Source organism: Somniosus microcephalus, chromosome 15 (assembly GCF_052327205.1).
Source record: "Somniosus microcephalus isolate GS21.2 chromosome 15, FLI_Smic_1.0, whole genome shotgun sequence".
Lineage (NCBI taxonomy): Eukaryota > Metazoa > Chordata > Chondrichthyes > Squaliformes > Somniosidae > Somniosus > Somniosus microcephalus.
Genome location: NC_141001.1, coordinates 47801903 through 47873839, shown reverse-complemented (window position 1 = coordinate 47873839; position 71937 = coordinate 47801903). Strand labels below are relative to the sequence as shown.

General features: G+C 44.8%; 2 protein-coding genes across 2 annotated transcripts; one reads left to right on the top strand and one right to left on the bottom strand.

Moving 5' to 3' along the window:
* The first annotated feature begins 16742 nt into the window (after window positions 1-16742).
* spty2d1 (SPT2 chromatin protein domain containing 1) lies at window positions 16743-60447 on the top strand. Its single transcript, XM_086007768.1, has 6 exons — window positions 16743-16973; window positions 35457-35571; window positions 40691-42631; window positions 43840-44002; window positions 57031-57108; window positions 59080-60447. The coding sequence occupies exons 1-6, from the start codon at window positions 16914-16916 to the stop codon at window positions 59171-59173; spliced, it is 2451 nt and encodes an 816-aa protein (XP_085863894.1). The 5' UTR covers window positions 16743-16913; the 3' UTR covers window positions 59174-60447.
* On the bottom strand, window positions 48696-53305 carry LOC147106712 (uncharacterized). The gene is made up of 2 exons (XM_086007769.1): window positions 51647-53305; window positions 48696-49371 (listed from the first exon to the last, which is right to left on the bottom strand). Exons 1-2 carry the CDS (start codon window positions 52604-52606, stop codon window positions 48931-48933), a joined length of 1401 nt encoding a protein of 466 aa, XP_085863895.1. The 5' UTR covers window positions 52607-53305; the 3' UTR covers window positions 48696-48930.
* Window positions 60448-71937: the final 11490 nt, after the last annotated feature.

The window sequence follows — 71937 nt, the reverse complement described above, 5'->3', positions numbered from 1 at the left end:
AACAGAGACGATGGAAGGGTCTGGTACATTCCTCATCACGGTGTGTATCACCCAAAGAAGAAAAAGATCCGTGTAGTGTTTGACTGCGCCGCCTCATTCAGAGGAACTTCACTGAATGACCAGCTGCTTCAAGGTCCTGATCTTACTAATACCCTCATTGGCGTCTTGACTAGGTTTAGACAAGAGCTCGTTGCCATGATGGCAGACATAGAATCAATGTTCTACCAAGTCAGAATCCCTGATGAAGATGCTGATCTTCTGCGTTTCCTTTGGTGGCCAGATGGCGACGTTAGTCAAGCGATGGTGGAATGTAGAATGGCCGTACACTTGTTCGGAGCCACATCATCTCCCAGCTGTGCAAGCTACGCTCTCAGAAAAACTGCAGAAGATGGCAAAGGCAAAGCACCATCAGAGGCTGTGGAGACAATCTTCAGAAACTTTTATGTCGATGACCGTCTGAAGTCCGTGTCAACAGAAGACGATGCCATCGCACTGTCAAGAGACCTTAGAACTCTGTGTTCGAATGGAGGATTCCATCTGACTAAGTGGATAAGCAACAGCAGAGCAGTTCTAGCTTCTATCCCAGAAAAGGAAAGAGCCACTGAAGTCAAAGATCTGGACCTGAGCCACGATGTCCTTCCTATCGAGAGAGCTCTTGGTGTACAATGGTGCATTGAGTCAGACACGTTCAACTTCAGGATAATGGTGAACGAAAGACCATCCACAAGACAAGGGATTCTCTCCGTGGTCAGTTCCATCTACGACCCTCTTGGATTCCTGGCACCACTCATTCTGCCGGTGAAGCTGATGCTACGAGAGCTGTGTAGAGACAAGAGAGGATGGGATGAAGATATCCCAGAAGGTCAAGCTCAGAGATGGCACAGATGGTTGACAGATTTGCAACAACTTTCTAGCTTCAACGTCAGTAGATGCATCAAGCCCGTGAGTTTTGGAGTTACAAAGACGGCTCAACTCCATCATTTCTCGGACGCCAGTGAGGACGGCTATGGCACGGCTACTTACCTCTTGCTGACAAATCAACAGGGCCAGAAACATTGTGCCTTCCTCATGGGGAAATCCAGGGTGGCTCCGCTGAAACAGGTCACCATCCCGAGACTGGAGTTGACGGCAGCGGTTGTTGCAGTTAAAGTTGACCAGGCGATGCGGAAAGAGTTACAGCTCCCACTAGAAGAATCTGTCTTCTGGACGGATAGCACGATGGTGCTGAAGTATATAGAGAATGAGAAGATACGCTTCAAGACCTTCGTAGCAAACAGAATCTTATCCATTAGAGAAGCTACACAACCATCTCAATGGAGGTATGTAAACACCTAATTAAACCCAGCAGATCAAGCCTCACGGGGATTGAAGGCTGAAAACTTCATGAGGAGTGAAACTTGGATACAAGGCCCAAGTTATCTGCTGGAAACAGAGAGATCATGGCCAGAAAGACCAGATATGCCAAGTCAGATTGCTGAAGACGACGTCGCAGTCAAGAGATCAGTCACAGTAAATCTCATAACTACGAAAGAGAACTTTGACACAGTGAACAAGCTTGTTAACCATTTCTCAGGATGGCACCAGTTGAGGAAAGCAGTTGCATGGTTTCTAAGGTTGAAAGAGTTGCTGCTACACCTGAGCGGTAAGAGAAAAGAGTACCGAGCCACTATCAGTCAGTCTGAAAGTAACCCCGATAAGCAGAGAATGCTTCTACAGCAGTATATGCATCAGCACAAGACCACATTGGGTAAGAATTCATTGACCGTGGAGGATTTGGCCAAGGCTGAGATGGAGATAGTTTGCTTCAGTCAAAGACAAAGATACCCAGAAGAAATCGAAGCTTTACAGCGAAATACTCCAATCAAGAAAGGTAGTCATATCTACAAGCTGGATCCTACACTGCAAGATGGAGTACTGAGGGTGGGAGGGAGACTAAACAAATCTGCTATGCCAGAGGAGGCCAAGCATCCTGCTATCCTTTCTAAGGACCTCCGGGTTGCTACTCTCATTCTTCAGCATATACACCAGAGTATTGGACACAGTGGGAGGAATCACATGCTTGCGAAGCTAAGACAAAGATACTGGATTCCAGGAGCTAATTCTGTAATAAGAAAAATACTCTCTGAATGCATTGTTTGCAGACGGTTACATGCTAGAGCTGGGGAGCAGAAAATGGCAGACCTGCCTGAAGACCGTTTGTTACCAGACAAGCCCCCATTTACAAACGTAGGGGTGGACTATTTCGGGCCTTTCGAGGTAAAGTGAGGACGGAGCCTTGTCAAGAGATATGGTGTGCTTTTCACTTGTTTGACCATCAGAGCAGTTCATATTGAGGTGGCACACACGCTTGACACTGATTCCTGTATTAACGTCTTGCGGCGCTTTGTCTGTAGAAGAGGTCAGGTGTCCATTATGCGTTCTGATAATGGCACTAATTTCGTCGGAGCGGAGAGAGAACTACGGGAAGCTATTGAAGGTTGGAATCGGCTTAAAATACAGGAAGCCATGATGCAAACAGGAATTAAGTGGATCTTCAATCCTCCAGCTGCATCCCACCATGGAGGTGTCTGGGAAAGACAGATACGCACCGTAAGAAAACTACTCAGTTCTGTACTGAAGCAGCAAGCGCTCGACGACGAGGGACTCCAAACCATTCTGTGCGAGGTCGAAGCCATCATTAATGACCGACCGATAACTAAGACATCAGATGATCCCAATGACCTCGAAGCCCTGACTCCGAACCACCTGTTGTTGCTGAAAACACAGCCAGCCATGCCCCCGGGAGTCTTCAAAAAGGAAGATCTGTATGCCCGTCGGAAGTGGAGGCAAGTTCAGTATATGTCAGACCTTTTCTGGACCAGATGGACAAGAGAATACTTACCTCTGCTACAGGAGCGTCAAAAATGGTCCAAAATAAAGAGGAACTTCATTGTCGGAGACATTGTCTTAATCGTGGATGATTCAGCCCCTAGAAATTCTTGGTTGATGGGAAAAATAATTAAGACCATGCCAGACTCCAGAGGCGTCGTTCGTCACGTTTGTTTGCAAACCAAGACCAGTACCCTGGAAAGACCGATCACAAAGCTCTGCCTGCTACAAGAAGCAGCGTGAAAAGTTCCTGAACGAAAAAAGTGGACACTTATATTGTAAATATGTTGAACTCATTAATTTATGACTCTTAATGTTTGAGTAATTGATACGCTTCATGTGCCTAGTCAATTAGGGGCCGGAATGTAAGAGCCATAAAAGCTTAAGAAAATACTTTAAAATATTGGTTAAATAGCATAATACAGTTAATTTACCTGATTGACTTATTGTATTAAGAAACCCCCTATTTTCTTGCTCCAGTAGTATAGTCCGAGACACCCCCTTCATTCTAGCCACACATGGTATGCAGCCATTTTACAGTTTAAACTCCACGTGGCTGAAGGAGGCAGAAGTTGTGAGGTTTGGAGCAATACAGTTTTTGACCATGTTCGTTTATACGTGTTTGCTTTGTAATTCCGTTTGTGAAGTGTTATAGTAAACAGTTTAAAAGACAAAGCTACGTTTGGGAATGTTTTATTTCGACACGCGTCTACTCGTTGTTAACAGCCCCACAGCTCAGTGGCTGCCTGTTTGGAAACTAAGAAGCGCCACTACACATTCTCTTCTATTTTTATCAAGGCGGTTACGCCTTTAAGAGTTTCCAGTTCTTGATGAAATACCTCTTTAGCGTTAGCTATGATTTTTGACAATCGACCAGGTGTGACGTCGTCATCCTTTTTACCAGCCACAGTCAGCGCCTGAATGGAGTGCCAGTCTAAACTTATCTTTCTGATCCATTCACATCCCAATAACGGTGGTCCACCATCTTGCAGTATGTACAGATACAATTTCTGTATTTCTTTGCCGTTGTATTTGACAGGCACCCTTATTTTCCCTCTGGGGTATACGTTCTGCCCCGTATACGTCTTCAAGACAATGGATGTCTCTTTCAAGGGTATGTGTGAGAATAGCCGCTCGTAGCCTCGTCGATTCATGACGGTCAGGGCTGATCCTGTATCCAATTCCATTTTGACTTGGGACCCTGCTATCGTGAGGGTGACCCAAATGGTTCGGTGATCCTCTTTCGCGATTACGTTGTGAAGTTTGAGACAGCTTAGTCTCTTGTTCTCGGATTCACTATCGCTCTTCTGGTCTTTGGAACTACTGTCCGTCATCTTTTGTACTTTCCTGTACTGTTCCTTAGTAGCCTTTTTGTTGTCGTTAGTCTTCTTTCCAGACCTGCAAACTCGTGCAATGTGTCCCATCTTTCCACATTGCCTGCATATTTTGTCCTTGGACCAGCAGTCCTTCTGGTCATGGGTTGTTCTGCCGCAGCGATAACATTTTTCAAATCCCCGTGTCATTTCATGGGTGCCGTATTCCTGTGGCTTTTGCTGTATTTCCGCAGCTCCCCTTGCTGCTGCTTCGTACGATACTGCCAAGCTGAAAGCCTTATCTAGCGTCAGCTCTTTCTCTGAGAGTAACCTCTTCTGGGTTCCTTCACTCAGGAGTCCACAGACAAATTTGTCCCGTAGAGTGTCTGTCAGTCCTGCTCCGAACTGGCAGTGCTTTGCTAGCTTGCGTAGTTCCGTAAGGTAATCAGCATTGCTCTCTTTATGCTGATTTCTCCTGTGGAATTTAAATCTTTCTGCTATCAGCAGCGGTGTAGGATTTAGGTGTTCCTGTAAGATATCAACAATTTTGTTAAAACTCTTCGCCATCGGTTTGGCTGGAGTGATCAGGTTCCGCAATAGGCCATACGTTCTTGTGCCCATTAAGTTTAGTAGTACCGATGCCTTTTTCTCTTCGGCTACTTCATTTGCCTTGCAATATACTTCGACTCTTTCCACATACGTCGTCCAGTCTTCTATTGCATTATCGAAGGCAGTGATATTGCCAGTCTTCGGCATCTTGGAAATCTGAGATGGCGCCTCCCGCGCTTTGCTTTCTTCCCCGATTTAACAAAATGGCGCCTCCCGCGCTTTGCCTTCTTCCCCGCTGGATTAAGATGGCGCCTCCCGCGCTTTCTGTCTTCTCCATTACTGCTAGCGCTGTTGCTGGCGTTTTTATGCCTTGATGGCGACGCCCTATGGTCTTCGCGCACTTCCCCCCCGCGCTGCTGCTAACGCTGCTCTCCGCGGTCCCCGTGGCAAACTGCAGCTCCTCGCGGCTTTCTGCGCTTCTAATTTCTTTTATTTTCCCGTCGTCAGAGCAAACCCCACGGGACACTTTCCTCCCTCTTCTCGGGCCTGTACGCTGCCCGGCTTCATAGCACCGGCCGCGCCCTGTGTGCTCCACCCTCTCTCTCTCTCTCCTCTTCCCGACAACGCTGCTCGGCCTCGTTGAAAAGCCACCCGATCGAGCTCTAGCCCGCCGCAGCCCAGGAAGGATCAGTGTACTATCTGCCACCAGCCCGATTAGCTGGACCACCATAGACAGAATAACCAAGCCCCGCTCTCAACAGCCTCTCCTGCAATCTTCAAATCTGATGAATCAGAGGCGGTTGCCCATGGTCGACGCTCGTTTCTTCTGTTTTTTTTTTCTTTCGTTCCTTCTTCCTTCTGGCCTCGACCTCTGACAACTTCGCTTCAGGGATGGATCCCCATGAGGTGGTGCAGACTGTAGGTAAGTTTGGATCTGCTCGTCGCCAGTATTATGTCCGTGTGTAATTGAGACACGGACTGCAGGAGCTGGTTACAACAGGTGTTTACTGAGTGGAGACAAAACTGGAACTACTATGCAAAGTTACTACACAGGCTTATATACAGGGGTGGTCACTACTGGTACTGCAGTATACAGGGGCTGCAGAATATAGTTCCTTCTGCAAAGTACATACACTACAAGTCAGGGACCCCCCTGTAATGTGTGTCCATTGTTTGTTTATTCACGGACACCCCTGTAATGAGTATCCATTGTTTGTTTAGTCAGGGATATCCCTGTAATGTGAATCCATTGTTTGTTTAGTCAGGGATATTCCTGTCATAAGAACATAAGAAGTAGGAGCAGGAGTAGGCTTTACGGCCCCTCGGGCCTGCTCCGCTATTCAATAGGATCATGGCTGATCCGAACCTAGACCCACATCCACTTCCCTGCCCGCTCCCCATAACCCCTAATTCCCTTATCAGCTAGGAAACTGTCTATCTCCGTTTTAAATTTATTTAATGTCGCTGCTGCCACAGCTCTCTGAGGTAGCAAATTCCATAGATTTACTACCCTCTGAGTGAAGAAGTTTCTCCTCATCTCAGTTTTGAAAGGGCAGCCCCTTATTCTAAGATTATGCCCCCTAGTTCTAGTCTCACCCATCAGTGGAAACATCCTCACAGCATCCACCCGATCAAGCCCCCTCACAATCTTGTATGTTTCGATAAGATCGCCTCTCATTCTTCTGAATTCCAATGAGTAGAGGCCCAACCTACTCAACCTTTCCTCATAAGTCAACCCCCTCATATCTGGAATCAACCGAGTGAACCTTCTCTGAACTGCCTCGAGAGCAAGTATATCTTTTCTTAAATATGGAAACCAAAACTGTACGCAGTATTCCAGGTGTGGCCTCACCAGTACCCTGTATAACTGAAGCAAGGCTTCCCTGCTTTTATACTCCATCCCCCTTGCAATAAAAGCCAAGATTCCATTGGCCTTCCTGATCACCTGCTGTACCTGCATACTAACCTTCTGTGTTTCATGCACCAGGACCCCCAGATCCCTTTGTACTGTAGCACTTTGCAGTTTCTCTCCATTTAGATAATAACTTGCTCTTTGATTTTTTCTGCCAAAGTGCATAACCTCACATTTTCCAACATTATATTCCATCTGCCAAATTTCTTCCCACTCACTTAGCCTGTCTATGTCCTTTTGCAGGTTTTTTATGTCCTCCTCACTCACTGCTTTCCCTCCCATCTTTGTATCGTCGGCAAACTTGGATACGTTGCACTCGGTCCCTTCCTCCAAATCGTTAATATAGATTGTAAAGAGTTGGGGTCCCAGCACTGACCCCTGAGGAACACCACTAGTCACTGATTGACAACCCGAGAATGAACCATTTATCCCAACTCTCTGTTTTCTGTTAGATAGCCAATCTTCCACCCATGCCAGTATATTACCCCCAATCCTGTGATTTTTTTATCTTGTGCAGTAATCTTTTGTGTGGCACCTTGTCAAATGCCTTTTGGAAGTCCAAATACACCACATCCACTGGTTCCCCTTTATCCACCCTGTTTGTTACGTCCTCAAAGAATTCAAGCAAATTTGTCAAACATAACTTCCCCTTCATAAAACCATGTTGACTCTGACCGATTAAATTATGCTTATCCAAATGTCCTGTTGCTGCTTCCTTAATAATGGACTCCAACATTTTACCAACCACAGATGTTAGGCTAACTTGTCTATAGTTTCCAGCCTTTTGTCTACTTCCCTTTTTAAATAACGGCGTTACATTAGCAGTTTTCCAATCTGCTGGGACCTTTCCTGAATCCAGGGAGTTTTGGAAAATTACCACTAATGCATCCACAATCCCTACCGCTACTTCTCTCAAGACCCTAGGATGTAAGACTGTTGGACGGAGTATTAATCAGGAAATAGTTGAGGCTTGTAATAAGGGAACAGCTATAATTATGGGGGATTTTAACTATCATATTAACTGGACAAATCAAATTGGGCAGGGCTGCCTTGAGGATGAGTTCATTGAGTGTATTAGGGATGGGTTTCTTGAGCAGTGTGTAACTAAACCGACCAGGGGGCAAGCAACCTTAGATTTGGTCCTGTGTAATGAGACAGGATTAATTTAAAATGTCCTAGTAAAGGATCCCCTTGGAATGAGTGACCATAACATGGTTGAATTCCATATTCAATTAGAGGGTGAGAAGATTGGATCTCAAACAAGCGTGCTGAGCTTGAATAAAGGAGACTATGAAGGTATGAGAACGGAATTGATTAGAGTGGACTGGGAAAATAGATTAAAGGGTAAGATGGTACATGATCAGTGGTGTACATTTAAGGAGTTATTTTACAACTTCCAAAACATATATATTCCACTGAGGAAAAAAGGGTGTAAAAGAAAAGATAGCCATCCATGGCTAAGTAAAGTAAATAAGGATAGTATCCGACTAAAAAGAAGGGCATATTGTGAGGGTGCCAGTTAGTTCCCTCAGTAACCCCTAGATGGCACCTTCACTTGTTTGTTTCCTTTTGCTAATTGTTACTTGTTTACTTAACTGCTTTTTATCAGGTTCATTGGTTTCACCTGGTTTTGCTTGTATTTAAGTTCTGTGGTTTCTTCCCTCTGTGCTCAGTCTTGACAAGCCGTTGGCCTAGTGGTAGCTTGTCTTGAGCTCCTATGTTTGTAACTGTTTATCTGTGTGATTCTAGTAAAGTACTTTTATTTAAGACTGCATACCTGCTTCTCACCTCGTCTGTCTGCACTTGGGTCCAGAACCAGCCTCGCCCTGACAGCAAGACTGAGCCAGTATGGACCCAGCAGTGATGGAGGAATTTCATGCTATTCTCTCCCTTCAAGGTGCTTTCCTCGGCAGCCTTGAGCAACTTCTCCAAAGCATTTCGGACAAGGTAGATACATGGACTCAGACCATTCAACACCCAGCCGCTGTGGCTTCTGCTCAGGATGTCCCTCCTCAGTCAGTTCCTTTGGATACTACCCCACCGGTCGCTGATCTCCAGACTCACCGAGAGCCTCGCCTACCTGTGCCAGAGCGCTATGACGGTCATCCGGGCAAGTGTCGCGGCTTCTTGACCCAGTGCTTCCTAGTTTTTGAACTCCAACCCTCCATGTTCCTATCACCCCGCTCTAAGGTAGCGTTCATCATATCACTACTCTCGGGAAAAGCTCTCGCCTGGGCTACCGCTATCTGGGAGCAGCAATCTTTCGTCTGCTCGGACATTCTCCTTTTCGCCGAAGAGATGAGCAAAGTCTTTGACCATCCTGTGAGTGGACGGGAGGCAGCTAAGAGACTTTTGAATCTCCGCCAGGGCAACTGCAGCATAGCCGACTTCGCCATTGAGTTCCGCACACTCGCTGCGGAAAGCCGCTGGAACACCGAGGCCCTTCTCTCCACGTTTCTTCATGGCCTCTCCGAATCTATCAAAGATGAACTGGCGTCCAGAGAGGTTCCGGAGGACCTTGACACACTCATCTCCCTTGCCATCAGAGTGGATAACTGCCTCCGGGAGCATGGTAGAGAGAGGAGATTCACTACTTCCACAGAGGTGAGATCTTCCGGTGTTTCGAATCTGACCAAGAGTTTCCAAGTACCCCTGAGTCCACCTGTTAGCGCCGAAGAGGAACCTATGCAACTCGGCAGAACTCAGCTCTCCCAGTTTGAGAGACAGAGGAGATTGAGAGAGGGGCGTTGTCTTTACTGTGGCCTGTCTGGCCATCTCAGAGCCACATGCCCTGAGCTTCAGGAAAAAGCCAGGAGGATTGGGAAAATACGGACAGATCAAATCCCTTCTCCTACCCCTTCTGTCTTCCAAACCCTGCTTCCCGCTCGTCTCTCTTGGGAAGGACAACAGTACAACCTCCAGGCGTTTGTTGACTCCGGGGCCGCTGGCTGTTTTATCGATGCCACCCTTGTGCGCAGCCTGAACATTCCTTTCTCCCGCCTTGACAAGCCTTTACAAGTCACCGCCCTCGACGGCAGGCCCCTTGGTTCTGGGCGTATTCATCATATCACCGGAGTATTACATGTCCAAGTAGGGAAGAGACATCAAGAGTTGCTGCAGTTTCACCTTATCGATTCACCTGAGCTCCCTCTCGTTCTTGGACATCCGTGGCTCTCTCTTCACAACCCTCACATTGACTGGACTACCAGGACTGGACTGGAGTGGGGTCCTTCATGTCTAACCAACTGTCTTAAGGTCTTCCCTAGTCCACCCCGTCCTTCCTCTCCCGAGCCAGCTGATCAGCTGGACCTTGCTCATGTGCCCCCTGAATATTCGGACCGCCATGCTGTGTTTAGTAAGAAGCGGTCCACTACACTCCCCCCACACCGGCCCTACGACTGCGCCATTGATCGCCTGCCTGGCACTAGCCCCCCTCGGGGTCGGCTCTACTCTCTCTCTGGCCCTGAGAATGTTTCGATGGAAGAATACATCAAGGAAGCCCTCGCTACAGGTTTCATTCGCCCTTCCACCTCCCCAGCGGGTGCTGGCTTCTTTTTTGTAAAGAAGAAGGATGGTGGCCTCAGGCCTTGCATAGACTATCGGGGGCTTAACAAAATTACCATTAAGAACCGCTATCCTCTCCCTTTGATGTCTTCAGCGTTTGAGCAGCTGCAGGGAGCTACCATCTTCTCCAAACTTGACCTCCGCAACGCGTACAACCTGGTCCGCATTAGGGAGGGGGATGAATGGAAGACTGCCTTTATCACCCCTAGCGGTCACTGGAATACCTCGTCATGCCCTTTGGTCTCACTAACGCTCCTGCTGTCTTCCAAGCTCTGGTCAATGACGTGCTCCGGGACCTGTTGAACCAGTTCGTGTTTGTTTATTTGGATGACATTCTCATCTTCTCAAAGTCCCCCCAGCAGCATGTCCAACACGTCAGACAGGTTCTGCAGAGGCTTTTGGAGAACCGTCTCTTTGTCAAACCCGAGAAATGTGAATTCCACGTCTCTAAGGTCACCTTCCTGGGCTACGTCATCTCCTGTGGAAGCGTCCAGATGGATCCTAGCAAGGTTCAAGCCGTCTTGAACTGGCCGCGTCCCACGTCGGTTAAGCAGGTTCAGCGGTTCCTGGGATTCGCCAACTTTTACAGACGCTTCATCCGCAACTTTGGCTCCATTGCCGCCTCCCTCTCCACATTGACCAAGGGCTCGTTTCTATGGTCCAGTTGGTCTTCTGAAGTGGAACAGGCCTTCCAGGAGCTCAAACAATGTTTCACCTCTGCTCCCATCCTAGTACACCCGGACCCCACCCTGCCCTTTATCGTAGAGGTGGATGCCTCGGATATTGGAGTCGGGGCTGTCCTGTTCCAGCGCTCCCCTAAGGACCAAAAGCTACATCCCTGTGCCTTCTTTTCCCATCGTCTGAAGCCAGCAGAGAGTAACTACGATGTCGGCAACAGGGAGCTCTTGGCAGTTAAGTTGGCCTTGGAGGAGTGGAGACACTGGTTGGAGGGAGCAGAGCATCCTTTTGTCGTCTGGACCGACCATAAAAATCTGACATATATCCAGGACGCCAAGCGCCTCAACCCTCGGCGGGCCAGGTGGGCTCTCTTCTTTAACCAGTTCAACTTTCTCCTGTTGTACCGCCCAGGGTCTAAGAACCTCAAACCGGATGCCCTTTCTCGCCAGTTTGACCCCTCGGAAAAGGACCGGACCCCGGAACCTATCATCCCCAGTTCCTGCATCGTTGCTCCTGTCGCATGGGAGATTTGAGACTGTGGTGCGAGGGGCCCAATGTCAGGAGGCTGACCCTGGAGGAGGCCCTCCTCATAGCCTTTATGTCCCCAGTCAGGTGCGCGCCCAGGTCCTTCAATGGGGGCACTCTTCTCGATTGACTGGTCATCCTGAGATCCGTCGGACTCTCGAGTTCCTGAAGAGGAGGTTCTGATGGCCCTCTATTGAAGCCGACACCCAGGCCTTTGTCTCCGCTTGTCCTGTCTGTGCCCAGAACAAGACATCCCAACAACCCCCGCTTGGTCTCCTGCATCCCTTGACCATCCCCAGCCGTCCCTGGTCACATACCACCCTGGATTTCATCACCGGGCTACCTCCGTCTGAGGGATTCACTACCATCCTAGTTGTGGTCGATCGCTTTTCCAAGGCTGCTCACTTCGTCCCTCTTGTCAAGCTTCCTTCTGCCAGAGAGACTGCCCAGCTGGTTGTCCAGCATGTCTTCCGCCTCCATGGCTTGCTCCTGGATGTCGTCTCTGACCGTGGTCCCCAGTTCTCAAACAGGTTCTGGAAGGCTTTTTGTTCCCTCCTGGGCGCTTCCATCAGTCTCTCCTCTGGGTTCCACCCACAGTCGAACGGCCAGACTGAGAGAACCAACCAAGATCTGGAAAGGGTGCTAAGAAGCTTTGTGTCCTCCAATCCTTCCACCTGGAGCAAGTATCTGGTCTGGGCAGAGTACGCGCACAATACCCTTCAGAGCTCCTCCACAGGCCTCTCACCTTTCGAATGTCAATATGGCTTCCAACCGCCACTCTTCCCTGAACAGGAGAGGGAGGTAGGAGTCCCGGCTGCCCAGGGGTTCGTCTAACGCTGCCGCCGTACCTGGAGAAGGGTCCGATCCGCCTTGCAGCTCGCTTCTTCTCGGCAGAAAGTGCAGGCTGAACTACACCGCCGCCCAGCTCCTCAGTTCCGGACCGGACAGAAGGTCTGGCTGTCTACCCGGAATCTTCCGCTCCATGTGGAGTCCCGCAAGTTGGCTCCCCAGTTCATCGGACCGTTTAGGATCTTGGAAAAAGTAAACCCTGTGGCCTACTGGCTCCTCCTTCCTCGGTCGATGAAGATACATCCCACGTTCCACGTCTCTCACCTCAAGCCGGTACTTACCAGTCCCTTGGTCCCTGCTTCCAGACCTCCCCCCCCCCCCGCCCCGCATGATCGACGGTCAGCAAGCCTACACTGTCCGTCGCCTCCTTGATAGTCACCAGGTTAGGAGGAGCATTCAATACCTGGTCGACTGGGAGGGTTATGGTCCTGAAGAGCATTCCTGGGTTCCGGCCCGGGACATTTTGGATCCTAAATTCATCAGGGTTTTCGCTGTCGCCACCCTGATCGTCCAGGAGGAACATCAGGAGCCGTTCCTAGGGGAGGGGGTCCTGTGAGGGTGCCGGTTAGTTCCCTCAGTAACCCCTAGATGGCACCTTCACTTGTTTGTTTCCTTTTGCTAATTGTTACTTGTTTTTAGCAGGTTCATTGGTTTCACCTGGTTTTGCTTGTTTTTAAGTTCTGTGGTTTCTTCCCTCTGTGCTCAGTCTTGACAAGCCGTTGGCCTAGTGGTAGCTTATCTTGAGCTCCTATGTTTGTAACTGTTTACCTGTGTGATTCTAGTAAAGTACTTTTATTTAAGACTGCATACCTGCTTCTCGCCTCGTCTATCTGCACTTGGGTCCAGAACCAGCCTCGCCCTGACACATATAAGGTAGCCAAATCTAGTGGGAGGATAGAAGATTGGGAAGTCTTTAAAAGACAGCAAAAAATAACTAAAAGATTGATTAAGAAAGGGAAGATAGATTATGAAAGTAAATTAGCAAAAAATATAAAAACAGATAGCAAAAGTTTCTATAGTTATATAAAAAGAAAAAGGGTGGCTAAAGTAAATGTTGGTCCCTTAGAGGATGAGACCGGGAAATTAATGGTGGGAAACATGGAGATGGCAAAAACACTGAACAAATATTTTGTATCAGTCTTTACGGTAGAGGATACTAAGAATATCCCAACACTGGACAAACAGGGGGGTCTAGGGGAAGAGGAGCTAAATACGATTAAAATCACTAAGGAAGTGGTACTTGGTAAAATAACGGGACTAAAGGCGGATAAATCCCCTGGACCTGATGGCTTACATCCTAGGGTCTTGAGGGAAGTGACGGTAGGGATTGTGGATGCATTGGTAATAATTTTTCAAAACTCCCTGGACTCAGCAAAGGTCCCGGCAAATTGGAAAACTGCTAATGTAACACCCTTATTTAAAAAGGGTAGTAGGCAGAAGGCTGGAAACTATAGACCTGTTAGCCTAACATCTGTGGTTGATAAAATTTTAGAGTCCATTATTAAGGAGACAGTAACGGGACATTTGGATAAACATAATTTAATAGGACAAACTCAGCATGGTTTCAGGAAGGGGAAGTCATGTTTGACAAATTTGCTTGAGTTCGTTGAGGAAGTAACATACAGGGTGGATAAAGGGGAACCAATGGACATAGTGTATTTAGACTTCCAAAAGGCATTTGACAAGGTGCCACACAAAAGATTATTGCTCAAGATAAAAAATCACGGGATTAGGGGTAATGTTCTGGCGTGGGTGGAGGATTGGCTCTCTAACAGAAAGCAGAGAGTTGGGATAAATGGTTCATTCTCAGACTGGCAATCAGTAACTAGTGGTGTTCCGCAGGGGTCAGTGCTGGGTCCCCAACTCTTTACAATCTATATTAACGATTTGGAGGAGGGGACTGAGTGTAACATATCAAAGTTTGCAGATGATACAAAGATGGGAGGGAAAGTAGTGAGTGAGGAGGACATAAAAAACCTGCAAAGGGACATAGACAGGCTAAGTAAGTGGGCAGAGATTTGGCAGGTGGAATACAATACTGGAAAGTGTGAGGTTATGCACTTTGGCAAGAAAAATCGTAGAGCAAGTTATTATCTTAATGGCAAGAAACTGGAAAGTACTGTAGTACAAAGGGATCTGGGGGTCCTGGTGCACGAAACTCAAAGTTAGTATGCAGGTGCAGCAAGTGAACAAGAAGGCCAATGGAATGTTGGCTTTTATTGCTAGGGGGCTAGAATATAAAAACAGGAAGGTATTGCTGCAGTTGTACAAGGTATTGGTGAGACCGCACCTGGAATACTGCATACAGTTTTGGTGTGCATACTTAAGAAAAGACATACTTGCGCTCGAGTCAGTACAAAGAAGGTTCACTCGGTTAATTCCGGGGATGAGCGGGTGGACATATGATGAGAGGTTGAGTAGATTGGGACTCTACTCATTGGAGTTCAGAAGAATGAGAGGCGATCTTATTGAAACATATAAGATTGTGAAGGGGCTTGATCGGGTGGATGCGGGGAGGATGTTCCCAATGATGGGCGAAACTAGAACTAGGGGGCATAATCTTAGAATAAGGGGCTGCTCTTTCAAAACTGAAATGAGGAGAAACTTCTTCACTCAGAGGGTGGTAGGTTTGTGGGATTTGCTGCCCCAGAAAGCTGTGGAAGCTACATCATTAAATAAATTTAAAACAGAAATAGATAGTTTCCTAGAAGTAAAGGGAATTAAGGGTTACGGGGAGCGGGCAGGAAATTGGACATGAGTCTAGGTTCGGAATGGTTGTCGCCCTGTGGGTAGTGGAGCAGGCCCAGGGGCCGTGTAGCCTGGTTCTGCTCCTACTTCTTGTGTTCTAATTCTGTTAGATTTCAGGAGATGGTTTTTATTCCTGTTCCTGGCTGGGGTGGAGATCGCCTTTACAGAAGGTAAGTACTGTAGAAAATATAGGGACAGAGTGATCTCCTGGATGAGTTTCGATCGCCTAGATGGGTTGGAGAGGAATTTCCCAGATTTTTTCTCCCAAATTCGCCATTGGTTTTTTTTATCTGGTTTTTCGCCTCTCCCGGGAGATCACATGGGTTTGGGTGGGGTGGAGAGTGATAGTAGATTTGAGGTTAGGATCAGATCAGCCATGATCTTGTTGAATGGTGGAGCAGGCTTGAGGGGCCGATTGGCCTACTCCTGCTCCTATTTCTTATGTTCTTATGTTCTTAAGCCATCAGGTCCAGGGGATTTATCCGCCTTTAGTCCCATTATCTTACCGAGTACCACCAATGTGTGTCCATTGTTTGTTTAGTCAGGGATTCCCCTGTAATGTGTATCCTGTGGCGTACCGATCACAGAACGGACACAATCTGCTTTCCGGTCCGTAGACTATAAATCAGGCGTCATGCCTTTAAGAAGAATCACACCTTTAAGAAACTCGGTCTGCATATAGTTAAGCCCAGAGCGGGGGAGGGGGAGTCGAAGCTGTGCACTGTGGAAAGGCAGTTGTACAAGAATTGGGAGACTGTGAATTTTTTAATGAGCGCGGCCTTGAGATGTGCGTACTTGCCTTCCTCCAGAGGGTTTTGTAGTGTTGTCCAGACTTTCGTGATTGTGGAGCTGCCCAGGGAGGCGAGGAGGTAGTCGTACATCGTTGCGTCGGCGGTGATGCCGCAGAGTCAGAATTGCGATTCGGCTTGAAGGAACCAGGCTGTGGCCAAGTTCTCCCAGAACTCCGGCAGCTTCAAAGAAACTGCATTTGTGTCAGCCATGGTTACGCTTAGGAGTCGTCCTGAGCGTCGGGGTCACCAATGTAGGAGTCTACGTACTCCTAGCAAAAAATACTGAACTCGGAGAGGTTCAACAGAAAAGGTTTAATTGTTGAGGCTGCATGCTGAACACAAAATGGATTCAGAGACCACACAAAGTACAACTGCCTTTCCACAGTGCACAGCTTCGACTCCCCCTCCCCCGCTCTGGGCTTAACTATATGCAGACCGAGTTTCTTAAAGGTGTGAACCTTCTTAAAGGCATGACGCCTGATTTATAGTCTACGGACCGGAAAGCGGATTGTGTCCGTTCTGTGATCGGTACGCCACAATCCATTGTTTGTTTAATCAGGGACACTCGTGTAATGTGTCCATTGTTTGTTTAGTCAGGGACACCCCTGTAATGTGTATCTATTGTTTATTTAATCAGGGATCCCCTTGTAATGTGTATCCATTGTTTGTTTAGTCAGGGATACCCCTGTAATGTGTGTCCATTGTTTGTTTAGTCAGGGACACTCCTGTAATGTGTGTCCATTGTTTGTTTAGTCAGGGGCACTCCTGTAATGTGTGTCCATTGTTTGTTTAGTCAGGGACACTCCTGTAATGTGTGCCCATTGTTTGTTTAGTCAGGGACACTCCTGTAATATGTGTCCATTGTTTGTTTAGTCAGGGACACTCCTGTAATGTGTGTCCATTGTTTGCTGCCTCCTCTTCTTGATGGAAAGCACCGCCAGTGACGTCAGATGCAAGGACCGATTTCGTGCCACGTGACAGCGGCAGCGACCGGAAGTGAGGCTGCGTTTGCGGAAGTGACGATGGTTGCTGACGAAGGCTGAGTTAGATTTGGAGCTGCTAGCGCCGGTTGCAACTGGTGCCTGAAAGTTCCAGCTTCTGCGCGGCCTTGGCGTCATGGATTTCAACAGCATTCTCAACAAGGCAACCGAGAACCGGGTAGATGCCCAGGTCACGGTGAGTGGCAGCCCGGGAACACTTTAAATACCCAGAGTCAGGCCTGGGGAGAGTTACATTGCACCCTTTAAATACCCCAGCACCCAGAGTCAGGCCTGGGGAGGGTTATATTGTACCCTTTACCCCAGCACCCAGAGTCAGGCCTGGGAGGGTTACATTGCACCCTTTAAATACCCCAGCACCCAGAGTCAGGCCTCGGGAGAGTTACATTGCACCCTTTAAATACCCCAGCATCCAGAGTCAGGCTCGGGTAGAGTTATATTGCAGCCTTTAAATACCCCAGCACCCAGAGTCAGGCCCGGGGAGAGTTACATTGCACCCTTTAAATACCCCAGCACCCAGAGTGAGGCATGGGGAGAGTTACATTGCACCCTTTAAATACCCCAGCACCCAGAGTGAGGCATGGGGAGAGTTACATTGCACCCTTTAAATACCCCAGCACCCAGAGTCAGGCCTGGGGAGAGTTACATTGCACCCTTTAAATACCCCAGCACCCAGTGCAAGTCACATACCTTTTAAAAACATAGAAACATAGGAGTAGGCCATTTGGCCCCTCGAGCCTGCTCCGCCATTCAATGCGATCATGGCTGATCATCCAAATTCAGTACCCCGCCCCTGCTTTCTCCCCATACCCCTTGATCCCTTTAGCCTTAAGAAATATATCCAACTCCTTCTTGAATATGTTTAATATATTGGCCTCTACTGCCTTCTGTGGTGCAGAATTCCACAGGTTCACCACTCTCTGGGTGAAGAAATTCCTCATCTCTGTCCTAAATGGCTTACCCCTTATCCTTAGACTGTGACCCTGGTTCTGGACTCCCCGACCATCGGGAACATCCTTCCTGCATCTAGTCTGTCCAGTCCTGTCAGAATTTTATAAGTTTCAATGAGATCCCCTCTCATTCTTCTAAACTCCAGCGAGTACAAGCCCAATCGACCCAATCTCTCCTCATAGTCATTCCTGCCATCCCAGGTATCAGCCTGGTGAATCTTCGCTGAACTCCTTCCATGGCAAGAACATCCTTCCTCAGATAAGGCGACCAAATGTTTTTAGATTCCCAGGGTGTGAGCTTGTTGCAATATTGCCATTAAGTGCAGTTGTGTAGCCACTTGTATTGTTCCAAGATTGGGAGTTGGGTTGTACCCTCTAAACACCTAAGTACACATTACAATGTGCATTTAACTTTTGGAGCCCAAGTGAGACATGGCTACAACAACAACATTTTTATTTATATAGCGCCTTTAGCATCGTAAAGCGTACCAATGTGCTTCACAGCAGCATTATCAAACAAAATTTGACGCCAAGTCACAAGCTATTAGGACAGCTGGTCAAAGAGGTACATTTTAAAGAGTTTCTTAGAGTAGGAAAGAGAGGTTTAGGGAGGGAATTCCAGAGCTTAGGGCCGAGGCAGCTGAAGGCTTGGCCGCCAGTGGTGGAACAGTTAAAATCAGGAATGTGCACGAGACCAGAATTGGAGGAGCGTGGATATTTCTAGGGTTGTAGGAAATGTTCCCTCTAAATTTTTATTTGCGTGCAGTACCTTTAAATTTTCTGCGCGGCATCTTACAGGGAACAGCTTGTGAGTGGCCTGTGCGGTACCTTCCCGGTTGCTGTCTGGCTGCGCACACGTGCATCTTAGAGGGAACATTGGTTGTAGGGCTAAAGGAAGTTACAGAGATGGGGAGGGGCGAGGCCATGGAGGGATTTGCAAACAAGGATGAGAATTTTGAAATCAAGCTGCTGCTTAATGGCAGCCAATGTATAGGTCAGCGAGCACAGGGGTGATGGGTGAACAGGACTTGATGCGAGTTAGGACACGGGCAGCCGAGTTTTGGATGACCTCAAGTTTAAGGAGGGTAGAACGTGGGAGGCCAGCCAGGAGTGCATTGGAATACTCAAGTCTAGAGCTAACAAAGGCCTGGATGAGAGTTTCAGCAGCAGATGAGCTGAGGCAGGGGCAGAGTCGGGCGATGCTACGGAGATGGAAACAGGCGGTCTTAGTGATAGCGCAGATGTGTGGCTGGAAGCTCTCTCTGGTCAAATATGACACCAAAGTTGCGAACAGTCTGGTTTGGCCTCAGTTGCCAGGGAGAGGGATGGAGTCGGCTAGCAAACTGAGTTTGTAGCGGGGAGCGAAGATGATGGCTAGTGAGACTGTAGGTCGCAATAACCTGTACATAGCCCTAGGAATCAAACTATTACTGTGTGCGTTCATGTTCGTTCGATCCCAGCTGGAGCAGAATGATTGATACACTGAGTCTTAAATCATTGAACTGACATGGGAGCGATGAAATGGTTTTCTTCATCTTTTCAACATTGTATCTGGTGTGGTGGAGGTGTTCTGTGTATGCCTACTTCAGATGCAAGCCCACAACATATTTAAAGAAAGACTACATTGTGTAAAGGCTTAAAAGTACCTCGGTTTAATGTCTCATCTGAATGATTGCCCCTCTGACAACGCAGCACTCCCACAAAACTACACTAAAGCATCAATCCACATTATGTGCCCAAATCCTGGAGTTGGTGTTTCTATAATTATCTTTCGACTGGCAATAATACTACCAATTGAACCAAACTGATACTACCAACTGAACTAAACTGATACTGAGCATGGCAGAGGTAATGATGGCACTTCCTCCTTTGGCTGTTATGCTGTGTGATGCCATGTTTTTATATGGTCTATGTTTGTTAGAACTGATAGTGATTGTGAAGTTAGTGAATCCAGTCTCATTATTGACTGAGTTGCAAAGATTTATTGCACATCTGCCAGTACCAACAGACATTTTGGTGACACTGCATCACTTAGCCAACTTGGACGCAAGTATGGATGCTGCTCACTGACCTCTGACTAGTCACTTTTCCATCTATTGAGTCAAAGGGCAGTCAGCTCATTTAAAACAGTCAAGAACTAGAAAAGGACATTTGGAGAAAGAATAAAAGCATCTAACTACATTTTGAGTCCACCTAATATCTTTAATTCTATGTTGTCTAGCAGATTATTCCAAGTATTTATTACTGAGTAAAGCAATTATTTCTAATGTTTTAAATTGATTTTTCACTTTTTTTTTTAATTTATGCACTCTGGTTCTACTCGCCTGATTTACCTTGAAGTAACCTAAATTTATCCTATCTATATATTTAATGTTTTAATGCTTTAATAAGGGCCCTCCTGAAGTAAACCTTTTGTCAACAGAAGAAATTGAGCTTCACTAATCTCAGCTCATCCCCATTACACTTGAGATTCCCTCCAATACATATACAGCAACAACTATTTCTCTAGTCCCCTTTGATGTGTGGTGGCCAGAATTGAACACAAGGTGTGGCCTGACCCCAGTGCATTTCAGTTGGCAGAAAACCTATTCCAGCAAGTTGCCTCAGTTCAGAATTTTGAAAACATCCCTTTCTCTAGGGATGCTATAGAAATTGTTTTTACTGAGGCAATGCAAAAAGGTTTTGTCTTGGGAGGTTGCCTTGCTTACGGCACCAAAAGTGCAATTTTAATGGCACAGCTGTGAGTGACATGTCTGTGGAGTCTGTAAAATGCTGTCCACTCACTACATTTTTTATTCGTTATATATGGGATATGGGCATCCCTAATTGCCCTTGAGAAGGTGGTGCTGAGCCTGAACTGCTGACACTAGCTTTTTATTCCAGATTTATTTAATTAACTGAATTTAAATCCTGTGGTGGGATTTGAACTCACGATCATTAGCCCAGGCCTCTGGATTACTAGTCCAGTAACATAACCACCGTACCGATTACCTACTAATAACTACCAGGTTAATGAGTTTTAAAGCTATTGGTGTGTCAAATGAATTTTCAAAAACCTTCATGTTTCATTGTACAATAAGTCTTCAGTTTGATTGTAGCATTTTTGCATGCAATAGTTCTTTATATTTAATGGCATCATCCAGGATTTGCACAGTGCTACTGTGTTATACTAACAGGAGGTATAGATTCAAAAGTGCTATAAACCTCAGGTGTGGAGAATATGATCTGTCAAATCAGAATCTCCATTATGTGCAAACTTGTGTGCTTATTATTAATTCCGAAAACTAAGTGAAGGACCTAGGTACATCATGGACAACACCATTGATGTTGGACAAAGTGAGAGGTGATATTATGCAGGAAGTAATGATTAGATGATGTCCATCTTGTTTTTTATGAAGCCTGTGGATTGTAGGAGAAAGAAAAAAGTGATAGAGGTGAAGTTTGAAAGTCCTGGGAGTAGAAGACAGTGTGATGAGTCTTAATATCAGCACAGTAAGGAGGTAGGGTGAAACTTAAAGAAAAAGGGTGGCTAAAGTAAATGTTGGTCCCTTAGAGGATGAGACTGGGAAATTAATGGTGGGAAATATGGAGATGGCAAAAACACTGAATATTTTACATCAGAAAATTGACCTTAGTGTTAGGGGGGATTAAATACGTGGGGTTAGGGCTTGGGTGGGATGGCTCAGTGTAGGGACCGGGTGCTAGGGTTTGGATGATCAGCCATGATCTCGTTGAATGGCGGAGCAGGCTCGAAGGGCCGAATGGCCTACTCCTGCTCCTATCTTCTATGTTTCTATGTTAAAGGGGGGAGAGGAGCTAAACACGATCAAAATCACTAAGGAAGTGGTACTCGGTAAAATAATGGGACTCAAGGCGGATAAATCACCTGGACCTGATGGCTTACATCCTAGGGTCTTGAGGGAAGTGGCGGTAGGGATTGTGGATGCATTGGTAATAATTTTCCAAAACTCCCTGGACTCGGCAAAGGTCCCGGCAGACTGGAAAACTGCTAATGTAACACCCTTATTTAAAAAGGGCAGTAGACAGAAGGCTGGAAACTATAGACCGGTTAGCCTAACATCTGTGGTAGGTAAAATTTTGGAGTCCATTATTAAGGAGACAGTAACAGGACATTTGGATAATCATAATTTAATAGGACAAAGTCAGCATGGTATTATGAAGGGGAAGTCATGTTTGACAAATTTGCTGGAGTTCTTTGAGGAAGTAACATATAGGGTGGATAAAGGGGAACCAGTGGACGTAGTGTATTTAGACTTCCAAAAGGCATTTGACAAGGTGCCACACAAGATTATTGCTTAAGATAAAAAATCACAGGATTGGGGGTAATATTCTGGCATGGATAGAGGATTGGCTATCTAACAGAAGGCAGAGAGTTGGGATAAATGGTTCATTCTCAGACTGGCAATCAGTAACTAGTGGTGTTCCGCAGGGGTCAGTGCTGCATCCCCAACTCTTTACAATCTATATTAACAATTTGGAGGAGGGGACCGAGTGTAACATATCAAAGTTTGCAGATGATACTAAGATGGGAGGGAAAGTAGTGAGTGAGGAGGACATAAAAAACCTGCAAGGGGACATAGACAGGCTAAGTAAGTGGGCAGAGATTTGGCAGATGGAATACAATACTGGAAAGTGTGAGGTTATGCACTTTGGCAGGAAAAATCGTAGAGCAAGTTATTATCTTAATGGCAAGAAACTGGAAAGTACTGAAGTACAAAGGGATCTGGGGGTCCTGGTGCACGAAACTCAAAAGGTTAGTATGCAGGTGCAGCAAGTGATTAAGAAGGCCAATGGAATGTTGGCTTTTATTGCTAGGGGGATAGAATATAAAAATAGGGAGGTATTGCTTCAGTTGTACAAGGTATTGGTGAGACTGCACCTGGAATACTGCGTACAGTTTTGGTGTCCATACTTAAGAAAAGACATACTTGCTCTCGAGTCAGTACAAAGAAGGTTCACTCGGTTAATCCCGGGGATGAGGGGATGGACATATGAGGAGAGGTTGAGTAGATTGGGACTCTACTCATTGGAGTTCAGAAGAATGAGAGGCGATCTTATTGAAACATATAAGATTGTGAAGGGGTCGGATCGGGTGGATGCGGGGAAGATGTTCCCGATGATGGGTGAAACCAGAACTAGGGGGCATAGTCTTAGAATAAGGGGCTGCTCTTTCAAAACTGAGATGAGGAGGAACTACTTCACTCAGAGGGTGGTAGGTCCATGGAATATGCTGCCCCAAAAAGCTGTAGAAGCTACATCATTACATAAATTTAAAACAGAAATAGACAGTTTCCTAGAAGTAAAGGGAATTAAAGGTTACGGGGAGCGGGCAGGAATTTGGACATGAGCCTAGGTTCGGATCGGTCATGGCCCTGTGGGTAGCGGAGCGGGCCCAGGGGCCGTGTAGCCTGATCCTGCTCCTATTTCGTGTGTCTAATTCTGTTAGATTCAGGAGATGGTTCTGTGATAGTGGATTGGCGGTTAGGATCAGATCAGCCATGATCTTATTGAATGGCGGAGCAGGCTCGAGGGGCCGATTGGCCTACTCCTGCTCCTATTTCTTATGTAGAATGATGAATGAGTAGTATAACAGAAGGAAGTTCAGAGGAATGTAATGGTGTATATATATAATGGAGATGATTGTGATTGAGGGAGACTGGAGATAGGTGCTCACCTTCTTATCAGACAAGCTTTTTCTTGTATCCTACCCAGGAGTGTGAGAGCTGTTAGAGCCGTACCAGATATGCCAGTGATGAAGTGTTGGGCAGAATTGCACTTCATGGAGGGTTGAATAGTTGAGAAACGACATGATTGGTTAAAAAAAAAATGAAGCCAAAGACCCTGGAGGCAACTTTAGCAATGGAGGAGATGTGGAAATTCTATTTGAGAACCCAGGTAATAAGATGAAGAATATCAATAGAGGAAGGATGGAGTTATCAAAGGTAAGAGATGGTAGCTGTCAGACTTGAGATACATAAAGAAACACTGTCTCTGGACAGTTGAAAGAAACAACATTGTTCCGTCAATGAATATGGAGGAGATTAAAATGTAATAAGTCAGCCATGCCCTGCAAAAAGAATCAGTGAAGGAGTAATCTGAAGGAATCCGGCAAATGTGGAGAGCAATCATCCACAGAGTGGGTACTCTTTATATAAACACAAACCTAGAATGGGGGCTCTAAATGTGTTGGTGTTTTATTCTTCTCTTAGCTAGTTGTTCAGAATAACTGGAACTTTTGGGGGTAAAATCATAATTGTATCATGCTCGGTAAGTCTGATCTGCAGGTAGCTTGAACAGCAAGTAAAGCTTTGAGGCCGAATGATGGCATATGGAAGTAGCAATCTGCTGAGTAGGGTCTGGGACAAGGTGGGGTTCCTCACTGTGACAATTCCCTCCATCCCCCTTTCTCTATTCACAGTTCTCTATAAATTGCTGATCTTGGATGCTATTTTTGGCCAATGGGGAGAGAAACTGAATAGAATGTGAGAATTGGTACCGAGTATCTTTTTGTGTCACTTTTTGTTGCTCTTTTACACTGCAACTTTGAACAATTTTCTGTTTGAAAAGTTGTATTGTACCACAGCAAATTTTAACCATGAATGATTGGGTAGGGCAGGGAGTTGCAGCTGTTGCTTTGAGCTTGTTAATGTGTAGCTGTGATGTTTTTGAATGGAGAGATAATGAAGCTGCTCACGCAGCACATTTTTCTTCAGAAATAGTGCAACAGCAAACAGCTTTCAAACTGGAAATTTATGGCTGCCCAAAATATTCACGTAAGTTTGTTTTTCAGTGGGGTGGAGGGTGGCTCTGACTAGGTTTTCTTTTGTCTCTGTAGGTGAGTAGGACCGTGAAAAGACCCGTAATTTTGTAATTGCAATATATGTATTTTTATTAATGTACTTTACATTATTGCTGATGCCTGTTCCATGAGGGGGGTCTGTTATATTAGTGCAGCTACCTGCAATGAAGGATTATCTTTGTAACATGATTGTTGAATTATTTGGTGAATCACAGCCAGTGTTGTCCGTAGGCTAATTTTAGCACAGTGCTTCCACTAGGATTTTAGTAAATGTAACGGGCATGTGAAATTTTCATCTAACTGCTCAAAGGTGTGGTTTTCCCCCTGTTGCAGTTCATAAAGTGAAATTTCCTTATTGTGAAGTATATTGGCGTATTAAAATGTGTGGGCTGAAGTGGGATTTTTCCTCAAGATATATTAGTACCAATATGGCATATAATCCCAGTGACAACTAATATACTGCAGCAAATATTGCACTTAAGTGTGCACTTCAGTGCAGTACTGAGGGATGAGACGTCTGCCCTCTTTGGTGGACATAAAAGATCCCATGGCATTATTAGAAGAGGAGCGGGGGAGTTCGCCTGGGGTCCTGGCCAAATTTCATCCCTCAACCAAGATCTAGAACAGCTTATCTGGTCGTTGTCATTGCTGTATAGAGTCATAGAGTTTTACAGCACAGAAAGAGGCCCTTCGGCCCATCGTGTCTGCGCCGCCCATCCATCCCTGTCCAGTCTAATCCCATTTTCCAGCATTTGGTCCATAGCCTTGTATGCAATGGCATTTCAAGTGCTCATCCAAATGCTTCTTGAATGTTGTGAGGGTTCCTGCCTCTGCCACCCTTTCAGGCATTGAGTTCCACATTCCAACCACCCTCTGGGTAAAAAAGTTCCTCCTCAAATCCCCTCTAAATCTCCTGCCCCTTACCCTGAATCTATGCCCCCTTGTTATTGACCCCCCCACTAAGGGGAAAAGTTCCTCTTTATCTACCCTATCTATGCCCCTCATTATTTTGTACACCTCAATCAGGTCCCCCCTCAGCCTTCTCTGCTCCAAGGAAAACAACTCCAGCCTGTCCAGCCTCTCTTCATAGCTGAGGCGCTCCATCCCAGGTAACATCCTGGTGAATCTTCTCTGCACCCTCTCCAAAGCAATCACATCCTTCCTATAGTGAGGCGACCAGAACTGCACACAGTACTCCAGCTGTGGCCTCACCAGCGTTTTGTACAGCTCCATCATAACCTCCCTGCTCTTATATTCTATGCCTCGGCTAATGAAGGCAAGTATCCCATATGCCTTTTTAACCACCTTATCTACCTGCTCCGCTGCCTTCAGGGATCTATGTACATGTACACCAAGGTCCCTCTGACCCTCTGTACTTCCTAGGGTCCTACCACTCATTGTGTATTCCCTTGCCTTATTTGTCCGTCCAAAATGCATCACCTCGCACTTTTCAGGGTTAAATTCCATTTGCCACTTTTCCGCCCATCTGACCAACCCGTTTATATCGTCCTGTAGCCGGAGGCTTTCCTCCTCGCAATTTACCACCCCACCAATTTTCGTGTCATCTGCGAACTTACTGATCATACCTTTTACATTTTCATCCAAATCATTTATGTAGATCACAAACAATAAGGGACCCAGCACCGATCCCTGAGGTACCCCACTGGACACAGGCTTCCAGTCACAAAAGCAACCTTCGACCATCACCCTCTGCCTCCTGCCACTCAGCCAGTTTAGGATCCAACGCGCCAAGGCACCCTGGATCCCATGGGCTCTTACCTTCTTGACCAGTCTCCTATGCGGGACTTTGTCAAAAGCTTTACTGAAGTCCATGTACACCACATCCACAGCATTTCCCTCATCCACCCCACTAGTCACCCCCTCGAAAAATTCGATCAGATTTGTTAGACATGATTTACCCTTGACAAAGCCATGCTGACTATCCCCGATTAATCCTTGCCTCTCCAAGTGGAGATTAATTTTGTCCCTCAGAATTTTTTCCAATAATTTCCCCACCACAGATGTTAGACTCACTGGCCTGTAATTCCCTGGTTTATCCCTGCTACCCTTCTTGAATAATGGTACTACGTTAGCTGTTCTCCAGTCCTCTGGTACATCCCCTGTGGCCAGAGAGGTTCTGAAAATTAGTGTCAGAGCCCCTGCAATCTCCTCCCTTGCCTCCCACAGCAGCCTGGGATACATCTCGTCCGGGCCTGGGGATTTATCCACTTTTTGGCCCGCTAAAACCGCCAGCACCTCCTCCCTCTCGATGCTAATATGTTCAAGTATGTCACAGTCCCCTTGCCCGATTTCTATGTCTGCATCGTCTTTCTCCATAGTGAACACAGATGCAAAAAATTCATTTAAAACCCCGCCTACATCCTCTGGCTCTACACACAGATTGCCACTTTGGTCCCTAATGGGCCCTACCCTTTCCCTGGTTATCCTCTTGCCCTTAATATACTTATAAAACATCTTAGGATTTTCCTTTATTTTGCTCGCCAGTGTTATTTCATGGCCCCTCCTCGCCCTCCTAATTTCTTTTTTAAGTATGCCCCTGCACTTTTTATACTCCTCTAGGGCTTCTTCTGTCTTTAGTCTTTTGTAACTGCCAAAAGCCCCCCTCTTATTTCTAATGCATTTTTGTATATCCCTTGTCATCCAAGGTTCCCTTTGCTTGTTGGTCCCACCCTTGACCTTTACAGGAACATGTTGGCGTTGTACACTCTCTATTTCCCTTCTGAAAGTCTCCCACTGTTTTGATGTGGATTTTCCTATAAGTAGCTGCTCCCAGTCCACTTTGGCCAGATCCTGCCTTATCATATTAAAATCGGCCTTCCCCCAATTTAGAACCCTTATTTCCGGGCCGTCTTTGTCTTTTTCCATGACCACCTTAAATCTCACCGAATTATGGTCACTGTCGCCAAAATGCTCTCCTACTGACACTTCCACCAGTTGCCTGGCTACATTCCCCAGAATTAGGTCCAGTACCGCCCCCTCTCTTGTAGGACTTTCTACATGTTGGCTCAAAAAGCTCTCCTGGATGCACTTTAAGAATTTTGCACCCTCTAAGCCTTTCACACTCTGACTGTCCCAATTTATATTGGGGAAGTTGAAATCCCCCACTATTATTACCCTATTATTTTCGCACTTCTCGGAGATTTGCCTACATATCTGTTCCTCTATCTTCCCCCTGACTGTTTGGGGGCCTATAGTACACTCCCAGCAAAGTGCTTGCCCCCTTTTTGTTTTTAAGTTCTACCCATATGGCCTCATTAGAGGAACCCGCTAATATATCATCCCTCCTTACAGCAGTAATTGACTCCTTAATTAATATTGCAACACCCCCTCCCCTTTTACACCCCCCTCTGTCTCGCCTGAAGATTCTATACCCCGGAATATTGAGCTGCCAGTCCTGACCCTCCCTCAACCATGTCTCCGTGATAGCAACAATATCGTACTCCCATGTGTTCAACAACAACTTCAGTTCATCCACCTTATTTGCAAGACTCCTTGCATTAAAATAAATGCCTTCCAGCCCTGCCATATTCTCTTTTGCCTTCACATATTTGCTCTGCCTTCCCAGCTGACTTGTTTTTCCCTCTGTATTTGGCCGTAAATCACCCCCTACTATAGCTCCACTCTGTACCCCAATGGGACATTACTGTGTAAAAATTGGCTGCTGCATTTTCCTACATTATAACAGTGACTACTTAATTGACTATAAATCACTTTGGGCTGCCCTGAGATTGTGAGATGTGCTATGCAAGTGCAAGTTCTTTCTTTAAACCAATATACAAGATATTTTTCCACAAGACTAATACAGGTGAGGTAAGTCGTTTCGTCCATTTTTGATTCGTCCATTCAACAAAAACTTTTTCCTCCCACATTTCATTGAGGCTGTTAGGACAATTAGAGAACTAGGGTGCATAGCAAGGACGGTCCAGTATAAAACAGAACAGTGGTGGCCTTGTCTAGAATACTTTGTCCAGTTTTGGCCCTCTCACATGGTGGATGATATAGAGGCCCTGGAAAAGGTTCAAAGGGACGCTGGAATGATCACTGGTTTAAAGCCCTTAGTCACATTATCTCACTGCTGTTTGTGGGACCTTGCTGTGCATAAAGTGACTGCTGCATTTTCCCACAAAACAGTTGCTACACTTCAAAGATAACTCATTGACTATGAAGTGCTTTTGTACATCCTGAGGTGGTGAAAGGCTGTATAACTACAAGTTCATGTAGTCTTCTGTCATTACAATTTCCCACAGCAAGAATGCTTGTTGATTTTGAGTATGGTTGACAGATTAATTCCAAGTTATGGGCAGTCTTGCACTGTGGACTCCTATCCACTGGAAACTGTCCAAATTCATTTCATAGGTCCACTGCAGTCATTAGAGAAAAAGGTATTTCATCCCATCAGTGTGGGGCTAGCACCCAAGTGCTAAAGATGAGTGTTTCTGATTATCTTGCCCTTCTACCACTGGCCTTGTCATTGAGTTTGTTTAAATACCAATAAAGTGCTTTTACTCGCAGTAGGGCAGATGGACACTTCCTCCCAACTGTTCGACCTTCTGCCTTGCGTCAAGTATTTTGCAAAGATGAAACTCAAAATTGCTTTTTTTTTTAGATGTTATCAAATCGCTGCTGATGACGTCTGAAGGTTACAAAACAGATGCATTGTGGATCTTAAACTTAAGTTTTATTTTCTCGGATACCTAGATCCTTTTCTATGCCATTTACAATTTCTTAAATTACAAGGAAATTGAGGTCCTATCTGAACTCGAAGTGCAGAGTTTACATCATGGCTCCTATTTATAATGTCCTTAGTGAGAGATTGGGATAATGCATGGGTTTCATGCAGCCAGCCATAATCCCGGAGATAACTTGCTGGATTCAGGAAGATGTTTTTAAAAAAAATAAACGGATCCTCCCAACAGCCAGCCTTGGTAATTCTGGCAAGTTTATTCTGGGGTTGCTATCAGCTGTATGAACCAGCGGCCCAGCGCCCACCAGTCGCAATATAAAAGCACCGCTAACACGTTGGGTGCTATCAGAAGTACTATTAGGACAGTAGATAAGGTGTGATGACTACTAATGACAGCAGATAAGGTAAAATCATAAGTTCTGTAGAACAAACAGTTCTTCACGTCTGCAGAGCACGCTGGAGCTGGGTGGGGGGAAAGCGTTACTGATATTTAATTTACAACACTTAAAATATGCAAATGAGTTCAGTGTCACTGCCAGTGTCTGAAAGCACCATCTGTTTGTGTTACTATATAAACCCACAGACTGCTCAAAAATCGTTTTTATTTGGGTCCAGGTGGAATCCCTTGGACTGTAATAAGGATTCCAACTATTCAAATCTGAAGTTAGCTATTTAAAACTTCAAAATACTTGCACCAACTCAAAGGCTGACTGCAAGTGGAGTTAGTCTTTCACTGTAGGGAAGAGTTCAAATACCAGGGGTGCAAGTGAAAATTGGGAAGTTGGGAGTAAGCAGGAAAGCAGACTCTTTTTTTCACCCAAAAGGAAAAGCCTTTGAGGTGGACAGTATAAATAGAGTTGCGGCAATTAGATGCATTTCTGTAGAGATTGAATGGAGAGAAATTGAAACGGTCGATAGGTGGGGTTGGTCTATCGACGGGCTTGTTAATTTTGTTAATGTATCCAATCAACTGAAATTTTGCTCGTGCCTTTTGATTCTTGACATTACTATGTTCTGAAAAGCATGGCATTTTGGGAAATGTGTGCTTCAAGTACCGTGTATGTCTGTCTTTTTGCCGAGGGTGCGTCTGCTTCTGTTTTAAATTAATACATTTCAGCTCTTGAATGTGTATTTTGCTCTAGAATTTCTTACTGAAGCATGTTTTCAGATGAGATCATATTGACGAGGAGGCTTGTTAAGGAACAAACAAATAGTAGGAGCTGTGAATGGAAGAAATAGTTGGGGAAGCCGAGTACAATAACAAACAAACATTTTGGCTTACTGTCTTCACAATCTACATTTTAAAATTCAAGCTTGGTGTCATTTAACCACCACTTGATTTATCTCATTTGCTCTTCTGCTCATTGAACTGTTGGTATCTTGGACTGAGAGCCACGAAATCCTAATCAATGCTGACACTGTACATCAGACTTGTGTCCGCAACCAATTGATGTCTGACAATTATAAGTTTAATATTTTGTATACCAGCAATGTCCAACTTTTGAGTTGGATAAAAGTGCCACAGCTAGTGAGTGGGTTGCATGTGATTAAGTAGAAATGTGAGCCTCCATGCACAACCCCCCCCTACACAAAATGAAAGTTTCCATACACGAGTCCTATACGTAAGAGGGCGCCCCATATACACAAACACCAGCATGATTCAGTGCCTTCAGAAGAAGAAATTTTGGGGGCGAGCAGGCAAATCACATTATAAAAAGAATTATTTTTTGGTCAAAATAGACCGAGGCTTTCTCAAACTAAGCTGAGAATCCTTGAAAAGGCAGAAGTGCTGGCTGTAACTATCGTTGGTTTTGTTGTAGGTTTTTAGCCTAAGTAACTCGACTAATTAGAAACCTCCGTGGTTGTCACAATTACAGTCTGACACTGGAAGCTCAAATTGTCTTTTATTCAATTTTCAGGATTTTGTACATGCACGCATTGAGTCTGTGTGTTTCCAGCACATGTTGCCTGCAGAAGGAGTACGCTGAGGCTTCTTGGCATGGATGTGCCTGGGCTAGGAATTGAGCTGGTTTCCCAGGAGATGTTCAATGATGTCATTGTGAAAACAAACAGATTTAGAAAGTGTGCAGTTCTCCGAACAAAGGCAAAACTAAGCTTTCACGTACTGTGCATACTAGAGCATTTGTCTCTTACTTAAAATCTCAAAATCCTTTCTTTTTCTTTCCAATGTATTTCTTCAGTTTCCCCCCCCCCCCCCCCCCCCAATTTCTCAAAGTGCTGGCTCATGCTGGGATACCATGGGCATTGGGCAGCCCTCCAGCACCTCATCCAAGTGACCATTCTTTGTGTGAACTGAATGAGTGAGTCATTGACATACTATTTTCTTGTGGAGGGCATCGCAGCCTAACACAAGCCAATCCACACGTGCAGTTTCCAGCAGCAGTCACTGGATGAACTCTGATTTTCCCTCACCTCCCGTCCAACCCCAAGTGAGGCAAATTGCAGCATCCTAAATGGCACCCTGGTTGAGATCAGCTAGCTCACCGTACACCAGTAATTGAACCCAGGCCTTGGTCTCTCTGGTGCTAGTTGAGCCCTGCCTTTTTCTTCCCCCCATTTATTAGTCATTGTTTTGTCGTCCACCCGCACCCAACACATTAAATTCTTTCTTTGGGTACTCTTGGCCAAAACTGCTAACTGGCTTGTCTAGTGGCCCTCTGCAGTGAGCCTTTCAGAGGTACAAGAGTGCCCAGATTATCTAGTAATCGGATTTGTGTTGTGCCTTCACTTCTCGCTTTCCCTTTCCTCCTCCTGAACCTCTTTCCTGTCCCCCTAATAGTGTGGCCAAATCTGGGAATGACTTGTTCTTTTGTGTAATTACTCTGTGATATTGAGTCTCCTCACACTGTGGTCATGCCATTTATTAGGTAGCCTCTTTGAATGCATTGAAGAAATGTCATTCCTGTGTGCCTGCATTCTGCCAGCAGAACACAACCTTGTTGGTCACAATGAGCAGTTGTCTCTTTATTCCACAGTGGTAAAACGCACCTCTAATATGACAATTCACCAAGCAAGACCCACTATACCCAGTTTTATCCAAACCCTTTGGGCACACTTCAGAAAAAACAAATCGGAAGTAGCATTAATCCGAGTACTGATAGTGTGAACTGGTTCAAAGGAGTTACTGAGCTAGATGATGTAAATGTTCACTAGATTCTGTCAATGTATCCACCACTAATCATTTAGCTAGATTATCTACTGCATTTTGTTAAATTTATTTTCATTCTCATTCTGGAGCTTCATCACTCCTGAGCCTGCTCCTTCCATGATATCACTCCCTGTTTGAACAATTTTTAAGTACTTTTTTAAAAACTGATTTTTTAAAATTCATTGCTAAGGACGTCAGCACTGAAGAATAGAATACAGTACTTTGCTATTTCGAGTGCCCAGTGTTGGCCTCAAGCACCCCAGGTCAGGTATAGCTAGGGTTCCTAGAATTATGTATTACCTCAAGGCCAATTTGTGAGGCAACCCTATCCAAATTCCGTAGCGTAGAAATATAGATTCTACAGCATGTATGTCTACTACAGTTTCGAGCACCTCAACCTCGGCATAATTTTTGAAACAGTGCTAACCTGTTGGCTTTCATTTAGAAATGTTTTTTGTGCTTTACCTCAGTCTCCATGCACTACTCAGCTGTTTACAGTAATAGCAACACTCCCCCCCCCCCCCCCCCCCCCCCCCCCGCACTCACTCACTCTATCTCCCTCTGAACTTGTAGCACTGCATTCTCTAGGTTCCCAACCCAACATTATCATAATTACTGACAAATGGGGCTGTTGTTGTGGCAGAAGGACCTCCACTTTGCTGAGGCTGGAAACCAACTCTCTGACAACTCCTCCCATCTCCCCTGGACCATGACACTGCTATTGAACACCAAACCATAATTTCCCAAATCATTACTGACCTCATTTCTACTTGCCTTTCTTTTGGGCACTTTGCAGCCCTCTGACTGTAATGTTGACTTTAAAAGTTTAAGATCTTAACTTTAGCCCCCATTTGCTCTATGGCAGGAGTTGCTGGTGAGTTGGGATGGTTGTGCTTGAGGTGGAAGACAGTTTGGTGCTTGGGGAGGATTTCCTTCATCGGAACACCATGCTGACAGAACAGTGTCAGACAGTTTTTTTTTCTTCTCCTGGCCCACTGTTGCCAGTTCCGCTTCACCAGTTTTTCTTTTTCCATTTCTACCTACTTCAATTCCCCCCCCCCCCCCCAAACCACCACTGCCTCATCTATTAACGTGTTCTCGTGTCAATTAAATATCTTTAATTTCTCTCCTTCTATGTCTATTTTCTTATGTTATAATAACCTCAGCCATGTAACCATCTGCTGTTTGCCATTTAAATACTTTATAGGTCATTCTAGGTAGTGGTGTTCCACAAGGATCAGTGCTGGGACCTCTGTTGTTCACAATTTATATTAACGATTTAGACTTTGGAATCAAAAACACAATTTCTAAATTTGCGGATGACACCAAATTGGAGGGGGGACTGCAACAAATTACAGGAGGACATTAATGAACTTGCAGAATGGGCATATAATTCGCAAATGAAATTCAGCACAGATAAATGTGAGGTATTACATTTTGGTAGGAAGAATAGGGAGGTCACTTATTACTTGGAGGGTGCGAGTCTAGGTGGGGTAGAGGAACAAAGGGATCTCGGAGTACAAATACACAAATCACTAAAAGTTGCGACACAGGTTAACAAGGCCATAAAAAAAGCAAACCAAGCACTCGGGTTTATTTCTAGAGGAATAGAATTGAAAAGTAGGAAAGTTGTGTTAAACCTGTAACGAACCTTGGTTAGACCACACTTGGAGTACTGCGTACGGTTCTGGTCGCCATATTATAAAAGGGATATAGAGGCACTGGAGAGGGTGCAGAGAAGATTTACAAGGATGATACCAGAAATACGAGGGTATACATATCCGGAAAGGATGAACAGGCTGGGTCTCTTTTTTTTCTCGAAAAAAGAAGGCTGAGGGGTGACCTAATAGAGGTCTTTAAAAATGAAAGGTTTTGATGGAGTGGATACAGAGAGAGTGTTTCCACTTGTGGGGAAGAGCATAGCTAGTGGTCATCAATTTAAGGTAGTCACCAAGAAATCCAATAGAGAATTCAGAAGAAACTTCTTTACCCAAAGAATGGTGAGAATGTGGAACTCGCTACCACAGGAAGTGGTTGAAGCGAATAGTATAGATGCATTTAAGCGGAGGCTAGACAAACATATGAGGGAGAAGGAAATAGAGGATTTTTATGATAGATTTAGATGAGGAAAGACTGGAGGAGGCTTGTGTGGAGCATAAACGCTGGCATGGACTGGTTGGGCCGAGTGGCCTGTTTCTGTGCCGTATATCCTAAGTAATTCTGTGTCTGTGTGCGCGTGTTATAGCAGGAAGAATGCTCGTCGCCAGGATGATGTGAGAAAGAAATTGCAAAACAAATCATCTATGGTTTCACAGTTCTCTTAAAATATAGCAGCGCATAGCTATACAACATGCTGGAGACAGGGGGGAGCTGATTAAGAAGCACCTAGCATAATGAAGTTGCATTTCGTTCTTATTCCTGTATAAAATATGCTGGAATGTTCATTATGACCAGTAGTGTGAGTTAACCATTTGAGCTCCATTTCACAATGTAAGCTTTTTATGAAATGTTGATGACCACTCGCTCAGTGCATTAATCTAATACTTTACGGCTATGTAGAAATATCTCGCACAATAGTTTTCTCCGATGTATGATTTTTGTTTTTGTTTAAATTTTTGACCCCTTTTCTCTCCTTGCTCGAAGCCACTGATTTATACTGGTGCATATTTCCATGAATGCTAGCAGCCCTTCAAGACCTTGCTCAAGGGGCATTTGTGCATGAGCCAAGGCAATGGGTGTTGTCAAGCTATTTGTCTATGGAGGGCATTACAACTGCCCTGTTCTCAACCATTACCCATATGCATTTTCCAATAGGGAGTCGCTGGAAGGCAATCGGAAATGACAACCATAGCTGTTTTGTTTCTTGTTTTGTACCTCCATACTTCTGGTCCACTGAAGCTAATTGCAAGAAAAGAAGAACTTGCTTTTAAAGAGCACCTTTTTCGTGTCCTCAGGATGTCCCAAAGCACATTGTAAGCAAATCATATTGACACTTCTTTTTGCTCTTTGCCTAATAGAAGCGGTATAGCTTGTCCGTGAAACCTCCAAAGAAGCAACCGCAAGTGAAAGGGGTTCAGTCGGCTGCGGTGCAAGCATTCCTCAAACGTAAAGAGGAGGAGGTAAAAAATAAAGGTACAGTACTTAATAGGGAGACTGGTTGTTACAGGATTGAGTCGTATACTTCTCAAATTTCCTGCTGCATTTTATATCTCTCTGCATTGCATGATCTTCTAGCTCTCGAGCAACTGATATTTGTGACAGAGGGTAGAAATCACAAGCCCCTTAGAGAGCTGATGAAATATATTAAAGAGGTGTCATTAAAAGCAGAAAAATGCTGCTTTAATTTGGTCCCAGTTAAACTCCCCTAAGGGCGCTGTCTATATAATTATTCCTCCCCATCTCGGCTGAAGGTACTGATTCATGCCAGTGTACTGGCAGTCCTCCAGTACCTCACCCACAACTGACCATTCTTCAAGTGTGAGCCAAAACGGTGAGTATTGGTTCTTGACGTCTATGAACCCAGCCATCGTCACAGGATAGTAAGCTGTACTGGAATTGACTGAGTTCCTGCCCCCTTATTGCACAGCCCTGAGCTTCATTGAGATCAGGTAACTCGGCACAGCCAGGAAATCAAATGCAGGATCTTCAGCATGGCTTTGTGCCTGCAGTGTCTTTACCTCTGGGTAGTTCTGGTGTGGGTCAAGTATCTTATAAGAATTATTACGAGCGTACATAGTGTAAACTGTTTGTTAAATATATGCTCTGGAAGATAATCATGTTGGTCTCTGTTAAAGTTGAAATGTCAGCACTTTACCAGATCTCCGCAGATGATTAAAAATAGTTTTCTCTCCACCGAAGCCTTCCAGGCTGTGCAAGCTAGAGGGTTGTGAAAATTCATATGGAGCACTGTTGCCATTGGCATATGATCTGGATTGATGAGAAATGTAGGGTGAAAGACGGACACTGCCCTTTCATCTTTGGGATCGTGGTTCAAATGCAGCCCTGTCTGGGGTGCAAATCTCCTTTGACTGCTGACCATATGGAGCCTATGTGAAATCAGTATGGCTAGTTTCAATTAATTTCCTAGTGGACACAAAACTGTCCCTAATTCAGCACTAATGGTAATTTTGTTCAGAGAAGCCACAAGATGGCTAGTATGGGAAAGATTCTCTCACTGATGCAGTTTGTGGGTGCCATTAAGGTTGGGGCTAAGGTGCATTGTGGGGCAGATGAGAGGGAGTTTTACTCTGTACCTGGCTGTGCTGTATCTGACTTGGGTATGCTGGATGCAGATACTGGGTACACCATCATTCCCCATTTGATGAACACAAAAATTAAATTTTATTTTTATTTTCGAAGGCCAATCAAAGGTTGAGATGCAACTGCCATGCTCTTGCGTACTTTCTAGTTGCTTAGTTGCTGTTTACAGAGTGGCATTGGCTACAGTCTGAGAACGGGTAGCTTGCCTGCATGCTTTCAGCTGGGTAAATGTATATCAAGCAGGGAGATCTTAGAGAAAGGGAGAATATACAGAGTAACCTGCAGTGGACCCTCAATTATCCACCATAGTGCAAGAATACCTGACACAAAATTTCCTAGTGCAGAGTCCAGAAATGTTTTTTAATAGATTAGATAGTTGCTTGAAAAAGATCAATATGAAAGGATATTGGGAAGGAGTAGGGAAGTGCAATTAAGCTGGATGACTTCGATCAGAAAAATATTGGCACAGACTTGATGTGTAGAATGGCCTATTTCTGTGCTATAACAGTCTATGGTGATGATAATGGCGAGTCCCCTTAGTCTGACTGAGGTTTTTAACTTTTGATTACTCTATTTAGATTACCTAAACCAGAACCCAGCAGGTGCAGTTAAGGCCCACTCCATTATTTAAGGGTGGGAGAGAATAACCCTATTCATCTAACGCACAATGTGGGGAAGTTACTAGAATCTTATTAGGGACCGAGTGACTGAGCACTTGGACAAATATGAACTGACCAGAGGGTACGTCATGTATTCCCTTGAGTATAGAAGATAATGGGGTGATCTAATTGATGTGTTTAAGATGATTAAAGGAGTTGATAGGGTAGATAGAAACTATTCCTCTGGCGGGGAGTCCAGAACAAGGGGGCATAACCTTAACATTTGAGGTAGGTCATTCTGGGGTGATGTCAGGAAGAACTTCTTCATACAAAGGGTAGTGGAAATCTGGATCTCTTTCCAACCCCTCCAAAAAAAAAAGCTATTGAGGCTAGCTCAATGGAAAATTTTAAAACAGATAGATCTTTTGTTCGGCAAGGGTATTGAGGGATATGGAAACGAGGCATGTGAATAGAGTTAAGATACAGATCAGCCATGATTTAATTGAATGGTGGAACAGGCTCGAGGGGCTGAATGGCCTACCCCTGTTATGTTTTCCAATCTTAGAAATGAGATATTCTTAGGAAAGAAATTGCCAGCAGTTCAACTCGTACTGGTTTCCTGGATCTAAAGCCCTGACTCCCACTACATAGTTTTCTGAATCTTAACTACTAGGGCTTCATTGATGGTCAATTTTACTAGGTACTAGACACCCAGATTATGATGTCGGATCAAGACCTTGAATGTCTGCAAAAAAAAAAACTCTCTTGCATTTTAGCTGGTTTATGCAAACTGGCTGATGCCCACAAAAATGATTGTGGATAATCGAGAGGGCAGATAATCAAGGCTGCACTGTGAAAATAACAAACTGCCAGCCACTTTTTTTTTTGTCTAATGCATATGATCTAGCTGCAAGGACAAATGCCTTTGAATCTTGACCCTGGTAGGTCTGGAAGCACAAAGTCGCTCCTTTTATTAAAAGGCTAATATTAAGAGCCTTGAGAAGCAGTTTCACCATCTTCATGGTTTTTAAAAAATCAGAATTTTCTTTGTTGTTGGAAGGCAGGAAATGCCTGATTTTTGCTCAAGGATACCACTCTATTAATTACTCAGTTTAACTTGGTTCAATTAAGTGATAGCAGACTTTCAGAAAACTACTAATAGTTTGAGGGGAATTCAATGCATGAGAGGGTGGAGTCTATTTAAGAAGGTTCTTAAACCCTCTTTCTGTAGATCAATAATTTATGTGAACTGAAATTGATCAGCAGCCCATGTGCTGTGTAAACAGAACATTTGGTAGACAATTCATGCCTTGTTAAAATAGTCTGCTTGCAGACATTATTACTGTGCTGAAAAGTAAATTGTTCTTTTAAGAGCCTTCCGGATTCAACATTGAGTTCAACAATTTCAGATCGTAATCTCTGCCCCCATTTTTTTGGATGGCAGTTGTTGATTGTGTTCCCATTTACACCTCTTCTAGACCCATCTTTTGTTCCTTTACTTGTTCCCATTACCATCATCCCTTTTGTCTTTTAATCTCTCCTGCCTTCCCTTTTGTGCTGTGCTTTCCGCCCTCCCCCTTTCCTTCCCTCTGCACTTGCTTAAAACCTGTTGTGTCTCTAACTTTTTTCAGTTCTGACGAAAGGTCATCAACCTGAAACATTAACTCTTTCTCTCTCCACAGATTAAGCCTGACCTGCTGAGTATTTCCAGCATTTTCTGTTTTTAATACATAGGAACAGGAGTAGGCCATTTAGCCCCTCGAGCCCGTTCCGCCATTCAATGAGATAATTTGATGTGACCTAGCTCCATATACCCGCCTTTGGCCCATATCCCTTAATACCTTTAGTTAACAAAAAGCTATCAATCTCCGATTTAAAATTAACAATTGATCTAACATCAACTGACATTTGTGGAAGAGTTCCAAACTACTTCCACCCTTTGTGTGTAGAAGTGTTTCCTAACTTCACTCCTGAAAGGCCTGGATCTAACTTTAAGGCCATGTCCCCGAGTCCTAGACTCCCCAACCATCGGAAATAGTTTCTCTCTATCTACCCTATCAGTTCCCCTTAATATCCTGAAAACTTCAATCAAATCACCCCTTAACCTTCCAAATTCCAAGGGATACAGCCCTCGTTTATGTAAACTCTCCTTGTAATTTAACCCTTGGAGTCCAGATATAATTCTGGTAAACCTACGCTGCACTCCCTCCAAGACCAGTATATCCATCCTAAGTTGTGGTGCCCAGAACTGAACACAGTACTTCAGGTGCGGTCTAACCAGGGCTTTGTATAGCTGCAGCATAACTTCTACCTCCTTGTATTCTAGTCCTCTAGATATAAAGGCTGGCATTCCATTAGCCATTTTGATTATTTTCTGTACCTGTCCATGACATTTTAACGATCTGTGTACCTGGACCGCTAAGTCTCTTTGGACCTCCACAGTTTCTAGCTTTCACCATTTCGAAAGTACCGTGATCTATCCTTTTTAGGTCCAAAGTGGATGACCCCAAACTTGCCTATATTGAAATCCATTTGCCACAGTTCTGCCCATTCACTTAATCTATTAATATCTCTGTAATTTTATCTACAGATTGTTAACTGACACACAAAAAATGATTTGTGTTGAAGGAACATGGTCTAAAGGGGTAAGAAGGTCTAGAGGAAAGTATTTGTTGCTCAAGGAGTTCTCCTTTTTTGTATAAGAAAATAATATTCATCGCTTGAGGTGAGTCCTAGGGTGGCACCATTTAAAACAGTGGGGTCTGCTCAGCCGGAGAGTCTCCTTGGAACAGCAGAGCTCTGGAAGACTATTCCCAGCCTATAGCATGGTTTCTTGGGCAGGTGCTGCTCAGTTCTGTCTGAAGTCATGGGCTCCATTTAAAATGGAGCTGTTGTGTGGCAACACTCCTTAATGGTGACATCACAGAAACGCCCTGGCAGGGAGTGAAATCCAACTTGAGGGTTTTGGGTAGTAATAAAACTGCTACTTTTACAAAAGGATATTTCTGGTATTTATATTTTTTAAATAAAATGGGTAGCCATCACAAGCTATTTGAGACCAATGCACACTAGATTTTACAGTAGTAATCTCAAATGGCCATGATAAGGGTATCGTAAGCTGGTTTATTTGATATGACTCAGATTTTCACCGTTAGTTTTAAAAAGTAACTTTCATTTATATAGTGCCTACATGACCAGATCATCTGTTTTGGTGGTGGTTGGTGACTGAATCTTGGCTAGGATACCTGAAGAACTCCCTGCTGTTCCTTGAATAGTGTCAGGGCGATCTTTTCCATGCATGAGTAGGTAGACAAAGCCTGCATCTGTTACTGTGGTAGTGCTTCATTATGTTCAGGGGCCAACTTTAAATCTTTAATCACGTTTTAATGTAGGTTTAGAAGAAAGGCGGAGGAAGGAGGACCTGCTTGCAAAGCGAGTTGCACTTAAACATGATCGTAAAGCCCGAGCAATGGCTACCCGGACAAAGGACAATTTCAGAGGGTATAATGGTATTCCTGTGGAACAGAAAAGCAAAAGGAGGAGTTCTGATGATGAGGGAAAGGACCAAAGAATGGATGACTGCAATGATGAAGATTATTACTATGATAGGGCACAGGCTGAGGATGAAGTGTATCAAGCAGTGGAAGATTCTGAAGATTCTGACGAGTTTGGAGAGCATTATTATGAGAGACCAGTTAAACGTCAATACACAGAGCCCGAAATACCCATTAAACAGCATAAACATCAACACAGAGAGCCTGAGATACCCGTTAAACAGCATAAACATCAACACAGAGAGCCTGAGATACCCGTTAAACAACATAAACATCAACACAGAGAGCCTGAGATACCCGTTAAACAACATAAACATCAACACAGAGAGCCTGAGATACCCGTTAAACAGCATAAACGTCAGCACATAGAGCCTGAGATACCCGTTAAACAACATAAACGTCAACACAGAGAGCCTGAGATACCCGTTAAACATCATAAACATCAACACAGAGAGCCTGAGATACCCGTTAAACAACATAAACGTCAACACACAGAGCCTGAGATGCCAACTAAGGAGCCTAAGAGACTATATAGTGAACCTGAGATATCGACTGAAGAGCCTGACCAATCGTATAGAGAGCCTAAAAAATCTAAAGTTCCAAAGAAACCACCATCCGCACCCATGAACTTCTTGGATCTCCTGAAACTGGCTGAAAAGAAACAGTTTGAGCCAGTGGACATTAAACCAGTAAAAAAAGCGGAGGAGAAGCTACGCACAGCAGAGGAATTGAAAGAAATTGAATTTTTAGAACGCAAACGACAAAAACAGATTGATAGAAAGAAATCTGAGAAAGAGGTCACGTTTTCACATCTAACTAGCTCATCCAAGAAAGAATCTTCAACTAAAGACAGTAAAAGCACAAACTCGGTGCAGGGCTCAGGAGAGAAATTTGCTTTATCCAGAGAGAGTAGCTCAACAACATCTGTCCATGGTATTAGCAAGAAGCCAAAAACTTCATCTCGTGAAAGATCGCCATCTTCAGTGTCTTACAAAGCACCCGCACAGGAAAAGTCCAAATCTTCAGTAGGAGGTGGACATTCTGTCTCCAAAAACTCCAGTAGCAAAAGTGGGAAAACTGCACTAAACAGCTCTGCAAAATCTGGAAATAGTTCCCAGACACCAAGCAAAGGACTGAAACCTGGATCAAATGGAACCAATTTTGCATTGTCTTCAAAAAGCAGCCAGAAAAAAACAGATCAGCCTACTTCAACTGGGAAAAGTAACAATTCCTCCACAAGACATGAAAGGACAGGTGGTTCAAGTCCATTGCACTCCCAAACTGCAAGCAGTTCAGCTCCTGAACGATCCAAAAGTTCCAGTGGCTTGAGCCAAATACGGCCAAGCAGTACAAGCAGCTCAGGGCAATCAAGGCCCAGTGGTGTGAGCAATTCCGGGGCTTCCCGTCCCAGCAGTGTAGGGGGTTCCGGCCCCACACGACCAAAACATACGAATAATTCCGGCCCTCCAAAGCATAGCAGTATTGGAAGCTCTGGGTCTGTACCATCAAAAAGCATGAGTGCCTCAGGGTCGGTACGGCCAGGCAGCTCTGGATCGGCACGGCCTGGAAATTCTTCTACAGCTGTTCCTGGGTGGCACGGAGCCACTCCGAGTCCTGGAGCTGGGCGACCTGGAAGTGGAGTTGGAGTGCCTAAGCCCAAATGTACTGTGGTAGCAGAAACAATATCGTCAAAGAACTTCACATCAAGGCCCAACAATGGGCAGATAAGCAATACGAGGCCAGCGCCACCAGGGTACAGACCAATGATGCGCCCACCAGGTACTGCATAAAGATAATGTCAAATATTGTGAAAAAGAACTTGTATTTTATGTAATGTCTAATCACATGGAACATAGTGGGAGAACGAAAACAACCCTGGGAACTCCCTTTCTGCCCCAAGCTTACATCTAAATTTTCTGTGTGTTGAGCTGTTTAGGTGCATACCATGTAATCTCCCTGTAAGAAGTTTAAATAAATATCCCCATTAAGAACTATTCTGAATCTCCAGTGTGAATAAACCAATTCTCAGTGTGCCCCTCTCCTCTGTTTAAACTTATACATACTGGTAAACTAGATTTGCTCCTAAGCAAGATGGTTCTCTGCTGAAAGCTAGTACAGCTGAGCTGCTAGAGACTGGGATAAAAGTGTTGTAGTACTGTATTGAGAAAATATTGCCTTCAAGATTTAATTTGTTGAGTTGGTGTGGTGGGGTGGTGTTTAGTGAACTTGAGAAAATATCCAGATTACTTGTAAAATAATATTGCAAATGACACTCGGAATATACATGCAATCTCTCAATGTAATGGCTGCAAAGCAGTTTCTAGAATTATGGACTATTATTAAAGCTCATACAATGAGTTAATGGTAAAGTCGCCATTTTATAGTACGTCACACAGACCCGAAGGTCCCAGATTTGAGCTAATCTCAGCCAAGGTAACACTGCAATTTGGCTTTGGTGCCCTTTGGCTGAGCAGTGGAAAAATTAGCTGGGATTGCCCATCTGGTAGCTGCCCCAGTGAGCACAGCTGGGAAGTGCTAGTATGTGGGTGTCGGGTGAGGGGTTTAGGCTCGGATGTGATGCCCGCTATAGTCAAATAATTTGCTAGGAATCTTGTATGAAAGGAGAGGAATTATGGACTGCTAAGAAGCTTGGTGGGACTGAAGAGTTTTACAGGAAGTATCTGAACCCAGAGTTCAAATAGCAGCTCATTTGCTTGCTATATTGTGTGTTCTGAACTGATTCTTAGCAACAGTTAAAAGAAATGTTAAATTGAAGACTTGAGGTGAGTGTAATGTGTGCACTGTAAAATGGTGCTGTCTCATAGGGGATTTATTGGGAAGCTGTATTATAGGACCAGGCAGACCCTTACCCTGTCTGACTGGGGGGCTGTGAAGACATGCTGGTCTGTATTCATTAATTGACATTGTTAATGCATGCATTGCAATATTTGTTATAATGACTATATTTTGTTTCTGTGCCACGGCAGGCCCTGCAAGGCCACCTGTGCCTATATCCTATAAACGGAGGCTGGATGATTATGACGATGAGGATTCTGATTCGGAAATGGACGATTTCATTGACCGTGCTGGAGAATCGCAAGATGAAATCTCAAAACATATCAAGGATATCTTCGGATATGACCGGAAGAAGTAAGGCAGGCTCTGTTGTGATGCAAATTGTTGTGCCTGTATTGTAGAACGTACGATTATAGACTGAGAAATGGCCTCGCCCCTCTTGTATGGGGGGGAAACTAGAACAACAATTTGCATTTATATAGCGCCTTTAACATAGTAAAACGTCCCAAGGTGCTGCACAGGAGTATTTTAAGACAAAAAATTTGACACTGATCCTCATGAGGATAAACTAGGGCAGGTGACCAAAAGCTTGGTCAAAGAGGTAGGTTTTAAGGAGCGTCTTCAAGGAGGAAAGAGAGGTAGTGAGGCGGACAGGTTTAGGCAGGGAATTCCAGAGCTTGGGGCCTAGGCAACAGAAGGCACGGCCACCAAAGGTTGAGTGATTATAATCAGGGATGCTCAGGAGGGTAGAATTAGAGGAGCGCAGATATCTCGAGCGGGGGGGGGTTGTGGGGTTGAAGGAGATTAGAGATAGAAAGGGGTAAGGCTATGGAGGGATTTGAAAACAAAGATGAGAATTTTGAAATCGAGGCGCTGATTAACCGGGAGCCAATGTAGGTTCGTGAGCATGGGTGAACGGGACTTGGTGTGAGTTAGGACATGGGCAGCCAAGTTTTGGATCACCTTAAGCTTACATAGGGTAGAATGTGGGAGGCCAGCCAGGAGTGCGTTGGAATAGTCAAGTCTAGAGGTAACAAGGCATGGATGAGGGTTTCAGCAGCGGATGAGCTGAGGCAAGGGAGGAGCCGGGTAATGTTACGGAGGTAGAAGTCGGCGGCCTTTGTTATGCTTTAGTTTCCTGGATCACTGGGTCTGCTTCTGGGGAAGGTGGGACCTGTACAAGTCGGACGGGTTGCACCTGAACCGGAACGGGGCCAACATCCTTTTGGGAAGATTTGCTAGTGCTGTGGGGGGGGGTTGTTTAAACTAACTTGGCAGGGGGATGGGATACAGAGTGGAGCTATAGTAGGGCTTAGTGGCAGAAGGCAGAGGGTGATGGTCGAAGGTTGTTTTTGTGACTGGAAGCCTGTGGCCAGTGGGGTACCACAGGGATCGGTGCTGGGTCCCTTGCTGTTTGTGGTCTACATTAATGGCTTGGATATGAATGTAAAGGGTATGATCAGTAAGTTTGCGGATGATACAAAAATTGGTAGGGTGGTAAATAGCGAGGGGGGTAGCCTCAGTCTGCAGGACGATATAGATGGGTTGGTCAGATGGGCGGAACAGTGGCAAATGGAATTTAACCCGGAAAAGTGCGAGGTGATGCACTTTGGGGGGGACTAACAAGGCAAAGGAATACACAATGAATGGAAAGACCCTAGGCAAGACGGAGGGTCAGAGGGATCAGGGTGTGCAAGTACACAGATCCCTGAAGGCGGCGGAACAGGTGGATAAGGTGGTAAAAAAGGCATATGGGATACTTGCCTTCATTAGCCGAGGCATTGAATATAAGAGCAAGGAGGTTATGATGGAGCTGTATAAAACACTGGTTAGGCCACAGCTGGAATACTGTGTGCAGCTCTGGTCGCCACACTACAGGAAGGATGTGATCGCGTTAGAGAGGGTGCAGAGGAGGTTCACCAGGATGTTACCAGGGCTGGAGCGCTTCAGCTATGAAGAGAGACTGGGCAGATTGGGTTTGTTTTCCTTGGAGCAGAGGAGGCTGAGGGGGGACATGATTGAGGTGTGCAAAATTATGAGGGGCATAGATAGGATGGATGCTGAGGAGCTTTTTCCCTTAGTAGAGGGGTCAATAACTAGGGGGCATAGATTCAAGGTAAAGGGCGGGAGGTTTAGAGGGGATTTGAGAGAGAACTTTTTCACCCAGAGGGTGGTTGGAGTCTGGAACTCACTGCCTGAAAGGGTTGTGGAGGCAGAAACCCTCACAACATTTAAGAAGCATTTGGATGTGCACTTGAAATGCCATAGCATACAAGGCTACGGGCCAAATGCTGGAATATGGGATTAGATTAGACAGGGCTTGATGGCCGGCGCGGACACGATGGGCCGAAGGGCCTCTATCCGTGCTGTATTACTCTATGACTCTATGACTCTGAGGGGGTGATGCACAGCCAAATATAGAGGGAAAAACAAGTCAGCCTGGAAGGCAGAGCAAATATGTAACGGCACAAGGGCGTATGGCAAGGCTGGATGGCATTCATTTTAATGCAAGGGGTCTTACGAGTAAGGCAGATGAATTGAAGGTGTTGACGAACACATGGGAGTATGATATTGTTGCTATCATAGAGACATGGTTGAGGGAGGGGCAGGACTGGCAGCTCAATATTTCGGGGTATAGAATCTTCAGGCGAGACATGGGTGTAAAAGAGGCGGGGTGTTGCAATATTTATCAAGGAGTCAATTACTGCTGTAAGGAGGGATGATATCTTAGCAGGTTCCTCTAATGAGGCCATATGGGTAGAACTTAAAAACAAAAAGGGGGCAAGCACTTTGCTGGGAGTGTACTATAGGCCCCCAAACAGTCAGGGGGAGATAGAGGAACAGCTATGTAGGCAAATCTCAGAAATGTAGAAATAATAGGGGATTTCAACTTCCCCAATATTAACTGGGATAGTCAGAGTGTGAAAGGCTTAGAGGGTGTGGTATTCTTAAAGTGCATCCAGGAGAGCTTTTTGAGCCAGCATGTAGAAAGTCCTACAAGAGAGGGGGCGGTGCTGGACCTAATTCTAGGGAATGTAGCCGGGCAAGTGGTAGAAGTGTCAGTAGGAGAGCATATTGGTGACAGTGACCATAATTCGGTGAGATTTAAGGTAGTCATGGAAAAGGACAAAGATAGACCGGAAATAAAGGTTCTAAATTGGGGGAAGGCCGATTTTAATATGATAAGGCAGAATCTGTCCAAGGTGGACTGGGATCAGCTACTTGTAGGAAAATCCACATTAGAGCAGTGTTTCAGAAAGGAAATGGAGAGAATACAACGCCAACATGTTCCCGTAAAGGTCAAGGGTGGGACCAACAACCCAGGGAACCCTGGATGTCATGGGCTATACAAGAATGGATTAGGAAAAAAAGGGAGGCTTTTGGCAGATACAAAGGACTAAACAGTGGAAGCCCTAGAGGAGTATAGAAAGTGCAGGGGGGTACTTAAAAAAGAAATTAGGAGAGCGAAGAGGGGGCATGAAAAAACACTGGCGGGCATAATAAAGGAAAATCCCAAGGTGTTTTATATAAGTATATTAAGGGCAAGAGGATAACCAGGGAAAGAGTAGGGACTAAAGTGGCAATCTGGTGTGTAGAGCCAGAAGATGTAGGTGAGGTTTTAAATGAATATTTTGCATCAGTGTTCACTATGGAGAAGGACGATGTAGGCATAGAAATTAGGCAGGTGATATACTTGAACAAATTAGTATTGAGAGGGAGGAGGTACTAGCGGTTTTAGCGGGCTTAAAAGTGGATAAATCCCCAGGCCCAGACGAGATGTGTCCCAGGCTGCTGTGTGAGGCAAGGGAGGAGATTGCAGGGGCTCTGACACAAATTTTCAGAACCTCTCTGGCCACAGGGGAGGTGCCAGAGGACTGAAGGACAGCTAACGTAGTACCATCATTCAAGAAGGGTAGTCTGGATAAACCAGGGAATTACAAGCCAGTGAGCCTAACATCAGTGGTAGGGAAATTATTGGAAAAAATTCTGAGGGACAGAATTAGTCTCCACTTGGAGATGCAAGGATTAATCAAGGATAGTCAGAATGGCTTTGTCAGGGGGAGATCATGTCTAACCAATTTGATTGAATTTTTTGAGGGGGTGACTAGGTGTGTGGATGAGGGTAGTGCAGTTGATGTAGTCTACATGGACTTCAGTAAGGCTTTTGACAAAGTCCTGCATGAGAGACTGGTCAAAAAGGTAAGAGTCCATGGGATCCAGGGCAATTTGGCACATTGGATCCAAAATTGGCTTCGTGGCAGGAGGCAGAGGGTGATGGTTGAAGGTGGTTTTTGTGACTAGAAGCCTGTGTCCAGTGGTGTACCGCAGGGATCGGTGCTGGGTCCTTTGCTGTTTGTAGTGTACATTAATGATTTCGATATTAATTCTAGGAGGTATGATCAGTAAGTTTGCAGATGACATGAAAATTGGTGGAGTGGTAAATAGCAAGGAGGGAAGCCTCAGGCTACAGGACGATATAGACGGGTTGGTCAGATGGGCAGAACAGTGGCAAATGGAATTTAACCCTGAAAAGTGTGAGGTGATGCATTTTGGGAGGACTAAGAAGGCAAGGGAATACACAATGAATGGTAGGACCCTAGGAAGGACAGAGGATCAGAAGGACCTTGGTGTGTATGTACATAGATCCCTGAAGGCAGCAGGACAGGTAGATAAGGTGGTTAAAAAGGCATATGGGATACTTGCCTTCATTAGCCGAGGCATAGAATACAAGAGCAGGGAGGTTATGATGGAGTTGTACAAAACGCTAGTTACGCCACAGCTGGAATACTATGTGCAGTTCTGGTCGCCACACTATAGGAGGGATGTGATTGCATTGAAGAGGGTGCAGAGGAGATTCACTAGGATGTTACCTGGGCTGGAGCGCTTCAGCTATGACGAGAGACTGGACAGGCTGGGGTTGTTTTCTTTAGAGCAGAGAAGGCTGAGGGGGGACCTAATTGAGGTGTACAAAATTATGAGGGGTGTAGATAGAAAGGAACTTTTCCCCTTAGTAGAGGGGTGATGTGCCTTCAATAACCACAAAACTAGAAGTTATTAACTTAAACAAGTTGGCTTTTAATCACTAAGATCAGAGCTAACATCTCAACACACCGACTGGCTCACAGGAATGAGTCATACAGGTTAGTCAGGAAAGAGGAAGTGAAACTATACACAGTGTGGGGGAGGGTAATATACATGAGTGCAAAACGAATACAGGCAAGACAAACACATTTCATTACATTCACCCCTTCTTTAGATTTAGTCCATCGGGGTGATGTTTCTTAAAAGTTGGTATAAGTGAGTCTGTCAGGAGGTTTTGCGGTTCTCAGTGATCGGCGCAAAGCCGGTTGGGGTGCCTCTAGGGGAGTGGATTCTGGTTCCTCCGCTGTCCGGGCCTCCGCAGTGTCTTCCAGGTTATCTGCAGTGTCCTCCAGGTTAAAGTTGGGTATTGATACCTCTGGGCGTCCTGTCTCTTTTTGGTGTAGGTCTTCCTCGGGTAGTCTCTCATCGTTCTCTCCGCTCCCCGAGGGAGCGAGGTCTTTTATGGAAACGGTGTCCTCTCGCCCGTCAGAGTATTCGATATAGGCGTACTGAGGGTTTGCATGGAGGAGCTGTACCTTTTCCACAAGGGGGTCCGTTTTATGGCCTCTCACGTGCTTCCGCAATAGTACTGTCCCCGGAGACGTCAGCCACGCGGGTAGAGATATGCCCGAGGTGGATTTCTGGGGGAAAACGAACATCTTTTCGTGAGGGGCAGCGTTAGTGGCTGTACATAAGAGACCTTATGGAGTGGAGCACGTCTGGGAGGACTTCCTGCCAGCGGGAGGTCAGAAGGCCTTTTGACTTTAAGGCTAACGTGACAGCCTTCCAAACAGTAGCATTCTCCCTTTCCACTTGCCCATTACCCCGGGGGTTGTAGCTAGTGGTTCTGCTAGTGGCTATCCCCTTTGAGAGCAAGAACTGGCGCAGTTCGTCACTCATAAATGACGTCCCCCTATCGCTGTGTATGTAGTTCGGCATGCCAAACATGCAGAATAGATTAGAGACACTTGATGACCGTGGCACTGGTCATGTCTGGGCAGGGAATGGCGAAGGGGAAGCGGGAATATTCATCGATGATATTGAGGAAGTATACGTTACGGTCGGCAGAGGGAAGGGGTCCCTTGAAGTCCAGACTTGGGCGCTCGAATGGCCGTGTGGCTTTGATAAGGTGTGCACGGTCAGGCCTGTAGAAACGAGGCTTGCATTCCGCACAGATGCGGCAGGCTCTGGTCATTGCCCTGACCTCCTCGATGGAGTGGGGCAGATTGCGGGACTTTATAAAATGGTAGAGTCGGGTGACCCCTGGGTGACAGAGGTCGTTGTGGAGACCCTGTAATTTGTCCGTATGAATGCTGGCACACATTCCCCACGATAGGGCGTCTGGGGGTTCATTAAGGGCTCCCGGCCTGTACATAATATCATAGTCGAATGTGGATAGTTCGATCCTCCACCTGAGTATTTTGTCATTCTTGATTTTCCCCCTTTGTTATTAAACATGAAAGCCACCGACCGCTGGTCGGTGAGCAGGGTGAAACGTTTGCCGGCTAGGTAGTGTCTCCAGTGCCGCACTGCCTCCACTATAGCCTGTGCCTCCTTCTCGACAGAAGAGTGCCTGATTTCAGGTCCCTGAAGGGTTCGGGAGAAGGCCACAGGTCTCCCAGCCTGATTGAGGGTCGCAGCTAAGGCAAAGTCTGACGCATCGCTTTCGACTTGAAAGGGAATGCTTTCGTCCACTGCACACAGTGTAGCCCTTTCAATGTCCTGTTTGATCCTGGTGAAAACCTCCCGAGCTTCAGCTGATAGTGGGAAGGACGTTGATTTTAATGAGGGATTGGGCACCCATTGGGCATAATACGAAAAAAATCCCAGGCACCTTTTTAAAGCTTTGGGATTGTGTGGCAGGGGCAGTTCCTTTTTTAGGGGGCGTAATCGGTCAGGGTCCGGTCCAATTACCCCATCTTCCACCACACAGCTGAGGATACAGAGACGGGTTGTGTTGAAGACACATTTGTCTTCGTTGTAGGTTAGATTCAGCTTTAGGGCAGTTTTTAAAAATTTCGCAAGATTTAGATCGTGGTCTTGCTGGTTGTGCCCGCAGATAGTGACATTGTCCAGATAGGGGTAGGTAGCTTGTAGTTTATTCTCGTCAACCATGCGGTCCATCTCACGTTGGAAGACAGAGACCCCATTTGTTACCCCGAAGGGCACTCTGAGAAAATGGTAGAGGCGTCCGTTCGCCTCAAAGGCGGTGTATGGGCGGTCCTCCGTTCTAATGGGGAGCTGGTGATATGCGGATTTGAGGTCGATAGTCGAGAAGACTCGGTATTGCGCAATCTGGTTGACCATTTCTGATATGCGGGGTAAAGGGTAGGCGTCCAGCTGGGTATAAATATTAACAGTCTGGCTGTAGTCAATTACCATCCGTTTCTTTTCGCTATTTTTAACTATGACTACTTGGGCACGCCACGGACTGGTACTGCATTCAATAATGCCTTCCCGCAGGAGTCTGTCCACTTCCGCCTTGATAAAGTGTCTCTCTTCCAGCCTGTACCGTCTACTTTTGGTCGCTATGGGCCTACAGTTCGGAGCGAGATTAGCGAATAAAGAGGGCGGGCTGATTTTTAAGGTTGATAGGCCACAGACTGAGAGTGGCGGCTGGGACCCGCCATATGCTAGCGTGACACTTTCGTGGTGGCACTGGAAGTCCAGGCCCAAGATTACATTAACACCGAGTTCTGGCATCCCGAGGAGTTTAAAATCCTTGTAGTCCGTGCCTTTTACAGTCAGTGTTACCACACAGTAGCCCAAAATGTCCGAAGTGTGGGGCTTAGCAGCCATAGCAATTCTGCTCCGTGTAGGGGTTACCGTTAATGAGTGCTGCCGTACCAGGCTAGGGTGGATAAAACTCTCGGTACTCCCACAGTCAATTAAACATTTCGTTAAATTCCCGTTTACCTGTATGTCCATCATGGATTTTGTCAACGGGTGTGGCCTGGATTGATCCACCGTGATCGAAGCCACTGTTGGGCCCTGGGCAGCTGTTGAGTCGGGAAAAGATGGCGGATCCCAAGATGGCGGCCCGCACGGCGCGCACGAGGCGGTGACGGAGTTGGAAATCGGATTCCCCCTGCAGACTTTGCTAAAGTGCCCCTTCTTCTTACATTTGAAGCATGTAGCGTCCTTCGCTGGGCACCGTTGTCTGGGGTGCTTGGCCTGGCCGCAGAAGTAGCATTTCGGGCCTCGAGACATTGCCGCTGTATTAGGACTCCTGGGTGAACTTCTGTGTGGGGACTCCGGCGGTGTAGAGCTGGTCTGAGACCTGGATGGGGAAGATGGCTGATTCCAAGATGGCGGCGCGCACGAGGCGGTGAGGGCCGCATGGCCGGAAGAATAAGAGTCAGAGTTTTTCTGGGCCACGTCCAGCGATCGCGCAGTGGCCACTGCCTTTTTTAAGTCCAGGACCTCCTTCTCCAGCAGTCTCTGCCGGATATAATTCGATTTGAGGCCCGTGATGAAGGAATCGCGGACCAATTCGTCAGAGTACACGTTGGCCGTCAGGGCCTTGCAGTTACAGTCCCAGACCAAGTCCTTTAGGCCCTGTAAGAAATCGTCCATTGATTCCTCAGGTCGCTGCCTGCGTGTAGCCAGCAGATGTCTGGCGTACACTTCGTTTACTGGCCTCTGGTATTGGGCCTTCAGGATAGTGATGGCCTCCGTGTAAGAGGTGGCGTCCCGGATGAACGAATAAATCCGATGACTAACGCGAGTAGTCAGTAGACTCAGTTTATCTACCTCGCTAGCGGATGAGGCCCTCGCGAAGAGTTCGAAGCATTTGAGCCAGTGTCCAAATTGATTTGATGCTTCAGCAGAATGTGGATCCAAGTCCAGACGCTCTGGTTTTAGGAGTCGATCCATCCTAGTATTCTTTAGTGATTAAAATTGATGTGCCTTCAATAACCACAAAACTAGAAGTTATTAACTTAAACAAGTTGGCTTTTAATCACTAAGATCAGAGCTAACATCTCAACACACCGACTGGCTCACAGGAATGAGTCATACAGGTTAGTCAGGAAAGAGGAAGTGAAACTATACACAGTGTGGGGGAGGGTAATATACATGAGTGCAAAACGAATACAGGCAAGACAAACACATTTCATTACAAGGGGTCAATAACCAGGAGGCATAGTTTCAAGGTAAAGGGCAGGAGGTTTAGAGGGGATTTGAGGAAAATCTTTTTCACCCAGAGGGTGGTTGGAATCTGGAACTCACTGCCTGAAAGGGTGGTAGAGGCAGGAACCCTCAACATTCAAGAAGCATTTAGATGAGCACTTGAAACGCCATAGCATACAAGGCTACAGCCCAAGTGCTGGAAAATGGGATTAGAATAGACAGGGCTTGATGGCCGGCGCAGACATAATGGGCCGAAGGGCCTCTTTCTGTGCTGTATAACTCTGACTGTGCTGCGGATATGTGGTCGGAAGCTCATTTCCAGGTCAAATATGACACTAAGGTTGCGAACAGTGTGGTTCAGCTTCAGACAGATGTTAAGGAGAGGGATGGAGTCAGTGGCTAGGGGACGGAGTTTGTGGCAGGGACCAAAACCAATGGCTTCGGTCTTCCCAATATTTAATTGGAGAGAATTTTTGTTCATCCAGGACTATATGTCGGACAAGCAGTCTGACAATTTAGCCACCGTGGAAGGGTCGAGAGAAGAGGTAGAGGTCGAGCTGGGTGTCGTCAACAAGGGGGTATAACCTTAAAATTAGAAATAACTTCAGGGGTAATGTCAGGAAGCACATCTTTACACAAAGGATAGTTAATCTGCAGCTCTTCCCCAAAAAGCTGTTGAGGCTAGCTCAATTGAAAATTTCAAACCTGAGGTTGATTGGTTTTTGTTAGGTAAGGGTATTAAGGAATATGGAACCAAAGCAGGTGAATGGAGTTGAGATGCAGATCAGCCCTGATCTAATTGAATGGTGGAAAAGACTCGAGGGGCTAATTAGCCTACTCTTGTTCCTATGTTCTTATATTCTGGTAGGTAAAGACCTGCATGCTATAACGCTAACCCTTCCAGACCAAAAGGTTGCATGTTTAGCTCTTGATTTGCGTGGAGTTATCTGATCTCGACATGGCAACAGTTAAAATGCTACAATTGGCCTTAGTGCTCCTGGGCTAGTGAAATGGAAAAATTAGTCATGGTTTCCTCTCCTGATTGCTGCTGTTCTATGACTCCTGCTGGGAAGTGTATCTGGATGTCAGCTGACAGGATTAGGCATAATGCTGATGCCCTTGACAATTGATTAACATGCCAATACTCAGGCTCCCGCATGAAAAATGGACACCTGGTTGAGATGCTGTCGAGCTGGAAATGCTATGGAATTGTACTCTGAGACAAAGCCTTCAGGAGTGGAGAGAAGAAAACTAGAATAAAACTAAATTGTCTAATATAATCTGACCGAATGTGTGGTGGTTCAGAAAGCACGTGCTGATGAAACAGCTGAGCCTTATTCCCTTTTCTGAAGCAGCGCAATTATTGTGGTTTTTGGAAGGAGGAAATCAGTAAGTATTTTTATTCTGCAGAGTTGGGTCTCTAGTTCCTTGTTTTACCTCTGGTTTTGGTGCTAGTATAAGCAAAATTGTGACATGACCATTTCCTTAATGCTTGTAGTGTAGCAAACTCCTAGTACTTTATGAAAACATAAGGATTTTGTCTTTCTAAATGCAGTTTTTTTTAATGTAATGTGTTGGTACTAAATTATGCACTGAGTTAGCAAACTGTTCCTTTTCAAGTCATGCAGACTAATGAGATGAAAGTTGTCTTTCTGGTGATGTAAGCTCATACCTGAAATGACTGGTGCAGTCTCAATCTAGTCCCGAGTGGGTAAGGATCCATTGCTGAAAACTGCCCACATTTGGCACAGATTGATATATTTGAGAGGCTATACAGGTGGCTGCTGTCCGAATAATAACATTTACAGTTTTGAGACATTTTTGAATAATTTTTGGTCCTGGAGTATTCTATTAAATGTTTATAAAAATAAAGATATACTTTTTTTCTTTCACAATGCAACATCTGGGACCTTGACTGGCTATAAACAAGCTGTTTAACATAAACTATGCAAAAGACTAGAGGACCCGAGTGCAAAATTAGTGAGTGCTGGAAATTAGATAGCTTCCCCTCAATAATAGTAATTAGGACACTGGTCCTGCATGGAATGACTCTGGCAGGATAAGAGCCCACTGCACAAAACTCTGACACACTCCAGAGAGCTGGGCAACCACAATGCATACTGAATCAGGGTTGTCACTAAAATGTTGGTACAGTGTCATGGAAGTCACTACCAGGCTTAGCAATAACTTGTCTTAATCCCATTCTGTTTTTCATTTTCATTTTCGTTTCCCATGAAACACTCTTCCTCTACAGGTTGAGTGTCAATTTCATACTAATGGCCACAGTGCTTACTCTTACTGGCCACTGAAACGGGAGTGGCTTATAATTTAGTGATTATACAGTAAAATGGTTTCAGTCTGGCTGAGCAGTATGGGTAAGCTGTGCCTTTTTCTGAGCTCTAATGGAACACTGCACCACTGCTGTGATATTGACTGTCTAGCCCAATATACTTAATGAACCTAATGAGTGGTAAAGGTGAAACACCACACCCCAAGCAGGATGTTCAATGGTAGCCTTTTAACACAAGCAGTCCTGTTTCAGATTTACTGGTGGTCAGTGGGATGGAATAATAATTTACTATAAAATTTGATGTAGTTTTATAGATGATCTAATAAGACATTGTTTAGTAGGAAGAAAGACAGAAGCACAAGAACAGACATTATTCAATTTTTATTCAGCTGATTTAATAGCAGGCACGTATAATCGATTTTTTGTATCTTACTGGTTACGTGAATTCATTTATACTTTAGCGAGAGGCAAAAATGTGATGTAAAAGCATCTGGGTGGTGTAAGAGGTTAAATAATGACCTATCATCTTTACAACCTGGCTTCAAATCCATAGAATGAAAATCTGCTCATTGGCTGTAAAGACTCTTGTGTGAAATGGGTCGGACAATCTCAAACCCAGTTCCCAGTGAGTGTTGGCACACAGCATAAAAAGTTTTTTTTTTTTAATTCTTTGATGGGATGTGGGCGTCGCTGGCTAGGCCTGCATTTAGTGCCCATCCCTAATTGCCCTTGAGAAGATGGTGGTGAGCCGCCTTCTTGAACCGCTGCAGTCCATATGGTGTAGGTACACCCACAATGCTGTTAGGAAGGGAGTTCCAGGATTTTGGCCCAGCGACAGTGAAGGAACGGCGATACAGGTCCAAGTCAGGATGGTGTGTGGCTTGGAGGGGAACTTGTAGGTGGTGATGTTCACATGCGTCAGCTGCCCTTGTCCTTCTAAGTGGTAGAGGTCGTGGGTTTGGAAGGTGCTGTTGAAGGAGCTTTGGCGAGTTGCTGCAGTGCATCTTGTAGATGGTACACACTGCAGCCACAGTGCGCCAGTGGTGGAGGGAGTGAATGTTGAAGGTGGTGGATGGAGTGCCAATCAAGCGGGCTGCTTTATCCTGAATGGTGTCGAGCTTCTTGTGTTGTTGGAGCTGCACTCATCCAGGCAAGTGGAGAGTATTCCATCACACTCCTGACTGCCTTGTCGATGGTGGAAAGGCTTTGGGGAGTCAGGAGGTGAGACACTCGCCGCAGAATTCCCAGCCTCTGGCCTGCTCTTGTAGCCACAGTATTTATATGACTGGTCCAATTCAGTTTCTGATCAATGGTAACCCCCCAGGATGTTGATAGTGGGGGATTCAGCGATGGTAATGCCATTGAATATCAAGGGGAGATGGTTAGAGTCTCGCTTGTTGAAGATGGTCATTGCCTGGCACTTGCGTGGTGCGAATGTTACTTGCCACTTGTCAGCCCAAGTCTGAATGTTGTCCAGGTCTTGCTGCATATGGACACGGACTGTGTCAGTATCTGACGAGTCTCGAATGGTGCTGAACAGTGTGCAATCATCAGCGAACATCCCCACTTCTGACCTTATGATGGAGCATAAAAAGTACCCCTAAAACTGGCAATAATTGGCAATCTCTCACAGAAGCCCCAGGATAGCTCAGTAGAGGGATGAGGCACATTGTCAGGGTAGGTAAGAGAGAGCTTTAGTGAGCATCTAATTGAACTGTACCTGACATGGGAGTGCTTGGGGGAAAAAAAACCTAAAGATCATGATACTGATAGTATAAAGACACCCATACATAGCCATATTCCACAGCTCAGGGATTGAAAAGTACTTCTGTTGAAGTGGGTCCCTGTGAGATTGTTGAGCACTGTTTTTGTGTTACAGATACAGAGATGAAAGTGACTATGCTCTGCGATACATGGAGAGTAGCTGGAAAGAACAGCAGAAGGAAGAAGCCAAAAGGTAAAATTCCGTGCTGGGTCACCTCTAGATCTTATTTGGAACTTGGGCTGAAAGTGATTTTACATGTTTGAAAAATAGTGCATGTGTGTGTAATTTGCAAGTTTCTAAGCCTTCAAGTAGTGTATCATCACTAGTGATATAAACTGCTTACAAATAGGGATCACCATGTACTCATGCATTTCACAGTATATTTTGCAACTGAATTGTGGCAGTGAGATGGAGTACTTTTATGTCTTGGCAATTTTCTCCTTTCCCCTTGAGACAGTGACTTCTTGTTAGATCAAACCTCCATGGGTACTGGTTGCCCTTTGGTAGCTTACTCAAGTAGCCATTGTTCATGTGTAAGGCTTTGATTATTTGCCAGAAAGAAGGCCAATGTCCCCCACACTTGCAGATGTCTGGTTAGCAGTTGGAACCATTGCTAATTTGTCCCTTCCTAATCCCGAGGCTCACTATAGCATCTCCACTGCCACCCTAGCTGGCATCCGCTAATTCAGCACCGAGCTTGGGAGGAAACTGGTCTGTTTGGCTACGTGCTACACTAGGTGCTGCATTTATTCACTAGATTCTTAGGGAATCCTGAAGTATCCATTTTTACGTTGTGTGTAAGAAATGAGTTTACAAGGATGTCTGGCCCAAATGTAATACTTGCTTATCATCCTTAATTAGGTTTCTTAAAAGCATTTTTTTAAATCTGGGTGCATCAATCCCTTTATTGTCTTATAGTTTCCTGTTGGTTATACCACGTGGTCAAGTGGGTTGCTGGGAAGCCTATTCTCAGGCTTCTGCCAATGCTTCTCGTGCCAGCCAAGTAGAGGCACACAGCAGCATCTTGGGGAATGATCCCTCCCCTTTCTGTGAGGGGGAGGAGATTACATCCCTGCTTGGTGCTTGCCCCATGGCGTGGCAGAGATCTACAATCCAGTAATCTGGGATATCAACCCAGCATCATGGTGCCAAGCACTGGTACTTTTAAGATACTGCAACAAAATATGAAAACTGAATTTTAATTTTTAAGAATGAACAAACTTGCACTTATACAGCACCCCTCATGCTTCACAGCTAGTGAATTATTTTGAAGTGTTATCACTGTTATGTAGAGAAGCACCAGCCAATTTGCACACACCAAGGCCTCAAACAACAATGGAATAAATGAGCAGTTAATTTGTTTTGGTGGTTTTGGTTGAGGAGTAAACCAAGACCTGAGAATTGCCTTACTCTTCGAATAGCATCATGGGATCTTGGTTTAAAATCTCATCCGAAAGACAGCACCTCTGACAATGCAGCACTCCCTCAGTGCTGCTCTGTACTGTCATAGAATCTTATAGCACGGAAAGAGTCCATTCAGCCCACCGTGCCTGTGCCAACTCTTAGAGCTATCCAAGTAGCCCCATTCCCCTGTTCTTTCCCCATAGCCCTGCAAATGTTTTTCAAGTATTTATCCAATTCCCCCTTGAAAGTCACTGCTTCCACCACCCTTTCAGGCAGTGCATTCCAGATCATCATAACTTGCCAAATTATGTGCTTGAATCCTGCAGTGATGCTTGAACCCACAACCTCCTGATTCATAAGAGTGCTACCACTGAACTCTGGTCACACTCACATTTTGTTTAGGCTTCATATTACAACACAAATTGCTGTCTTGTAAGGAGGTCCTATTATGAGAGTAGGCTGTACAACAGAGAACCTGATGAGGGTGATGTGTAACCTCATTATAAGAGGTTTATTGTGAGGATGGGTATCTGAAGAAACTGCTTTCTCAATATTGGCAACTTGTTTTAATGTTGTACCATTTGAGATTCAAGAGTTGAAAACTGGTGCACTAAGCTGTCTGCTCATTGTCTTTGCCCTTAAACCTGGGCATGTTGGAGGACCTGGAAGGTGGTAGCAGGAGACAGAAGAGCTTTGAAGAAAGAAGCAAGAGTGCTGTGTGTCACTTTATATAACTTGACCCCTTTTTCTCTCATGCAGCTTGCAGCTGGGTATATTGGAGGATGCAGAAGAGCTGAGAAAAGAGGAGGAAGAACAAAAAAGGAAGATGAAAACTAAGAGACCGCAGCTTTAGTTCATTGAAGACATCGCAACAAACTTATTTATTATATTTATATAAAACAATCTGGTTATTTACAAAAAGTAATATGCACTAAAGTAAGGAATTTACTTTGTAAACTGTGGCACTCAGTAGGCTGAGTGACCAATTCAGTAGAAGATGTAAATTAGCATTGAAATAAGCTGTGCTGATAATGGGAGTAATTTTACATAACTGTATGGTGCATCGCCAAATCTTTATTTTTCTGTCCCTTGTTCTGATGTGTTAGACAAGATGACACAACAGTGAATTTGTTCTTTCATTTTATATATGCCATAAATTTTAATTGTGGAGCCAAGGACCTTGATTGCTCCAACATATTGATGTGTGTACTGTTGATGGTTTTCACTTTGCAGGTTTAAGGGCAAAACCCTTGCATGTCTTAAAATGCACCAATTAACATTCAACTTTCTACTGGCTGTCTCTGGATGATGTAAAATTTGTTCTTTTTCCTTTTTTTTTGAGGGGCTGGGTGATGCAGTGTGTTAGACATTGCCTTTTTATCTCTGGTCTCTGGGTTCAAATCCAACCCAGGCTCATGGGACAAATGTCTCCTCTGTCTGGCTGCAAGAGTCCTATGTGAAATTAGTTTAAGCTCCTTCAGTCCATGGGCTTACAGTACAAAACTGTTTCCGATTTTGTTAAATTTGCCGTTGCACTCAGTGAGACCCCAAAATGCCTGATCTGGGAAGTGAAAAAATGTCAAAAGAGCACAAGACCATTCAGCCCATTGAAGCTCATCACTCTAGTAGCCTGACTCTCCCATTTATAATCCCAAACAATCACATTTTTGAAGAAGGAAATTGTTCCTAATTATTTTAAACTTAATTTTCACCAACTTAATTTATGTCCTCCGGTCCTACTCCCCTAGCTTTGTGCAGTAGGGCTGCTCTCCTGAGGTTGAGGCAGAAGACCCATTGTTGCAGTGGTATAGAGAGCTTTGCTGTGTACCTAACTGTGCCATACCTCCCCAGGAGTGCTTGATGCTGACAATGGGTGCCTAAAATGGAAAGCATTTCCCCATCACCTTGATGAGCACAATACTTTTTAAACCAAATAGGTCAATGATGTCTGATGTGCAATGTGTTCAAACCTACATCTAGGTGTGCTAGTGAAAAGGTTAAAGATCACAGTTTAAAAAATACTGTTATAATGAAATACATTTTGTAAGTTTTTTGATGAGAAAAATGCAAGTACAGATGCATTAAATATAATTGATATTCTGTACAATAAATTTTTATTACATAGTTTGTCATATCATCTTGTAATAATGCTTCTTTTACAGTGTTTACATTAAGTGCAGCTCAACGTGGCAATTCAGGTAGTCCAAAAAAGTCTTCTCTCGTATATGTTTAAAAGACTGATGCTAAATAGATAGTATTAGGGTTATTACATCATTTACGTGGTAAGTAAGTTGAGATATTAGCAATTCCCCCTTTCCCCCCCCCCCCCCCCAACTAAGCTGCATCATTCACTCATGGTTCATCTTGAGTTGGTTTTTCTGTATTTAATGGTATTAGGTGGATGTTTTTTCCAGTTGTATCTGAATTCCACTTGATGTTGGCAAATTAGTGACGATGTGTTATTGTATCGCAACATGCTGATCTAGTGGAATATGACACATCACATTTTAGAAATATTTATTTGAATGACAGTGGCCAAGCTTTCTATCGCTGTGGGCTAGATGTGGAACATTGGTATAACAATACTATTCTCATTGGAAGAGGAGGCAAGGTTGTAAACTCCCTCAGTAACGGATTAGCACAGTGAGCAAAATAATGCAGCTCAAAAAAAATAAAATTGGGAAAGAGAAGAATGGATATCCTCCACATTCAACGTATTTATGTCTGGTATTTTCTTAGGGCAACACAAGAAAATGGGATAGGCAGATCATTGTAAAATGGATATTCCCAACACTCAGCAAGTAAATAAAGTTGCTATAAAGTTAGCTTATTTCCCAAGCCAACTTTCACTCTCTGCACCCCCCCCCTCCCCCGCCTTGCAGATGAAAGGGTGGTAGGGGAAGAAAGAGGAATGGTAAATTTGTGTTTAAAAGATTGCCTTGAGTTAAGGTTCTGTGAGCAATAATGAACAGCATGATATCCTGGGACACCCTGTTTGATAGGGTCATGGTGCCACTATAGAACCTATCCTTTAATGAAATGTCTAAATATGACATACACATGGTTTCAGCAACACCAAGGATCCAATGCAAGTTGCTGTCATAGGGCAAAGATTAGTCCTGGATCAGAGCCTTTGTTTTGAAAGATGGAACCCTTCCTTAACTTTCAATTACTGTTGTACGTATGTTCCACAACAACAACTTGCATTTATATTGCACATTTAACATAAAACATCCCAAGGCACTTTACACGAGCGTTACCAGACAAAACTTGACACTTCGCCACATAGAGATATTAGGATAGGTGACCAAAAGCTTGGTGGAAGAGGTAAGTTTTAAGGAGCAGCTTAAAGGCGAGAGCGAGAGAGGCTTAGAGGGAATTTCATAGCTTGGAGCCTATGCAGCTGAAGGCACAGCCACCAATGGGAGAGCTATGAAAATCGAGAATGTGCAAAAAGGCCAGAATTGGAGAGTGCAGTGATCTTGGAGGGTTGATGGGCTCGAGGAGTTTAGAGCTAGGGAGAGGCATGGCCATGGAGCGATTTGAAAACTGATGATTTTTAAATTGAGGTGTTGCCGGACCAGGAGCCAATGTATGTCAGCGAGCACTAGGGTGATGGGTGAATGGGACTTGGTGCGAGATAGGATACAGGCAGCATAGTTTTGGAGGAGATTACGTTTACGGAGGATTCAAGGTGGGAGGCTGGCCAGGAGAGCATTGGAATAGTCTACGGTGAGTTTGCAAATTAATTCAAGTCTACTAACCACTAATGGGTGGTGGGGAAGTTAATGGAACCCATTATTGGGGACAAAATAAACTTTCATTTGGAAAGGCATGGGTTAATCAAGGAGAGCCAGTATACATGTGTTAAAGGTAAATCATGTCTGAGTAACTTGATTGAATTCTTTGATGTAACAGAAGGTTGATCAAGGTTGTGCAGATGTATATATGGACTTTCGGAAGGCATTCGACAGTGCCACACAGGAAGCTTATTGAGAAGATGGAAGCCCATGGAATTGAGGGGAGAGTCGATAAAAATTTGGCTGACAGAAAGCAAAGGGTGGTGGTGGATGGATGTTTTTCAGACTGGAGTTGGTTTGCAGTGGTGTTCCTCAAAGGTCAGTGTTGTGTCCATTACTCTGCAATTTTTACAAACAACCTTGACTTGGGTGTAGGGAGGGGCATTATAAAGTTTGCAGATGATAGAAACATGGCAAAAGAATAGATCACAATGAGGATAGTTACAGGCTTCAGAATGACAGACAGGATGGTGAAATGGGCAGAAGCATGGCAGATGGAGTTCAATGTGGAGAAGTGTGAAGTGATGCACTTTGGGAGGACTAATTGAAAGACTAACTATAAATGGCATGATTTTGAAAAGTGCAGATGAGCAGAGAGATCTTGGTGTCCATATACACAAAACCTTAAAGGTGGCAGGGAAAGTTGATAAGGTGGTTAAAATAGCATATGGGTTACTTTGGTTTTAGAGGCATAGAATAGAAAAGCAAAGAGATCATGCTAGAACTTTATAAATCACTGGTTAGGCCTCAGCTGGAGAATTGTGGACAATTCTGGGCACCACACTTCAGGAAAGATGTAAAGGCCTTAGAAGGGGTACAGAGGAGGTTTACCAGGATGTTACCCGGGGTGAGGGACTTCAGTTATGAGGAGAGGATGGTAAAGTTAGGATTGTTCTCCTTGGAACAGAGAAGGTTCAGAGGTGACCTAAGAGGTTTTCAAGATGATGAGCGGTTTTGATAGAGTAAATAGGAAAAAATTATTCCCTCTGAGGAGTCAACCAATAACTAGAGGTCATGGATTTACAATCATTGGAAAAAAAATCTAGAGAGGAGATGAGGAGAAATTTTTTCACTCAGTTGTCAGGATCTGGAACGGTGGTGGAAGCTGATTCCTAAATAAGTTTAAAAGGGAGTTGGACAGGTTCTTGAGGATGAGAAACTTACAGGGTTGTGGACAAAAAGCGGGGATGTGGGACTAAGCACGACTGCTCTTTAAAAGAGTCAGCACAGGCACAACGGGCTGAATGGCCTCCTGTGCTGTTAAGTTTCTATGAATCTACCTTTACCAGCACTACTGGTTTGCAACCCAATGCTGCTATTATTGGTAATGTTCCCAAACCAATCAAGTTATTGTTCTCGGCATTCCTGATTTCTAAACCAGTGAAAAGCTACCATTCCTTCTCAGTGAACAGTGGCTGTTGCTACTTTTGGCAACCTCTCTGATTTTTAGTTTGTCAGTAGCTTATATTCAATATTCAGGAAAGACTGGCAAAAAGGAAAAGGAGGTGGGGTAGCATTGCTGGTTAAAGAGGAGATTAACACAATAGTAAGGAAGGATATTAGCTGTGATGATGTGGAATCTGTATGGGCAGAGCGGAGAAATACCATGGGGCAGAAAACGTTGGAGTTGTATACAGACCCCCAAACAATAATGCTAAGGTTGGGGATGGCATTAAACGGGAAATTAGAGATGCGTGCAATAAGGGCACAGCAGTTATCATGGGTGACTTTAATCTACATATAGATTGGGCTAACCAAATTAGTAACAATACTGTGGAGGAGGAATTCCTGGAGTGTATACGGGCTGGTTTCCTGGACCGATATGTCGAGGAACCAACTAGAGATCAGGCCATCTTAGAAACATAGAAGATAGGAGCAGGAGTAGGCCATTCGGCCCCTCGAGCCTGCTCCGCCATTCAATGAGATCATGGGTGATCATCCAAATTCAGCACCCTGTCCCTGCCTTCTCCCCATATCCCTTGATCCCTTTAGCCTTAAGAAATATATCCAACTCCTTCTTGAATATATTTAATGAATTGGCCTCCACTGCCTTCTGTGGTAGAGAATTCCACAGGTTCACCACTCTCTGGGTGAAGAAATTCCTCCTCATCTCTGTCCTAAATGGCTTACCCCTTATCCTTAGACTGTGACCCCCGGTTCTGGACTCCCCGGCCATCGGGAACATTCTTCCTGCATCCAGTCTGTCCAGTCCTGTTAGAATTTTATAAGTTTCAATGAGATCCCCTCTCATTCTTCTAAACTCCAGCGAGTATAAGCCCAATCGACCCAATCTCTCCTCATACGTCATTCCTGCCATCCCAGGTATCAGTCTGGTGAATCTTTGCTGCACTCCCTCCATGGCAAGAACATCCTTCCTCACATAAGGTGACCAAAACCGCACACAATACTCAAGGTGTGGTCTCACCAAGGCCCTGTACAACTGAAGCAAGACATCCTTGTTCTTGTCTCGAACCCCCTCGCGACATACACAAAGCTGGGTGGGCGTGTGTGCTTTGAGGAGGATGCCGAGAAACTCGGTATGATTTGGGCAGATCTCGGCATCCTCCTCACAGCACACACGCCCACCCAGATTTGTGTCGTCTGCAAACTTGGAGATATTACATCTAGTTCCCTCGTCTAGATCATTAATATATATTGTGAATAGCTGGGGTCCTAGCACCGATCCCTGCGGTACCCCACTAGTCACTGCCTGCCACTCAGAAAAAGACCTGTTTATTCCAACTCTTTGCTTCCTGTCTGTCAACCAGTTCTCTATCCAAGTCAGTACCTTGCCCCCAATCCCATGTGCTTTAACTTTACATGCTAATCTCTTATGTGGGACCTTATCGAAAGCCTTCTGAAAGTCCAAATACACCACATCCACTGGTTCTCCCTTATCTATTCTACCAATTATATCCTCAAAAAATTCCAGTAGATTAGTCGAGCACGATTTACCTTTTGTAAATCCATGTTGACTTTGTCCGATCCTGTCGCTGTTTTCCAAGTGCTCTGCTATTACATCTTTTATAATGGACTCTAGCATTTTCCCCACTACTGATGTCAGGCTTACCGGTCTATAATTCCCTGTTTTCTCTTCTCCACCTTTTTTGAATAGTGGGGTTACATTAGCTACCCTCCAATCCTTGGGAACTATTCCAGAGTCTGTAGAATTTTGGAAGATGACCAGCAATGCATCTACTATTTCTAGGGCCACTTCCTTAAGTACCCTAGGATGTAGATTATCAGGCCCTGGGGATTTACCGGCCTTCAACCCCGGCAATTTCCCTAACACCATTTCCCTACAAATACTGATTTCATTCAGTTCCTCCCTCTCATTAGAACCTATGTTCCCTGACATCTCTGGGAGGTTATTTGTGTCCTCCTTTGTGAAGACAGAACCAAAGTATGTATTTAATTGGCCTGCCATTTCTTTGTTCCCCATTATAAATTCCCCTGATTCTGACTGCAAGGGACCTATACTTGACTTCACCAATTGTTTTCTCTTCACATATCTATAGAAGCTTTTACAGTTAGTTTTTATGTTCCCTGCAAGCTTACTCTCATACTCTATTTCCCCCCTCTTAATTAATCCCTTTGTCCTCCTTTGCTGAATCTTAAACTGCTCCCAATCCTCAGGTTTACTGCTTTTTCTGGCCAATTTATATGTCCTCTCCTTGGATCTTATGCTATCCCCAATTTCCCTTGTTAGCCACGGTTGAGTCACCTTTTTTGTTTTATTTTTATACCGAACAGGGATGAACAAATTCTGTAGTTCATCCATGCGATCTTTAAATGTTTGCCATTGCCTATCCACCATCAACCCTTTAAGTAATGTTCCCCAATCCATCCTAGCCAACTTGCGCCTCATACCATCGTAGTTTCCTTTATTTAAATTCAGGACCCTAGTCTGAGTCAAATATGTCACTTTCCATCTTAATGAAGAATGCGATCATATTATGATCGCTCTGCCCCAAGGGGCCTTGCACAAGATTGCTAATTAATGTAGAACGACAATGGGAAACATTTAAAGCGGTGTTCAACGGAGTGCAAGAAAAATAGTTTCCGCTAAAAGGAAAGAATAAACTAAACGATAATGCGACTCCATGGATGAATAAAGCCGTGAGAACAATTGAGGGTAAGGAAAGAGGCATACATTAAGTACGTAGACATCAGGGGAGTGCATAATAAAAGAGAATATGAAAAGATTAGGAGAGAAATCAAAAAAACAATTAGGAGCTATGAAATTAAATTATCAAGGAACATCAAACAAAATAGTAAAATATTTTATAGGCACATCAATAAAAAAAGGGAAAGTTGAGATGGGAATAGGGCCATTAAAGGGATAGGATTATACTACAGGTAACAATAGAAAGATGGCAAAAATATTAAATATTTATTTTGCTACAGTATTTACCAGGGAGATAGAGCAGGTGCACATGACATTGGATGATGAGATTAGTAATGAGATAATTGCACTTAAAATTAAAAAAGGGGATATATTAAATAAATTAATCAAACTCAAAGAGGATAAAACCCCTGGTCTGGATGGATTGCATCCATGCATTTTAAAATAATTTAGGGAAGAGATAGCAGAGGTATTACTACGCATATTTAATAATTCATTAGAAACAGGTATTGTGCCAGAGGACTGGTGGATAGCTAACATAATATTGATATTTAAGAAGGGGGATAGAACATATCCAGGGAATTATGGACTAGTCAGCTTAACATCGATGGTAGGAAAAATAATGGAATCCCTACTAAAGGAGAAAATAGAACATCTCGAAACCAAAATTATAATAATGAATAGTCAGCATGAATTTCAAAAGGGAAGGTCTTGCTTGACCAACCTCATTGAATTTTTTGAAGAGGTAACAGAGTAGACAATGGTAATGCAGTAGATGTAATTTATCTGGATTTTCAAAAGACCTTCGATAAGGTACCTCATAAGAGACTAATGACAAAGGTCAGAGAACGCGGAGTCTGGGGACAAGTAGCAGAATGGATTGCTGGCTGGCTTCAGGACAGAAAGCAGAGAGTAGGAATAAAAGGTAGCTATTCACAGTGAGAGAAGGTGGGTAGTGGTGTTCCACAAGGATCAGTGCTGGGACCACTGCTGCTCACATTACATTAGCGATTTAGACATAGGAATCAAAAACACAATTTCTAAATTTGCGGATGACACCAAATTGGGGGGGATAGTCAATACTGAGGAGGACTGCAACAAGTTACAGGAGGACATTAATAAATGCGCAGAATGAGCATATAATTCGCAAATGAATTTCAACACAGATAAATGTGAGGTATATTTTGGTAGGAAGAATAGGGAGGTCACATCACTTGGAGGTTGCGAGTCTCGGTGTGGTAGAGGAACAAAGGACTCTAGGAGTACAAATACACAAATCACTAAAAGTTGTGACATAGGTTAACAAGGCCATAAAAAAAAAGCAAACCAAGCACTAGGATTTATTTCTAGAGGAATAGAATTGAAAAGTAGAGAAGTTATGCTAAACCTGTATCGAACCTTGGTTAGACCACACTTAGAGTACTGCGTGCAGTTCTGGTTGCTATATTATAAAAAGGATATAGAGGCACTGGAGAGGGTGCAGAGAAGATTTACAGGCATGATACCAGAAATGCGAGGGTATACATATCAGGAAAGGATGAACAGGCTGGATCTCTTTTCTCTTGAAAAAAGAAGGCTGAGAGGTGACCTAATAGAGGTCTTTAAAATTATGAAAAATTTTGATAGAGTGGATACAGAGAGAATGTTTCCACTTGTGGGGAAGAGCATAACTAGAAGCCATCAATATAAGATAGTCACCAAGAAATCCAATAGGGAATTCAGAAAAAACTTCTTTACTCAAAGAGTGGTGAGAATGTGGAATTCGCTACCACAGGGAGTGGTTAAAGTGAATAGTATAGATGCATTTAAGGGGAGGCTAGACAAGCATATGAGGGAAAAGGGAATAGATGGTTATGCTGATAAATTTAGATGAGGAAAGACTGGAGGAGGCTCGTGTGGAGCATAAACGCCGGCATAGACTGGTTGGGCCGAATGGCCTGTTTCTGTGCCGTATATCCTATGTAATCCTATGTAATATAATCCTATGTGTTGGAGTGTCTCCACCTTGCACTCCAGCTCAATGACTGAGCGGAGCGATTCGTGATGGAGACATCTCCTGCAGACGTGTTTGCTCGGGACAGTCTCGCCGTCCACAAACTCCCAGATACTGCAGTTCAGACTCACAACCTGCCCTGCCATATCTTAGACTGGCCTTATTTTATTTATTTAATTAGTTAAAGTCTTTATTCAATGATTATTTATAGATATATTAAATAGTTTAACTAGTTAAGCTATAAATTTGATAGTTATAGTTTCCCCCACCTAGTTTAAACCACTATCCTAGGTTAGAGAGATAAAAAACCTTAATACTCACCAACCAATTGCCTACCTGCTGTCCTGTGACGTCATTTTTTGGGGGAAATCGTCGACAGTTCCGCCACTCCTGGTGTCTCCAATCAGGTCAGCGCTGTTTCCCCTGCTGCTTTATGCTCTGCTACTGGTGATGAGACATTGCTTTTATCTGGACTTTTAAAAAATGTCAGAGAGCGAAGTAAAGATTGGGACTCTCGCATGGGATGAGGTAGAAAGAAGCTGAAATATCATAAACAAACCAAAAAAAATTTAAGTTTTTTAAAAATTGTAATTTTTATCATAATGGAGAAATTTAACACTCCACAAATATAAAAAATAGATTTTTGGGGCCAGAACATTTGTTTACCAGTCAATACACTGTTAATACCCTAGTTCCACCTATTCCAACAAGACTTAATATTTAATGGGGTATTTAACAGCAATATTAATGCAGTAAAGCCTGATTACACTGATTGCTGGCTATGGGGTGGGAGGGGCTTCCACAGCGCAGCCAGTGTCGGAGCAGTGAATGACTGACCACAACTTCAGGATTTCCGCAATAAAAACAGAAAATGCTGGAATTACTCAGGAGGTCAAGGGCATCTGCAGAGAGAGAAAGATTTAACGTTTCAGGTCGATGACCCTTCGTCAGTTTCCAGCATCCGCAGTCTTTTGCTTTTGTATGAGGATTTCCGCGTTTAGATGCTGCAATGTATGTACCTTTAAGGGGGAAACTACTTTTTACAGCTCATGTATACTGTAGTACCGGCAGTGACCACACCTGTATATAACGCCGAGTAGTAATCTGTACAGATCAGTTGCAGTCTGAGCCATGTTGAGTAAACACCGTTTGTACCATTCTCCGCGGTCTGTGTCTGATTATACATGGACGTAACATTGGCGACGAGGCAGGTTCGAACCTACCTGCAACTCTGCATCACCTCCCGGGGATTCATTCCTGGAGATCAGTGGATTGGAGGTCAAGGCCAGAGACTCGGGCGTCGACCACGGGCAACCGCCCAGTCATCCAGCAGAGACTTGAGAATTGCGGGGGAGGCTGTCGAGAGCCAGGCTTGGCTTTCCAGTCGAGGTGGTCCAGTGAAACGGGCTGGCAACAGGTAGTGCGCAGACCCTTCCCGGACAGCGGCGGGCTAGAACCCAACCGAGCGGCGTCGACGGGGGAGAGAGAGAGAGGGCAGAGTGCACAGGGTGCAGCCAGTGTTCAGGGGCCGAGCAGCGTCGGAGAGAGGGAGAGAGAGAAGCGCGTGAAACCTACAGGGCGCCGCCATTGCCACAAGAACCGCCGGGAGCGGCGTCAGCAGCAGCGGGGGAGGAAGGAAAGCGCGGGAGATGCCATTTTAAACCACACCCAAAATGCCGAAGAGTGGCAGTATCACCGCATTTGACAATGAAGTCAAAGATTGGACTACATATGTCGAACGAATAGAGGTGTACTGCGAGGCAAATGAGGTGTCGGATGACAACAAAGCGTCGGTATTGTTAAATTTAATGGGTGCAAAGACGTATGGTTTATTACGAAATCTAGTAACCCCAAGGAAGCCAATGGAAAAGAGTTTTGAAGACATAGTAACGATACTAAAGGGACAATTAAACCCCACACCGCTGCTGATAGCAGAAAGATTCAAGTTTCACAAACGGAACCAGCATAAGGATGAAAGCAATGCTGATTATTTAACAGAACTGCGCAAACTATCAAAACACTGCCAGCTTGGAGCGGGACTGGCAGATACCTCAAGGGACAAGTTTGTGTGTGGGCTTCAAAGTGAAGGAACCCAGAAACGGCTTTTATCTGAAAAGGACCTTACGCTGGAAAAGGCTTTCAGCATTGTGGTATCATATAAAGCAGCAGCACGGGGCGCTGCAGAGATACAACAGAGACTGCAAGAATATGGCACAAACGAAATGTCATATGGAACAGAGAAGTGCTATCGCTGCGGCAGAACAACACACGACCAGAATGATTGCTGGTTCAAAGACAAAGTGTGCAGACAGTGTGGAAAAGTAGGACACATAGCACGAGTCTGCAGGTCAGGAAAGAAAACCAGCAATAAGAAACCTACCAAAGGAAAGTACCAGAAGGTACATAAGATGACGGAGAATAGTTCAGACGAACAAAAGAGTGATAACGACTCCGAAAGCAGGGAACTGAGTTGTCTGAAACTACATAATGTGATCACAATGGAGGATCACTGAACCATTTGGGTCACTCTCAAGATAGCAGGAGTCCAGGTAAAGATGGAATTGGACACAGGATCAGCCCTAACAGTCATAAACCGACGGGACTACGAGCGGCTATTCTCACACATACCCTTGAGAGACACAAAAATTATTTTGAAGACGTACACGGGGCAAAAAGTCTACCCCAAAGGAAAAATAAGGGTGACCGTTATATATAACGGTAAGGAAACACCAAAACTAGACCTGTATGTATTGCAAGATGGAGGACCACCATTACTGGGACGTGAATGGATCCGGAAAATACAACTGGATTGGCATTCCATACGGGCACTGACTGTGGCTGACAAAAAGGATGACGACGTCACACCTGGGCGACTGTCAAAGATCCTAACTGACGCGAAAGAAGTGTTCCAGCAAGGACTCGGAACACTAAAAGGCATGACAGCGACGATTAAAATTGAAGAAAACGCAAGCCCAAAATTTTTTAAGGCCAGACCGGTACCTTATGCAATCCGCCCAGCCGTCGAAGCAGATGGAGAGTCTGGAACGTTCAGGTGTACTGTCCAAGGTAGACTGGAGCGAGTGGGCTACACCCATCGTCCCTGTGATGAAAAAGTCGTTGAGCAGCACGCCTGGGGAACCAAAGAAGGTTCGCATCTGTGGGGACTTTAAGGTAACAGTGAACCCGATCCTTCACACTGTACAATATCCACTTCCGCGGATTGAAGATATTTTCGCCTCGCTATCTGGAGGGAAACGCTTCACTAAGATTGATCTGGCCCAGGCGTATCTGCAAATGGAGGTAGAAGAAGCATCAAAAAAATACCTCACAATCAACACCCATAAAGGTCTCTACCAATACAACCGGCTGGTATTCGGGGTAGCATCAGCTCCGGCTATTTGGCAGAGGGCAATGGAACAAGTCCTGCAAGGGATCCCAGGGACCCAGTGTTATTTGGACGCCATCCTGGTCACGGGTGAAAATGACAGTGATCACCTTGCCAACCTGGAGCAGGTGCTCACTAGATTGCAGGAATATGGGCTCCGAGCTAACCGCCCCAAATGCGAGTTTTTTAGAAAACAAATCTCGTATTGTGGCCACGTTATCGATAAAGAGGGGTTACATAAGTCCCCAGAGAAGATTGAGGCAGTAGTCAAGGCTCCAGCACCGGAAAATGTGTCACAACTGAGGTCGTTCCT

Bases quoted from the DNA above. Each gene is read 5' to 3' on its own strand.
- spty2d1 (XM_086007768.1), top strand. From the start codon at position 16,914: ATGGATTTCAACAGCATTCTCAACAAGGCAACCGAGAACCGGGTAGAT. The intron at 35,572-40,690 runs GTACAGTACTTA...GTTTTAATGTAG, and splicing joins GGAGGAGGTAAAAAATAAAG to GTTTAGAAGAAAGGCGGAGG. The intron at 44,003-57,030 runs GTAAGGCAGGCT...TTTGTGTTACAG, and splicing joins TTCGGATATGACCGGAAGAA to ATACAGAGATGAAAGTGACT.
- LOC147106712 (XM_086007769.1), bottom strand. From the start codon at position 52,606: ATGGATCGACTCCTAAAACCAGAGCGTCTGGACTTGGATCCACATTCT. The intron at 49,372-51,646 runs GTAAACGGGAAT...GTTTTCCCCCAG, and splicing joins AATCCATGATGGACATACAG to AAATCCACCTCGGGCATATC.